Below are 72,089 nucleotides of genomic sequence, written 5' to 3'. Positions count from 1 at the left end.
ATTATTACCTTATTGTGGAAAAATGAAGCAGGCGGGAAAATTTCTGGCTCTAACATTAGTACTCTGAAACAATAAACTTTAATACACAATGGTGACTATAGGATGGACATCTGAACTCCCTAAAATTTTATGCATTATGTTAATGAAAAATGAAGTGCAGTATGATGTGCTACTTGCTTTACTTGTGCAAGTTCAGCGAACAATATATGCATGACATTAAACAGGTGAATAGATCAATGCATAAGCTCCAATATGCAAGGCAGTTACCGTCCAAACCACAATACAGAACATACAGAGATAACAACTAATTATTACACAAACTTGCAAAATTGCCAAAGCACAATGCAGAAAAAAACAAGTCTACAACAAAATCATAAAAAAAAGCTACCTTCATTTGCTTGCCCAGGAGGGCTCCGATTCCGTGAGGAAGAACTACCAGCCCCGGTTCGTTTAGATAGGTAAGGTAGAATCTCAGACAAAACAATCTCCGCAGCTGCGTCCACATCCTTAGAGTTCTCGATAGCAATAGCTTTTAGAATTCGTGAATCAACATGTGCAGTAGGTGTAAGAAAATATACTTGCACTGCATGTTTGTTACATTTCTTTTTCCAAATCACCACGCTTTATGTTATACACATACATAAATCAATTATAGCATGGGATTAAAAATGAGTAAAAAGAAATACCTGCGGGAAAATATCCATCAAGCATTTATAAACCTTTTTAAACCCCAAAGTGGAAAGCTATTAACCTGCAAATAAAGTAACAAAAATTTACATGAAATCTGTAATCAAAGTAAAAGACGATGAAGTATTCACGATGAGAACCATAATTTTAATCACGTTAATCAAACGTAAAACTATAAAAGCTTAATTTTAAAAACAGAATTAAGGAATAAAATTTTAAAAAATATTACATGCAAAATGACTGATCAATTGATAGAATTCCTTCCAATTAGTAATGGAGAAAAACAAAGGAGGGAGATATGATTAATATAAAATAGTGTATCATAGAATCAGATGAACCGAAAGTAGAAACCCTAACGCCAAGTCTGGATATTAAAAAGACAACAAAAGCTAATTTTGTATTAAAGAAAAAAAAAACTTTCTTATTTTCATGCAACACAATTTGATAGCACTATAGAAATTATAACTGCTCTGCACACAATTCTGATAATAGGTTCACGTATTTTCATGCAAATTTAAACTATTTGAAGAATGAGAGAATTAAAATATGCACAAACGATAAGATAAAGAGCATAAAATGTACAATCCATGCTTGACGTTTGCTGCACCACTGATTTTCTTTTTCTTTTCTTAATAAAATTTCATCCTTACCATAACATCAGTTACTCCTATAATCTAAAAAATTCATCCTCATATATCTTTGTAAAGTGGGATATACGTTACTTCATCCTGATTCGGGTCGGTCATTCAGACTCGAAAATTTATTCAAAAAGTGAAAGATTTTATATAAAAAAATATAATCTAAATTAAACTTGAACTAGATTTTAAGTCCATTTTTTAATCAGATCTGAACATAAAAAACAGACTTAAAATTATATATTGACTCGACTCAAATTCGATCCCAACCACGATCAAGTTTAGACAAAACAAATACGATGCAAAAGGAAATTTGATTATTCAAACGTGCCTTGAACGAATAATTACCTGTAATAATGTTTTTATATATATATATCTCAACAATTTGCAGTTAATAAAAGTAAAAATTATATTAAATAAAATTAAGGCATCACGGGGCCTCTTGCAACTTGGCAAATTACCACTAAAAAAGGGATACAACCTGTACAGATAGTGTTGTTTAGAACTTCTTCAGTAGCTACCTCGATTCTGTTGGACAATCCGACACCGTTTCTAAGAAAATGAAATTTTTATTAGTGTAGCTACCAAATTTTATAGAAGGTTATGTATTATTGAGTTGGCTACATTGTCATTGACTGACCTCACCTTTAAAGGGATCGAAGATAGAGTGCCATTTTGACAAATAATATATGAGCAACATGATAATATTGAAAATAAAAACAAAGCTACGTGTCACATTTTATATGGTAAAGCATAGCATGAAAAATGATTAATGATTAATGATTAAATATGACTTAGACCTAGCCAGATCAAAAAGATAATTAGCAAATTGAGCCCTAGTAACCTAATTATCAACAAAATCAAAATAACTACAACAAACCTGAAAATAAAGGAACTAAAAATCTTCAAATTGAAGTACTTAAGATCCTTTGTTCATAAAAATCTATCACGCCTTCTAATTTTCAATAACTCCATCCACTAATATCAAAATAGAAGAGCGGTAATCCTCACTATCAAACTTTTAAGTTTTGTTGACATATAAAATCCAGTAAACAACTGAAAATAAAACCAGAACTCAAGCTGAAAATATTGCATCCACAAGCTTTATTGAAATTGAAGCACTTCACCACTAGAAAATGAAAGTAAATGAATAAACTTAAAAGGTATACTAAGAAACTTACCTCATACATGTACAAGTCAGACATGCCTTCCAGATCCTTAACCACCAGTAAAAACAAATCCAATATTTTGATTCGATGTCATGTCGATGGATCATTTTAAAATAGAAGATAAGTAAAGATCTCCAACAAGAGTGTTAAATACTGCCTTGTATCTTCTTCTTTTTTCCCTTTTAACAATTCTGCATCAAATTCATCATGCATCACTTCTGTACATCCATGCCTTGTGTAGACTATACAGCTAAAATAACCACAAAAACATAAGAAGAAAATAATAGAGACTAACCTCAATCGCCAACACTCCAGCTTTTCAATTCCAGTCTCTCCTTGAAGAAAACCCAAACTTTACACTAAAAAATAAAAAAAAAATATATTACAAAGATTGACAACTCTACTTCCGACTTCGCCAATGCTAAACCCTAATTTGGAAACACCTGATACTTCAATGATTATTTTACTCGTAAGCAGATTGGAGAGGGTAAGATCCGACGAGGTCGCTTTTAACGCCGTGGAGACCGAATCGCAGCGCGCTGTTCTGGGCTCCTCCAATTTCATGCCGAATGGTCTTTGGTGCCTCCATTTTCCTTTTCTGTTTTTTTCTTTTTGAATATAATCGCTTCTTGTTAAATTTTTCTTTTGGGATTTTTTTTATAATGTCGCAGAGAGGGAGGGAGGGAGAGAAAGCAAGACAGACGGCGTGTTTGCAAAGTGAAGAGTTTTAGGGGGAAAATTAGGGGTTTCACGGGGGAAATTTGGGGATAAAATGACGGGATTTTTTAAAAGTAATATTATTCTTTGCGGTTATTCAGTTTGAATAAAACGACGTCGTTTTGTTCTGCTAAAAATCTATTATTTTATTTATTAAAAATTATTAGTTAAGTAATTTTATAAAATATTTATTATTACTATTTTTTATAAATTAGATTTTATAAAAAAACCAAGTTATTAAGTTAGAAAACAAATATCGTATATTTTGCTAGATCTAAGTAAATTTAAATATAAAATAATTTTTATTGTTTTTAAACAATGGAATGGGTGATTCGGGTAAAACGAGCTTGAAGTTAAAAAAGTTTTTAAAATATGTATTAATTTGTCTATGTTTAAAATTTTAATAAATGAAAAATATCTATAATTAATATATATTAAAATAATAATAATACGAGTGGTCTAAAATGGATTTGAGTTAGCTATATAAAATAAAGACAAAATTTAGGTAAAAATTAAGACTCGTATTTCAAGTTAAGCTAGGCTTGAACAAATATAATGCATGTTAATAGAATACATAGGTCCTACAAAACGCAACCTATAATCTCTTCAAGTTAGGTTTTAGTTAAAATTAATTTTTAATAGAGTTAATTACACCATGCATCCCTAAACTATAATTTTCATTTTAAATTGGTTCCCAAGTCTTTAAAATATTCTAATTACATCCTTAAACAAACGAGGTTATATCAATATGGTCCCTCCATTACTAAAATCATTAATTTAATAGTTAAATGAGACGTCAAGCCTTAAGTGGCATTGTTTAAAATGAAAATTTTAAAAAAATATTGTAAAAATCATATTAAAAAAAGGGATATCCCTAGAGCAGAATAAGAATGAAAATTAACCCTGTACTTATTAAAACGTTGTGAAACTATTTAATGTCAAATTCTTTGAAAATATTTAAAAACTCAGTATTATTGTTTTATTATTCCCTCAACAAATATAATGCAGCTTTAACGGTTTTAAATACACCAAAACGATTTTGAAGAACCAAATCTTCACACGATTTTAAAGAACCAAATTAATATTATCTATTTTACAATTAGAAAGCGGTACTAGTTAATCTAAACCCTAAACCATAAGCCTAAACCCTAAAACCCTAAACCCTTAACACATAATCTCTAAACCTTAAACCCCAACCTTTAAACCATAAACCATAAACCATAAATAATAACCCCTAAACCCATAATCCATAAACCTTAAAATAGTAAGTCCTAAACTTTAAACTCTAAACTATATACCAAAAACCAAAAACCTTAAACTATAGTGATAATTAATTCAATATTTTAAAATTAATACTATCTCTTTTACGATTATATAAGAAATTATTTAATATGTAAATTAAAAAACACTCAGTAATGTACCCAAAAAACTTTAAAAAATAGTATTTTAATTTTTCTATTTTTAACAAATAGTTTTCTATGTTTTTTATTTCAACTTATTTCTACGTGTCATTGTTTTTTTTGAAGATTTTGAATATTCAATTAAAAATAACTTGAATTTTAATTAATATAAATAAATCAATTAAATAATAAATAGACAAATAAAATATTTTTTGCGGCGCTTTTCCAAAAACGCCGCTAAAATAGAGCATTAGGGGCACTTTTTCAAAAACGCCGCTAAAGCCCTGAGCATTAGGGGCGCTTCCTCAAAAACGCCGCTAAAGACCCAAGCATTAGCGGCGCTTCTTCAAAAACGCCCCTAAAGACACAAGCATTAGCGGCGCTTCCTCAAAAACGCTGCTAAAGACCCAAGCATTAGCAGCGATTCTTCAAAAACGCCGCTAAAGACCCAAGTATTAGAGGCGCTTTTTCAAAAACGCCGCTAAAGTCCCAAAAACTCACAAAAACGACGTCGTTGGGCTTAGGCTTCTGCGGCGCTTTTTGGAAAACGCCGCTAATGCTCATTTTTAGCGGCGTTTATAGAAAAGCGCTGCTAATACTCGATCTTTAGCAGCGTTTTTTAGAAGTGCCGGTAAAGATTGATTTTTAGCGGAGTTTTTTTATCCAAACGCCACTAAAAACGCCGTTAAAAGTCTGTTTTGGTGTAGTGATTGTTCAGTTTAGTTTCAGATTAAAGTTATCACTCACATCATACATTTTAGTTTAAGTTCAATTTTTTCATATGAAATTCGTTTCATTTAAATCAAACAAAAAAAATATTTTTAAAAGAATAGTCCTAATAGGATATGGACTAAATCATTTAACCTTCTCCTCCTCCTCCTTATTATTATTATTATTATTATTATTATTATTATTATTAAAATTGGATACGATCATATAATAAGTTAAAAGTTAAAGTTATGGAAATATTTTATAAAAAGGTTATAAAGTGTAGTTTTATATTAGAGTAAACGAACCATTTCTTAAATATAATAATTAGCATAATTGTAATTTTAGAAAAATAGTTTATTAAACTTTATAATATTTTATTTATAAAAAAATTATATACAAGTTGTCAATATTTAATAGGTATGAATTTAATCCATTATATGGAAGATTACAATTACTTGGTTATAACTAATTGGCATAATGATTTATTTAGTCTTCCAACTTTATAAAAAAAAAGTCATTTTAACTATCCATTTAATTGTTCACCTATTTTAGCCATTAAACTTGTATTTTTTTGTCAAATCACCTCAAAATAGATGGAAAAAATTAACTTTGTTAACTTTCCTGACATGGCATCCATGTGTATTCCATGTTAGCAATTAATTACTTTTTTAAAAAATAAAAAAAATATTTTTATGATTTTTATAATTTTATAATAATTTTAATAATTTTTAATAATTTTAATTTTGTAAATTTTAAAAAATTAATTAATTGCTAACGTGGCATCCACGTGTATGCCACATTAGCAAGGTTAGCAGAAAAGAGGCAAAAGAGGCAAACAACATAAGTTTAAGGGCTAAAAGAGGCAAAAAATTAAATGAAGGGCTAAAATGACTTTTTTGCAAAGTTGAAGGGTCAAATAAGTCATTATGGTAAATAATTAAAGCTAGAAACTAATTAAACAAATTAAAAGAAATGATACAGGAAAGCATTAGGTATATGAATGATTTATGTATTATTAACTTTCCTTTTAATAGCTTTGAGTGATTTATCAACCTAATAGTTTAACTTAAAATGACTTTATAAATTGTCTTGTGGAGGATTATGATATTAATTTAATTATTTAGTTCATTTTATGAATGTATAAATGAATCTAGAGCATGTATTATGATTGTTCTAAAAAAAATAAAAATTGCAATATTAAAATTTTGGGGCCCAAAACAAGATTTGAACTTAAAGGTTCAAGATCATTAATATAACAATATGCATTAAAATAAATTAGTTGTATAGGGTTACATATCATTACTAATCTACCTTAATTATATAATGCTAATTGTATATATTATAATCGTTGATACACAATATCAATTGAAGTAGAGAAGGAGGAGAGAGGGCGATGCCAAAGAAGACCGATTCATCCGTTTTAGGGCCAAGAGCTGAAAAGGAGTCCCCCTTATCCTTGAGGTATTTATAGTGTCACATCCCAAAAATTGGGTTAGTAGAAATTGAGTTAGTGAACCGAGAATGGTCACGCTTTATTTTTAAATTGAGTTAGGAGTTATGTCAAGTGATTAATTTGTTCTAGTGGATAAGTGTTTTGTGTATGTGCTTAGGTCTTGTGTTCAAATCATTTCCCTTGAATTTTTATTATTTTTGTTCCAACCCCTGACTTTGAATATCTAGCTTATCTATTATTTTCGCTCATATATTAACAAGATTGAGTCTGTTGGTTTAGTAGTAAGGCTTTAGCTTAGCTAAAGGTCTTGTGTTTGAATCTTGTTCCTGAAAAGTGAAATTATTTTTGCTATTCCCCTATGCCGCTCATGTGTTTGAAAGTGGGTTGAATTTGGATCCTAGGAAATCTGATAAGGATAACTATCAAATTTAGTGGTTGGTTTTAAAATATATATATATTATTTTTGGAGAATTTTTCTCTCCAAAACACTCCTTCAATCGTCCCACTCTCTTCCTCTCTCATCTTTTGTCGTCCCAAGTTTGTTCCCCCTCCATCTCACGTTTGTTTTTCCCTCTTTTTAATTCTTTTCTTTTGTTACAATAAAGCAATGGTTGTGTCGATTTCCTTTGTTTTCCTAAAGATTACTTTTTAGTTTTCATTGCTTGCCTTCTTCATTCTCATTGTCATCTTGTTCTGTGGTGTTGATTGGTAACACTTTTTTGTGGTGTGGTCGAGCGTGCATTAAATGTCACATCCCTAAATTAGGTTAGTAGAAATTAGTGAACCGAGAAAGAGGCCACACCCTGTTTAAAAATAAATGTTGAGAAATTGCGTCAAGTGAATTGATCTGGTTCAATAGTTTAGTAATGTGTTGGTGTGTGTAAGGTCTGGTGTTCCTTTTCCTTTGAAAATTTTGTATTACTTTTATTCCTACTCCTGGCTCTTTCCGTGTAAGTTATAATCTATTCTTTTCATTTTGTTGGCAAGAATGAGCCTACTCGCTTAGAGGTAAGGTTTCAGCTTACTCTTGGGTCCCTAGTTCAAATCCTGTTGTTGCCAAAGTTGAATTAATTTTAGTTCTTGCTAGTTGTGTCGTCCAAGTGGAGGAGTCTGGGTGGAATTTTAATTCCTAGCTACCTGATAGGGTAATAATTAGATTAGATTTTATTTTGTTTTTTTAAATAATATCTCTTAAAACCTCCCTACTAACTTGCCGTCCCATTTTTTCCAATTTTCCAATCTTTTGTTTTGGCCATTTTTCTTTTGTTCTAATAAATTTCCTCTATCGTTCTTTCTCCCATTTCCCTCTTTTTTCCTCATTTGTTTTGGTTCATATTTGCAAGTTCAATCGTTGTTCCTCTTCTACTGATTCCTAGTTAATGTTTTTCCTAGTGAATCATTATTTTGCTGATGAGTTTTGAAAGAGAATTTGTGATTTTGTTTTAGTTTAAGTTTTGTAAGTGCAATCTTTGGTGGAATCAGAGCCTGGGTTCAAAACTTGGGCTATGATTTTTAGTTAAAAATTTTGCATGAAAATTGATTTAAATAATTTGGATTTTGGATTAATTCTGATATTTGGGTTTATAGAGAATCTAAGACTCCGGCGCCGATCCTGTAAGTACTTCTACTTTAGCTATACTAGACAAACTAGTAAATTGTAGTGCTAGGATTATTCTACTCTAGCTAAAGACTGTGATAATTTTGTAAAAACTCTTATAAAACTTTAGACTTAGGATCTAAAAATATTCTAAGCTAAAATTTAGATTTCTGAATTGTAGAGAAGTAAAATGAGTACACGTGGTCATGGTACGCCAGGGCGTGGTGGACATAGCTGAGTGACTCAAATCGAGTCCTCTTTTCTGGGTAGCATGCCCAATCTGGAAACAAGTGTGATTGTGGAGACGTTTGTTTCTTAGAGCGGTAAATAGTAAACCAGAGACGATGTTGTGTCCCAAGATATGTTTAGAGATTTGCAAAGGGTCGTCAGGGCGTAGTTTGAAATTATGGACCGAGGGTCAGTGATTGAGTGATTCCGGTCGAATGAGACAATAATGGTGAAAGAGAATGGTCGTTTGGAGAGCGAGGAAGAGGAAAGGAATACAATATGGAATAAGAGGAGTTTTAGTCTTATTAGTTTGAATCCGCGACCGTAGAAGTAGGTCAGAGCAGACAAACCTCAGCAGGTTGAGGCAGCTGTGGGTATGGATCGGGTTCCGATTTGTGCTTTCTCTGTTAGGCACCATTCGAGCGTGTGTTGGATGAAAACGGGGGCATGTTTTAGATGTGGGTCTGTTGAGCACTGTGTTAGGGATTGTTCACATTATTCTCTTAGTCAAATATGAGCTTTAACCCAGAAAAGGAGTCAGAGATTGGTTTATGCAATTAAGCGTCGAGAGGTTCGAGACTCATCGGGTGTTAATGCAGGTACTTTTACAATCCTTTCCAATTGTACCTTACTTTTATTAAGAACTAGTTGTACCCAAGTGCCTACTGTTAGTGGTGTATCTGAGAATCCGGGTTAGAGGAAATTGTTAGCAATAATTTTTTAGTTAGTTCTTTGAGATGGTCCATGTGAGTGAATAGGAGGTCTGTTGAAGGTTTGAGGAGAAGTATTGTCTGGATTGCATTGAAATCAAAGTCGTTTAGAAGAAGAGTGGTGGTCAGTTTGGAATAAGGAGTTATGAATTTTGTGGTTAGTAAATGGTGTGACAACATGAATTTTGAGGATGAAATTCTTTTTAAGGAGGGGAGAGTTGTCACATCCCAAAAACCAGGTTAGCAGAAATTGGCTTAGTGAACCAAGAGAGATGTCACGCTCTGTTTAAAAATAAATATTGAGAAATCGTGTCAAGTGAATTGATCTGATTCAGTGGTTAAGTATTGAGTTTGTGTGTGTGAGGTCCTGTGTTCAAATCTCTTTCCTTGAATTTTTATTATTAGTTTTCCAACCCCTGACTTTGGATATCGAGCTTATCTATTATTTTCACTCATCTATTGACAAGAATGAGCCTGCTGGCTCAGTGGTAAAGCTTCAGCTTACCTAGAGGTCCCGTGTTTGAATCCTATGTATGCAAAGTGAAATTCTTTTTGCTTTATCTCTGTCTGTGCCACTCAGATAGTCAACTTCTGGAAAATCTAATAGGTTAGGATTTAGTGGGATTTCATTTTTAAAAAATTTTAAAAATATCCTAAAGAGAAAATTCTCCCACGTTCCTCTCACACACACTCTCTCTCTCACATCCCACTCTCACTTAACCCCCAAATTTTCATTGTTTCTTTTTTTTTTGCTACAGAAACTTTTCTTCCTTGACGTTTTCTTTTCTGACTTTTCTATTTTCTTTTGATTCTTTCAGATTTTCTTAAAACAATTCCTTATATTTCCTTCCTTGTTGTTTTCATGTCTGTTTTGCGGTGGTTTTGCCCTATGCATTTTTAGTTTTTGATTTTGCTAATTGGGAGTGTGCGATTCGAAATTCAAGAGGGTGTGGTAAGTTTTTGTATTAGAATAATGTTCATTTTATGTTAAGAATGATGTGTTTGGAAGATGTTATTTGAGAGGTTTTGTTATGATGACTTTATTTCTATGATTTTGCTAGGGGAGAATCGCATGACAAATACTCCTCCAACGATTTGCAGTGTTTCAGGAATTGATTTAGCAAGGGGTAAGTAATTGAATGTCATTTTGGAGGCTATTTTTAGTGGTTAGGGCCAAATGCCCTACTGTGTTTGGCTGAAATTTTAGGAAGTTTTGTTTTCTTGTTAATCGATACTTGTTTTTGTCACTAATCTGTATGTTGGATGTCATTTAGGTATTAGATTCGCTGTTGTTGCATTGGCATCGAAAAAACAATCAAGTGTGTATCTTCTGTTCCAAAAAATAGCGAACAACGCGAAGTTGAAAAGTATACTATCAACGCCACACGGCCGTGTGGTCTTATTTTTTATAAAATTTAGTTAGGGTCACGATTTAAAGTGCGTTTCAAGGTTAGCAGTATTGTAGAGTTTGCTAAGTGATATTCATATTTCTAGTAGATGAATTTGTGGTTTTTCTTATGTATGAGTATTTCCTGTAAGCATGTTAATTGAAGTAATTCTGTATCTGAGCTGAAAATTCTGAGTATGCCATTAGTAGAATTGAATATGTAAGTATGTTGATTTGTGTGCATCTGAAAGTTTGATTATGATATTGTTGCATGTGTATTGGGGTGGGATAATTATGTGACAGAAGAAGTGTTGACAGTTTAATTATCTGGCTTATCTAGTGGTTTTACCATATATATTTGTTCTGGCAGCTTGATTGCAAATATGATGGCTTGACCACATATATCTGACCTGGCAGCTTGACTGCAAATATGGTGGCTTGTCCACACTTAAATGATTCTAGTGGGTTACCGCACAATTTTTGGCAACTTGTCTGCACTATTCTGAAAAGTGACACATGCTCACTTATATGCGTGTGAGGTTGGACGGGTATTTTTTACCCTAATTGGTGTATAGGGATGGATGAAGATGGTTTGTAACAAATGAGGGTAGGATTTATTTCTATTATGTTTTAAGTGTTGCCTTATATGAAATGCCATGCCATTTGTATCTGATCTAATTATTATGTTGCATTACATAGTATGCTATGATGTGTATTTTGTTCGATTTCTAACTTCTGTGTGATTTTATTGTCTTTTCTGTATAAACGGGTGGAGTTACACACTGAGCTTGTTAGCTCACCCTTTCGTTTTCTAACTTCTCAAGTAATCAACAAACTTAGGATCGGGCGGCACACGGGAGCTCAGATTGATTTTCTAGATAATAACATAAAATAGTTGATGTTTAATCCTTTTTTGGGCTGTGTGCCAGGCCATGTGGGCCCATTTTCAGTAAAATTTAGTTAGGGAGCATATCGAAGTGCATTATGAGGTCAGTAATATTGTAGGGTTTGCTAAGTGATATTTATGTTGCTGGTATATGAATCTATGATTTTGCCTTTGTATGAGTACTTTCTGAAAGCATGTTAATTGAAGTAATTTTGCATCTGATCTAAAAATTCTTAGTATGTCATTAGCATGATTCTGATATGTAAGCATGTTTGATCTGTGTACATCTAAATATCTGGTTATGCTATTGTTCCGTGTACATTGGGGTGAGATTATTATGTGACAGAGGAAGTGTTGGCAATTTAATGATTTGCCTCATCTGGTGGTTTAACCACATATCTGTTCTGGGAACTTGACTTAAATTCTGGTAGCTTGACCACACTTGTCTGATTCTGGTAGATTACCACATTATTCTAGCAGCTTTGACTGCACTTTTTTGCATAGTGTCATACGCTCACTTATTGGTGTGTAAGGTTAAATGGGTGTTTATTACCCTATTTGGTGTGTAGGGATGGACAGAGATGGTGTGTAGCGGATGGGGGTCGGATCTATATCTGTTTTGTATTATGTGTTGCCTTACATGATATGCCATACCATCTGTATCTGATCTGATCATTAAGTTACATTGCATAGTATGCCATGTTGTGTATTCTGTTCGATTCCTGACTTCTGTGCGATTATGCTATCTATTTTGTTTGTATGGGTTGAGTTGCACACTAGGCTTATAAGCTCACCTAATAATTTTCCCTTCTCAGGTAATCAGCAGACTTAGTATAGGGCATTGTGGGAGCTCGGATTGGTATTTCGTATATGTCGGTTAACATAAATTTTATTCTTGCTTTATAAAATTTTGGAATTTCTTTTTGGTTTTATTTTGGCATTTTCAGCAATTGGCCTAAACAAACTATATGTTTTCCTGGAATATAAATTTGGCATTTGTTTTCAAAAATAAAAAAATGATAGATTTTCTACTCCAAACCAAATTATTAATTAAGTTTTTGAAAAGGTAACCAAATTAATGATACGACTTTTTTGTTTTGTAGAAAAAGATGAATGTTTTGAAAAATACATTTTAGACTATAGTTAAGTTTTCTAATAAATAATTAGAAATGGGTTTCAGTAAAAAAAAAGCAATGGTTTAGAAAGTGAATAATCTAGTTTTTGAGTACATAGTGTAACCTTTAAGATCTGACCGTAGCATTTAGGCTAATTTTGGGGTGTTACATATAGGCAAGTGGGGGTTCCTACCCAATTATACCACTCATTGGACTCTAAGTGGCCTAATGGAGAGTCCAATCGGGTCTAAATTTATGTAAGGATATAAGTATAACAATAGTATACCATAAGGTTAGTTGCACATTTAGGGTTTAAAGTTACATATCATTAATATAAAAATGCACATAATAATAACATAGTTGCATATGCCATATAGGGTTACACATTATTACTAATATACCTTAATTATATAATGCTACTTGTATATACTATAATATACCATGAAGTTAGTTACATGTAAGAGTGATATCAATTTGTTTCGATTGGGTTTTTAGGTTTAGCTCTGTAACACCTCAATACCTGACCCGATCATCGGGTCTGAGCAACTATGATAAATTATATTCAATTTAATACAATTAAACATTCAAAGATGCGTAACACATATGTATAATATGATATGTGTTCAGTTTCGAGTCTTATACGAGCTTACAAAAGCTCTTTTGCTAACCCGAGATTGAAATAGGACCACATAGTAAAGATTGCAAAGTATCGAGTTGACATTGCAACTACAGGGGGTTGCTCATCACGACGCAACCCACTGACTAGATCTCGTCGTAACGTTGAGAGTATGTCATCATAACGTAAATCTCTGTTTCCAAAAGGTCCATTTTGGTACAAGTTTGGATGACCTGAAATAATAATTAAACATTTCAATTTCAACAAATTCAATGACAAACATTTCAATTACTAGGCAAAAGAGGACTATAAAAACATTTCTGAGTCGATGATTGCTTCCTGGGTACTAGAATCATCTCTATACTCTCGATATTCACCTATACCTGTGCACGGAGAAAACAAACTGTACATTGAGCGATAAAGCTCAGTCGTTATAATATAAGTTTCAATTAATTGAATACATCCAATTCCAAATTCTAATATCAATCAATTCATATAAAATTCATGCTAATCCTCAATCAGCATATCAACATGTATATACCACAAATGCATCAATTTCGTCAAATGGATCAACTATACATTGCCTCGATTCACAACCTAGATGAACATATCATACCAATATAATTAATGTTTGCATTTCTATTCAATTTAATGCATCCAATCATATTCTCTTTTCATTTCTGAATGGAATCAATTCATGTAACACCCCTAACCCGTATCCTTCTCCAGAATAGGGTTATAGAGCATTACCGGAGTTTACAAATTAATTTTCAGACATTTCATTTCATCAAGCATTCATATTTATAACCAATCAAAATCAAAACATTTATGAGCTATCATTAACCAATTTAACTTATACAAGTCATTATAACCAGAATCAAATCATCCAAAATTACCAATAGAACCAATGGATAATGTGATATATCTCCAACAAGCTTCCAACCTAATCGAGCTTCCGATAATTATTTCAAAACATATAATAATTATACCTATTACCAGTAATAATTCAATTCCAATAATAAAACACACATATATATAATATTCATTACCAAATAGCATTCACTTCTATTAAAATTATACAAAATATAGTTCATACGAACTTACCAGGCTAAGTTGCAGAAATAGCAAAATTCAGGGACATTTTGGAAATTTTCTATTTTTCTCGAATTTCCACCCAATCTTGATCTAAATTAATATTTCATTCAATTTACTAATTTAAATAATAAAACAATTCATTTCATGCAATTTGGTCACTTTTTGACATTTTTACAAATTTACCCTTAAAGTTTCCTATTTGTTCAATTTAGTCCTTGAACCTAAAATAGGTAAATTGGACATTTTTAATGAAAACTCATGCTAGTTGAATAATTATATATTTTCCTCCTCCTCCTCTCCATTCCACACCCTTAATGTATATAACATGCTTATATGTAATATTATCTATAATTTCACCATTTATTTATATATTCATTCAAAGCTGTCCACTTGAGTAATAACCAGTAAATTATTCATATCTTCAGCTACGGAACTCCAAATTAAGATCCGCTAATTTTCCCAAAACTAGACTTACATATATTCTTACCATAAAATTTTTAGAATTTTTAGTTTAGCCAATAAGTACAGTTTATTCATTAAAGTCATCCCTGTTCTTCTGTCTGACAATTTCGACCCTTCTTCACTAAAAATTAATTATCTCATCATACGGTATTCGTATGATGTTCCCATTTGTTTATATTAAAAATATACTCATTAAGGATTTTAATAATGTAAATTTTAACCCCTAATTATTTTTCTGCAAGTTTTGATGATTGTCCAAAGTCAGAACAGGGGAACCCGAATTCATTCTAAAATTGTCTCACAAAATTCATTATATCTCATGATTTACAATTCCATTACTTACACCGTTTCTTCTATGAGAAACTAGACTCAATAAGCTTTAATTCCATATTTTTTTATCCTCTAATTCGATTTCCATGATTTATGGTGATTTTTCAAAGTTAACCTACTGCTGCTGTCCAAAACTGTTTTAGTGCAAAATGTTGATTACTAAATTTATAACACCATTATTCCCTTTCTCTATAGTATTTCCCATCACTTTCTTTTATTTTTCTTCACTAACATATCAAGAATATAGAACCTTATATAATAAAATCCTACATTAACATCAATTTCATACTTTTTCAATAATATCAAACTCAAAAATATATTGAAATCTTGATGTTCTTACCTTGCTCTATTGATTTCAATCTTTAGCTTGATTTTCTCTGTCCTCCAGCCCCTATTTCTTGAATCTAACTTGATATTCTAGCTCCCCATAGTCTCCTTATCAATTTTCTCTCTTGGTGGTTACGGAAATTTCTTTGAATTCTAAGTGAAAATGGTAGATTTTTGGTAAAAATGACCAATTGTAAAGAAAAGAAAACTTTCTTTCTTTCTTCTTCTTCTCACGTTGGTGCATGGGAAAGATGATGAATTCTTTTCATCTTTCCTCCCTTTTATATTAATCATTTAATAATAAAATAATACTAAAAATCTTAATAAAATATTAATTAAATAACATTTATCTAATTAATTAGTTAAAAATATCACCAACATCATCACTACCTTCTAGAATTCTCTCTCTCTAATTGACCATTTTGCCCTTTATAATCTTTTAAAATTCCATCCTTGAGTCATCATTTAATTTGGTAAAATTTCAATTTAGTCCTTCAAAATTCTTCACCTTTTTCAATTTGGTCCTAATCCATCCATTTTACTTAGTTTCTAGATCATTCCACTCTTAAAATATTTACACTATTGGTCCTTTAACTTTTTTATATTTACACTTTAACCCCTCAAATTTTGAGTATTTACTCTTGGGCAACAAAACTTTTCTCACTTTTGCGATTTAATCCTTTCTTGAACTAATATGTCATAATATACTTCCCTATGTTGACATAGCTCCAAAATTTTCCCTTTTTTTTCACTTTATTTCCTTATTTATTATATCAAAGATAATATCTTACTGTAAAAATTGATGGGGTATTACAATTCATTCGTTATCTTTCCATATTGGCCCTTAGGCTCGTTTAACTGGTTCGCATGGTCTTTCATATGCTTTCATAATCATATATCGCATTTATGTACCTGCAGTAAAATTTCATAAAATTAATTCATTTCAAGCATCATTTGAACAATTCATAATTTATATCCCCTATTAACTTGACTCAGTCGTGAAAGGATACACGAATCCCAACCAACACACCAATTTGGCACCTAGTGCCTCCTTAGAACGTCCAAAGTAAGGAGATTACGCCCAACGCTCATTGGTATAGTTGCAGTTATAGTTGTGCCTAACACTCATCGAAACATTGGAAGAAAAATGCGCCCAATGCTCATCGGCATATAGTCGAAATAACTTGTACCCAATTTATCTTATAGCATGCCAACTATATTTGACTTTGCCCGAACAGTTAATAGGGTAACCAATTTTCCAATTTCATCATATAGCTCAATTCACATTCTATCTTTCTCAGTTCATCATCAATTTCACTATTTCAATATATTATATAACATGTTTCAACCTAATTCCATATCAGATCACATATATTAAGTAATTCATACAATTTCTATTTTATTCAATTTAGTCCACTATCTTGATATTCAATCTCAAACACAACAATTCCATTTAAATAATCATTGTCAACTCACCTCAATGTCATATTATGCAAAATATTACAAATATGCAACAATTAAATTGATCTCGAATCATAGAAATACAAACCAAAATTTCGTACCACTCGACGTCGGCACTCGCGTTTCTTTTCCCTCTCGACAACCCGACGTCTTCTTTAGCTACGAATAATAATTAAAAAATTATAGAATATCAATTTTCATTCAATTCAGATTCAAATGCAAAGCCAATCATATTTTTCAATTTATTCAATTTAGTCCCTAAACTCGGGACAATCATAACTTTCGATATAGAGCTTTGGATTAAAATCCAATTTCACATTTACTCATTAGGGACCTTATACTTTCTATTCCAACCATAATTTTATAACAAGTTTTTCATTTTATTATATTTGGTCCCTAATGTAATCAAGCTTACAATCAAGCTTGTTAAACTTTACAATTTAGTCTTTTTCATAATTTAAGATTAATTTCAATAAATTTCACACCTAATTCATCCAATTCTCTATAATGTAAACTTATAAAAATTTCACTAATTGAACAAATTGATACATGGGCTAGCTAAATCAAGCTCTCATGATTTAATTTCCAAAGAAAAATGGTTACATGCTTACTTAAATTAATGGTCGAATTTTCAAACTGGGTTAAAGCTTTCTTTCTAATAGAGGACGGCATGAAAGATTGAAGATGATGATGTTTACCATCTTTTTCCACCAACATTCCATATATATACATATATACTTAGATCAATTATAATTATAATTAACCATTAATCTTTAATTAGCCTAATCTAATGACATTCAACATCACATCCCACTGTTATCCATTTACAATTGGTCTACTAGCCATATTATTCCTTTGGATAATTTCTATTTAATTCCCCAATCCTTTTCCTAATTAAAAATCTGTAGCGATTAAACTTTTACAATTTAGTCCCTGAGCCTTAATTAACCAATTTTTCAGCTAAATTTCTAATCCGAATTTTAATATACTTCTATACTAACGCCTTAAATATTTCTATTTAATATTTATGGACTTAGTTTATGAAAATGGGTTCCATTTATGAAAATGGGGTTTCAAAATCGTATTTTTCAACACCACTAGAAACCAGGTAATTACAATTCTCTCCCTTAAGAAATTTCATCCCCGAAATTTACATGGAAAGAGGTGGGGATACTGAGATCTCATTATCTCTTCCGGTTACTAGGTCACTTCTTCCGCGCTATGACTTTGTCTTAGGACTTTTACCTATTGCAGGCACTTATTTCTCAACTCTTTTATTTCTCGAGCTAAAAGCTCTACCAGTTCTTCTTCATACAACAGATCAGATTGAACTTCAATTGCTTCTACTGGTATAATATGAGATGGATTAGACTGATATTGTTAGAGCATAGATACATGGAACACATTATGAATCTTTTGTAATTTTGACAGAAGAGCTGACGATATGCAACTTGTTTAACTCTCTTAATGATCTCATAAGGCTCAATATACCTAGAACTCAACTTTCCCTTGCGACCAAAATGCAAGATCTTTTTCCATAGAGAGACTTTAAAAAATACCTTATCACTACAACATATTCGATATCTTTTCGCTTAAGATCAACATAAGATTTTTGTCTATCTAAGGTTGCTTTCAAGCTTCCTCTGATTTGCTTTACCATATCTTTTGCTTCCCGAACCAACTCTAGCCTAATTTCCTTCTTCTCACTTAATTTTGACCAACATAAGGGTGTTCTACACTGTGAGCCGTATAATGCTTCATATGGAGTCATCTGATTGCTCGACTGGAAACTATTATTGTACATAAATTTGGCTAGCGGTAATGTTCCTAGCCAGATTCAAATTAAATAACATAAGCTTGCAACCTTCCATCACTTGAATAACTCACTCTGACTAACCATTAGACTGAGGATGGAAAGCTATGCTGAGATTCAACCTCGTACCCAATGATTCATGAACTGCTTCCAAAATATCAAGGTAAAACAAGTGTTTCAATCCGAGATAATAGACACAGGTAGACCATGAAGTCTAATTTTCTTGCAGATATACACTTTAGCCAACTTTAGGAGTGACCAATCAATTTTAACAGCCAGAAAATGAGGAGAGTTCATCAATCGATTCACTATCACCCAAATTACATTTATTTTGCTTGGTGATATCGGTAAACCAACTATAAAATCCATAGCAATTTGTTCCCATTTTCATTCTGGAATCAAGATGGGCTAAAGCAACCTGGTGGGAACTTGATGCTCAACTTTTACTCGCTGATAGGTCAAACACTTAGCCACATATTCAACAATCGCTCTTTTCATTTCGGGCTACCGATATGATTCTCGCAAGTAATGGTACAATTTCGCACTACCAGGGTGCATAGCAAAAGATGCATCATGATCCTCGAGCAAAATCATTCCTTTTAAGTCAAAATCATACGGAACACATTCGATTCTGAAACCAGAGGCAACCATTTACATTAATTTTGAAATTCTTGTTATCACCCTCCTGGGCAAGCTTTAACTTCTCCACTAACTTATCATCAGTAGACTGTGCCTCTTTAATCTGATCAAGCAACACAGGCTTAATTTTCAACTAATAGGCTATCATCATTGCAAATACCTAATTGGGTAAGCATTGCTCTCAATTAAATTGTTGACTTCTGGCTCAAAGCATCAACAACACATTCGTTTTTCCTAGATGGTAATTAATTACGCAATCATAATCTTTCAGCAATTAGATCCAAAAACATTGTCTTAGATTTAGCTTCTTTTGGGATAGAAGATATTTGAGACCTTTGTGATCTGTATAGATATGACACTTTTCACCATACAGATAGTGTCTATAGATCTTTAGACCAAACACTAAAGCAACTAGCTCTAAACTGTACTTCAGGTAATTGCGTTCATGCATTTTGAACTGTTGGGACACATATACAATTAATTTACCATCCTGCATTAGGACACAACCTAAGCCATTCAACGAGGCATCATTGAATATCGCAAATTCTTTCCCCGATTTAGGTAAGGTCAAGATCAGTGCTTCTATCAACATGATTTTTAAATTCTCAAAACTCTCTTCACACTGACTATTATACACAAATGACACATTCTTTTACAGGAGTCTTGTCATTGGCATAGTAATTCTGGAAAATCCATTCACGAATCTCCTGCAATATTCGACTAAGCAAACGAAGCTTCGAATCTTTGATACATTTTTCAATGATTCCACTGAAAGATAGATTCTATCTTTTTGGGATCAACCCGAATTCCTTCGGTCAAAATAACGTGCCAAAAAATAACACTCCAAATAACCAAAACTCACACTTATTGAGCTTATCAAAAAGTTACTTCTCACGAAGCACTTGCAATAAAATTCTTAGATGCTTATCATGCTCAACGTCTAACTTTGAGCATATCAGAAAACCATCGATAAACTCTACCACAAACTGATCCAAATAAGGCTGGAAAATACGATTTATGATATTCATGAACATCGAAGTGCATTCGTCAACCCGAATGGCATCACAAGAGATTCACATTGACCATATAACATACCGTTCTTTGGCCTCTGATTGATAAAATACAAAAGTGTGGGGCTGTAGTGCGTAGGTTTGTGCAAGTGTACACAGTCATTATCAAGTAATAAGTAAAAGAGTTATCGTCTCCACAGGGACTGTATCTGTTAATCAAATAATTGCAAAATTATGAATTTACAAGTTGGTAAAGAAAACATAATAATATTGAAATGATAGGTGTTATAATTAAATTAATTAACTAGATGCAAATTATCCTAAATACAAATGAAATGAAATAAAATACAGGGTGATGGCAACAATTTCACAAGTTCAACAAAAATAACATGAATAAGCTAGAACAATTCCAACACTTGACACAACTCATTTTTATCATGTTTAACAATGTTCAGAAAATATTCAATGGCAACTTGATCATTCATTAACTGGGAATCTCATATATGTTCAACCGAATCTTATACTTAGAAAAAAATGCATAAACTAATGTCATAATTTAACTAAGGTTTCCTTAGAATTTATGTGAAATAATAGGGATGGATTGGGTTTGAAACAATTTAATCACATAAACCTAAAGTTATGTAAGGTAATAAGTTCTCTTAGTCTATTACGAACCTTTAATTTATTCTGATTAGGATATAAATTAAGCATGCACATTCCAATTATCATGTCCACTAGTTATCATCTGATTAGGATTGACTAACTAATTCTAATGCATTCAAAAATATTATAATGCATGAGGTACATAATGATTTTAATTGGAAGCATGAACAACTGAGGCACAAAACAATAAAACATGAATTAAATGAATTTTATCCAGTCATCGTAATTATTCTAGCTAAACAAAATTAAGTCATCATTGTCAGTGAAAACACATCACAACAATTTCCAAACATGTTGAATAACTAAGAACAAAATTAAAGAATAGGAAAGAAGAAACTCTTGATGATTTCAGTGATTCTCCAAAGACCGATCGTGGTGGCTTCCTCTGATTCTCATGATTGGTCCTTCGCAAAATGCTCCTTAATATGGTTGGCCAAGAGTGGTTTTCCTTAAGGGAAATGCTAGCTAAGGGAGGTGAAGAAATGGACAGCTTATGCGTGGAAGAGAGGGAAGAAAATAGAAGAGGAATGTGAATTGAGAGATGAACGAGGGATGATTGAATGTGAAGTGAGGAGTGGTATTTATAGTAGAAGCATGACATCGGAGTTTGCTAAATATAGCTTGGAGATCCCTTTGTTTTCTCTTTTTCTTGGTCAACCATGAAATGTGGAGAGTGAGGTTGATGGTTGCTTGATTCATGCTTGATTTCATGCATGAATCATGCAAGGGGTTAAACGGTTTCTTGGATATTAGTTAGGGGTTGATTTCATATTTTTTCATAAGTGTAGGGATCTCCAAGTTAATTATCCTAAAGCTAATTTGTTCTGCTCTTGATGCCTTAGCCGAATTGGACTACTTTTCCCCTTATTTGGATGGTTTTGTGACCCAAATAACTATCACACTTTCTTTGTCTTTGTGACCTAAAGTTAATTGACTTCTCTTGACTCAATTTGTGGTCTTTGTCATCCAATTGAGGTGAGTATAACTCATGTCCAAGTATGATTTAAATAAGCTCCCACACCAATTATTTCAATGGTCCTACTACAACAATTAAAGCACATAAATTACTATGTAACATAAGATAGTTAAATTATGCAAAATTTAATTCATAAATCCACTAAAATTATGCCCATTGTCTCAATATGAACAAAAATCATCCAATTAAATATTCAAAAACTAGGGATTAACATGAATTCTAAGTAAAAAGGTGATATGAACAACTATAAAAAATCTATATAATTTAGAGTTTATAAGGGCTAAAAAGTTTCAGGGTAAAATTAATGATGGTCCAGCCAGTGTTGAATTTCGGCTAGAGAATACCTAGTGAGTTTTTGAGGAAATTTTGTGTTCGCCCGAGGGCTATCTAAGATGTGTGGTATCGTTATTGAAGGACGAAGCATACCAATAATGGATCACTTTGACAGCGGTAGTACCGAATTACCGGGTTAATTGGGACTTTTTCCAATCAGAATTCAAGAAGTACATCAGTCAGCTGTATTGAGAAAGGAAAAAGAGAGATTTCTTAGAGTTGAAGTAGGGGAATAAGTTGGTGCTAGAAAATGAATAAGAATTTATTTGACTGAGCAAATATGCCCGAGAGATCGCACCCTCAGAAGCTGAAATGTGTACACAGTTCAAATAGGGATTGAATGGTGATATTCAAATTTTGGTAGGGGAAATTGAATTAAAGGAGTTCTTCGTTTTATCAAAGCTTGAATAGAAAATGGAAGATATTTGCAATGAAAAGAAAATGAATGAATCGAAGCTTTGATATTCTAATAAATGAAACATTGCGAGACCATTTCAAACATCCTCACCAAAGAAGTCAAGAGATGTTTGTAGTCATTTTTCTTTGCCGACAACATTTTCTAGAAAAGATTGGTCAAGACAGAGCCATACAAAACCCCAGGCAATATCAGTGGCCAGTACTGGCAGTGTCTGCAATTTGGATAGGTCGTTGTGTGTGTACTATGGAAGAAACCACATAGGCGAATGCCGAGTTAAAAGTAGAGCGCGTTTATTGTATGGTTCGAAAGATCATTAGAAATGGGATTGTCCAAACATATCGGATTGGGTCCAAGAACAGAATGTGAAACTTGTGACTATTCCTTTGAAAGGACGATGACCGGGAAATAACAATAACACTGCGGTTGGTCATACCAGAATAAGAGATACAACCGTACGATCTGAAGCTAGGGCACTAGCTAGGGCTTATGCAATTCGAGCTCGTAAGGAAGCTTTTGCTCCAGATGTCATCGCTGGTACTTTTTCTCTTTTTGATATTAATGTATATGCATTGATTGACCCTGGGTCAATATATTCTTATATATGCATTGCATTAGTAACGAAAAAGAATTGACTAGTAGAGTTGACATAATATGTTGTCAGAGCAACAAATTCATTGGGTCAGTGTGTCTTAGTTAACAAGATATACAAGAATTGTCCATTGAGAGTTAAGGGCTGTGAATTTCCTACTAATATGATGTTACTGTCATTTGATGAGTTTGGCATCATTCTCGACATAAACTGATTGACCTTCCATGATGCAGTTGTTAATTGTAGACAAAAACAAATTATACTAATATGCATGACTAGGAAACTAATTAATGTTGAAGTTGACAGAACAGACTGTGCAACCAATATTATATCACTGTTATCGAAATTATCAGAAATGGCTGTGAATGGTACCTTGCTTACATCTTAGAAACCAAAGAATTAGAATCGAAGATTGATAAGGTAAGATAGTTAATGAATTTGTTGATTTATTCCCGGAAGAGTTACCAGGGTTATCGCCAGACAGAGAAGTTGAGTTTGTAATTGAAGTGGCACCCGAAACAACTTTGATTTCAATTTCTTCGTACAGAATGGCTCTGACTAAGTTAAAGGATTTGAAGGCACAGTTACAAGAACTATTGGATTGAAGATTTATCCGAATGAGTGTGTCACTTTGGGGTGCGCTAGTTTTGTTTGTGAAAAAGAAATACGAAACAATGAGGTTGTCGACTATAGGCCATTAAACAAGGTTGTCGACTATAGTCCATTGAACAAAGTCACCATTAAAAATAAATATTTGTTGCCCCATATTACTTATTTGTTCAATTAGTTGAAAGCATCTTCCATATTCTCAAAGATTGACCTTCGATCTAGTTACTATGAGCTTTGAGTTGTTTGGCTTAACCAATGTTTCAGTTGCATTTATCTATTTGATGAATTGAATATTTTATCTATATCTAGGTAGATTTTTTGTTGTGTTTACCGGTGACATTCTGATAAATTCAAAGAATAAATCTGAACATGCTCGGCATTTGAGAACAGTTTTGTAGACTCTGTAAGAAAAACAGTTGCATGAAAAATTCAATAAATATGAGTTTTGGCTACGAGAGGTCAGATTTCTAGGACATGTAATATCGGCTGATGGTATTCATGTCAATTCGAACAAGATTTCAACAATCATGAATTGGAAGCCTTCTAGCATTGTTTGTAAGGTAGATAGCTTTCTAAGTTTAGCCAGATATTATCGACAGTTTGTTAAAGACTTTTTGACAATAGCATTACCGTTGACAATTTTTTTTTGCAAAAATATGTCAATTTTGTTTGGTCAGAAAGGTGCCAACAAAGTTTCAAGCAATTGAAAGCCATGCTAATAGAAGCTCCAATTTTGACTCGGCCTGAATCCATAGAGGAATTCGTTACTTATAGTTATGCTTCCCTTAACGGATTAGAATGTGTTTTGATGTAAGATGAAACAGTGCTAGCCTATGCTCTCGAAAACTTAAAGTTCATGAGAAAAAACTATCCTATGCATGATCTAGAGTTAGTTGCGGTCATGTTTGCTCTGAAGATCTGGTGACATTAGTTGTACGGAAAGAAATGTCACGTTTTCACTTATCACAAAAGCTTGAAGTATTTATTAATGCAAAAAATTGAATCTAAGACAACGTCGATGGCTTGAACTGTTGAAGGATTATGATTTGATTATCGACTATCATCTGGGCAAAGCTAACATGGTTACTGATGTGTTGAGCCAGAAATCTCTATTTGCTATGAAAGCAATGAATACTTACCTGATACTAGAATGTGAGAGTTCTATCATAGTCAAAATGAGAGCCAGACTTGTTTTCTACAGAAAATTCAGGAGTCATAGAAAAATTATCCAAATTTTCTAGATAAATGGAAACTGGTTGAAAGTGGTCAGACAGTCAATTTCTATTGGAATGCTGGTATACCCCGTGGTGTAGTGAAAAAGATATTCCGGCGATCATCAACCATGGATCCATGTACGATAAATGAGTTAGGTTGAAATATTTTTGAAAATATACCTTTTTGAAACTAAAAAACAACGAATAATGTTGTTGATCGGATCCCTCTGAACGATGTCAATCCAAGCTGCAATAAAAGTGTATCGACCACTACGTAGTCCACCTAGTCAAAGAACAAACATCAAACGAAATTTTCTTCAAATCTTTTCAGATAGATTAAAAACGGTTGCTAGACCCTATACTCAATTCTGCTGTAAAACCCTAACACGCATTCAGGATCTTATTTCCTTTTATTTAATATCACATATTAAAAACGAAATTATCCTTTTACAGAAACATATGAAAAGTTATTAAAACATCATATATTTCCAAAAGGATATTAACTTCCATGTTTTAATATTTTTCCAAAATTATTATAATTATTTATTTTAATAATTTTGGTAAACTATATTTAGTTAATATTTAAATTTTATATAAATCAAATTCATATATTAATTTTAATTGTGTTCTCTATTCGTGTACAACAAGTTTGTACACATAATGTGTTCAATATTTAACTGTCAAATTAAATTAATCCAATAATTAATTTAAATCATGTGACAGCTAAACATAACACCAATTTGGTTTGGATTCTGTTCACTTTAACCATAAGGTGTTTCCCTGTAGGCTCTTCTAAATTTAGTAGTAATATTAAAACATTTCTAATGTTACAAGCAGTGAGTGGCATCTAGCAATGCATCATTGCTACCCAAGTTAAATTTTTATGTATCATATCCTTTTATCCTTTATATCTAGATTGGACGCAAGTTATGGAATAGTCACACTTGTATAGTCCAATATCATATTTCTTGATATTCTAAGTAAACTACAATAAACAAATAAGCGTGATATCTCATATCAACTTATTTGAGCATGACCATGCATTTCTAGTATCACTCCATCAAGTGGTCTAAGATATTGCTCCCATTATGTAGGAATGACAAATCCTATCTTGTTCAATCATATCCCACTACATAGATTGTGGCATATCAATATCAGTCTTTATAGTACAACTTTTTATGGTAGACGTTTGACTGTATCAAAATATACAACTCACGATGTTGGGACAATGATGATCTCAAGTCTAAGGATCATATACATAGTTATCACTATGAGTAATGTTGTAACTATTACATAATAATCCAAGAAACATACTCATAGCGAGTCAGTCCAGTATGTTGTTCTCCAACACATACTCATGTATTGATTTTGACATCCCTATTTCAACAACAACACTTTGTCATCAATTAACTACACATTAGTCTCAATACATTATTATTGTCCAAGCCCATAATAATACTTGACTAAGGACCTTTTAATAATAATCATATCATTTTTAGGACTTTCTTATTAATCATTTTATTTACACACACAGAAAAAGAAACTGTAATAACAATGGCAATGCCTTATATTAACAAACAAGGTAAAACGAGTATGTGATTACAATAATCTCATGATTGGTCTTTAGGCATAGTTTAACAATTTCAGCATTGGTGATAATGATAGTTTATATTTTGTAATAGCTTGTGTGTGTCGAATGGTTCATGGTTGAAATAGGACATTTTGTATCAAGCTCAACTTATTCAATTTATCCAAATAGCACTAAAGTGTATTGTGATCTAAAACAGCTGTATTGGTGACCGGGAGTAAAGCGAGAAATCTCTAAGTTTGTATCAAAATGTTTAGTATGCAGCAAGTAAAAGCCAAGCATCAGGTTCCATCACCGAAAAAGAAAGACACAATATGGGTAATAGTTGACAGATTGACTAAGTTTTCACATTTCATACCCGTTAGGATAGATTACTCACTTGAGAGATTAGTTGGGTTGTACATCTCTAAGATTATTAGATTACATGGTGTGCCACTACCCATTATTTTTTATCAAGATCTGATATTTACTTCCAGGTTTTGGGGTAAATTGCATGAAGCCCTAGGTACAAAATTAAATTTCAGTACGGCATTCCATCATTGGACAGAAAGGCACTCAGATTGGGTAATACAGAAACTCGAAGACATGTACGATGTTATGTAATCAAGTTTGAAGGTAATTGGGAGAAATTTTTGCCATTAGCTGAGTTTGCCTAGTAATAACAGTAATCAGTCGAGTATCAAGATGGCACCATACGAGGCCTTGTATGGTCGAAAGTGTAGAACTCTATTGTACTAGTCTAAGCTAAGCAAGAGAAAGTTGGTAGGGACCGATCTTATATGTTAAACATAGGATAAAGCCAAAATTATTCGAGACTATTTGGAAGCTACTTCAGACCATCAAAAAACGTATGCTGATTTGAAAAGAAAAGATATCGAGCTTTAGACTGATGATAATGTATTTTAGAAGGTCTCACTCTGGAAGAAAGTTATGCATTGTAGTAGGAAAGGTAAGCTCAGTTCGAGGTTTATAGGGTCCTACGAAATTCTAGAAAGGGTTGGTCTAGTAGCATATCAATTACCCTTGCCTTCAGAGATTCATAAGATTCACAATACTTTTCACATATCGACGCTAAGACGGTATAGATCATATCTATCCCATGTGATATCTCTAGATGAAGTAGAACTACAACCAGATTTGTCATATTTAGAAGAACTAATAAAGATTTTGGCTCGGGAAGTAAAAAAACTCTGAAATAAATGAGTACCGTTGGCGAAAGTGTTATGGCATCATCGCAGCACGGAAGAAGCAACATGGGAATCGGAGAAAGCTATGAAATCATGGTACCCTAATTTATTCTCAGGTAAAAATTTCGAGGATAAAATTTCCTAATGAGGGAGAGTTGTAATGACCCGAAAGTCAATGGTGTCAAAAACGATGGTTTAAAAACCCCATTTTTGATGATTGGGTCCTTAAATATTTTTATTTAATATTTATGAGGTTAGCATAGAGCTTAATTAAACTTTTATCCTTTAATTTTGTCAAGCAAATAGTTAATTAGAGTATGGGGACTAAATTGTAAAAGTTCGCAACTATAGATTTATAATTGAATCAAAGACTTAAGGATTGAATTAGTCATTAACCAAGGCCAAAAAAGGCAACTTAGCCATTTTAAAATGATAATGGGCGATTTTGTTTAGTATTTGTTAATAATATTATTATAATTATAATGATATTAATATTATAAAATAAAAGTAATAAAATAAACAGAAAAACATAAAAAGAAAGAGAAATATTTCTCACTTTCTTCTTCAAAAATGAAAACTCCATTGTCGAGGAGAAGAAAATCTGTTCTAGGGCGTCAAGCTTTAGTCTCTCAATTGGTGAGTTCAATTTAGTCTTTTTTTTCTTGTAATTTTTATATTATTGAGGTACCGGGAGCTTGATTTAGTTAACCCGTGTACCAATTTGTAAAATTTTTAAAGTTTGTTAAGTTTTCCATTTATGAAATCTTGATAAAATTCGTGTTATTTGGCTAGATTTGATGTTTAGATATGAAAATGACTAATTTGTAAAGTGAAAATTATTAGTTTTGAATATAGGGACTAAAGTATGAATATTTTGAAATTGGTTTAAAATTTAGTTAATTATGGATAGTATAGGGGCTTTGAAGGATGGAATTGAGATTGGTTTCAAAATCAAAGCTCAAATGTGAAAGTTATGACAATTTCGGGTTTAAGGATTATATTGAATAAAATGACAAACTTTAGGAAAGTTTTTTAAAATGAAATTAAAATGTCATATGCATGCAATTAGATGTTATAAGGTATTTGAGATTGATAAATTAAGCTAAATTATCATATAGATCAAGAATTAATCCAAACGAAGGATAATTGCGAAAAATGAAAAAAATTACAAATTAGCCCCTAACACCTTGTCTGCTGTTGTTTTTACCAGGTAAGTTTATATGGAAATTACTATGTTATTTTATGCTATGTTTGAATTATATTTAATGTCTATTAGTTAGATTAATTGTAATTTTGATTATTTTGGCATATAATGGATTAAATAGTAAAATATGAAATGTATAACAAATATGAATTGGTATATGGAATCAAATGGATGTGAAATGTTGTATGATATATGATGATGTTTTAAGGTTTGAAATAGTACAGTAACGATATTCGTATGAACTTCGTAAATGTTATTAGGGTTCAAAAAGGAATCGAGTGTTTGATCAGGGATTTCATGATCAATGGCTTGAGATCCAGCATGTGTTGTAACACCCTGTACCCGGCCTGGTCGCCAAGCCCAAATACGAGATGCCACACCACCGTCTCGTCTCATCTACATCAATTAGGAAACTAGGTCTAAGCAAACCGATCTTCTTTTGTTAACCCGTATAAGTTTTAAGTCATCCAATTAGTTAATTAACATTGTTACATGCAAATCATTCATTAATCGGTCTTACATACAGTTAGAATCATGCAGAAGGATTATTTAGCAAAATTTCATAAAACTGCTCGTAGGTATTGATACTAACATAAGGTATCGATATTTTCTTTGAGTGGTATCGATACCACTTGAAAAAATGATACCAAAGTAGCCTACTATTTTCCGGCCAAAAATCCCAATTATCGAAAATTATCAGTACTTGCTATAAATTATTGATACTTTAGTCCCGAGTATCGATACTCAAGAAAGGTATTGATACCAAATCCCTATTCTGTTTTCCTATACATTTTAATTCATAAAAATATCGATTTTCAAAGCCAGCTATCGATACCTCTGCTACTGAAGCTAAAAATGCAGCATAGAAGAGCAAATAATTCATTTCAAATAGTTCCTAAACAACATGCATCAAGTACTTTTTTTTATTTCATCATGCTATGGCTAAATTTAGCAGTCCAAAGTGTCCAATCATCCAAGCAAGAATCGTTATGCCAACATCAATGTTTAAATATCAATAACCCAAAATAGTTCTACCACATTGCCTATTTCGCCAATACGAATATAATTAATAGAGCACCTACGATAAATAACCAGTCTTTCTTGGATCACTCCCTCGGTAACCACACCGCCCACAACGTGACGTAATTAATTTTTATTTTTTGAAATGAGTGGGTGAACTTCAACAAGCTCAGTGAATGCAAAAAATTTCCACAACGCAAACATAACGTCACGCAACACATACAATCATTTGTTCACAAGTACCATATTCTTAAGTCTAATATCATATAGTATTAAATCCTGCATCATCTAATAGTTCATTCTCACAAAGCATACATACTCATTCAAGCATAGAACATATTCCACACGATTACATAAAATATGATAAGATGGCACTTGGGTTATGAAACATATAGTGAGCTCTATCATCACACATCGGATACACGGATCTCCATTACACCACATAGACTCATAGAGTCAAACATATCCCAAAAGTGAAGCATTTAGCTAACACTCTCCTTATTTCCCCTCACATGTCCCATTGAATGGACCTTAGCTCTCATTCCCTCATCCCTCCAAACATGTCCTAGGGCCACAACGCCCAAAACCACTATACATATAAATTGTACTCACAATCCTATGGCATGCCAACTATATCCAATGGTTCCAAGATCAGAAGGCCAAAATATTCGAAAACAACACATATTACTTACCAATTATCCGTGCGCTATCACTGCATATTAGCATCTTTTGCAAAACACTAGCGTAGTCATATAACATACATATATTACACATTTATTTCATGTATATAATTGTACTTTACACAATAATTACCATACTCACTTATAACATTTCATGCACAATACATAACCACAAGATAATTATAGATTCAATAAAACTTACGCTCAGAACTTAGAGTAGGGGTTTAGGCTACGTCTAAATTCCCAAATAACACATGACTCATGTTTACGAGTAGTAATTCCAAACACTCACCACTTTATGCTTTTGTCGAAAAGCCGAAAGCTCAACTAACTCTTCCCTAGCTCGTAGTAAGCTCTAAGGAGTCCAAAGCTTTACACACAAAAATAATACAATAACCACAGTCAAATAACAACCAAAAATTCAATCAAACTAACTAAAACACAATCTTTAAGGTAAGTTCCCATGTAACTTAAACTATTAACATAACAAACTTTAATTCTAATATCTCGATCTATACTCAATCTTTTTGTCTAAAATTAGTTATGTTCATCTAATTAATCATCTACGCCTAATTCACAACCTTCAAACTAGACAAATCTACTCAATTCATGGTATCGACATTTTTCAACATCTTTTAGGCAATTTTCATAAAATTCATTAAAACATGAGAAATCACTAACAAAACTTCAATGCAAGTTTAAAAATCTTTTGATCATGCTGAAACAAGTTGAAAAATACTTTGAAACCACATTTTTATGCAAAATCTTAAAATCCACCATTAATGGCTCAATTTTTTACTTTTATTTAAAACATGTGACTTGAGGGCTAATAATTCAATTTTAAGAACTAGATATCATGAGAAACTCATAGGAATTCGAAACGTTACATTTGATAGAAGATTAGACAAGTTTTGACATAATTTTGAAAAACCCATGTTTGGAGAAGATGAAATCTATAGAGTTTTTGTGTATTTTAAAGATATTCTATGGAGGTATTTAACTTAAGAATGGTAGGAAACCAAAGTATTATAGTTTAGGAACCAAAAATCAATAGAATAGTGAGGAAAATGCAAGGGACGACAACTTTAAAGAGAGGAAAAGAAATTATCGTGAACTATGCTGAGAGTGGGGGTTTAGTAGGTTCAATTTTAAAAATTGGTTAATTTGCTACATAATTGCTCACCGTTTTGGCCTTTTTACAAATCAGTCCCTTTTTAAAATTAAAGACATTTAATACTTATTTCCAAAAATTGACTTAACTTTATGAAAACCATTGTCGAAAACATTATTGAGTACCAACCTTACAAAATTCCAAGCTCATCTAGGCAAAAATTCTTAAAATACCCCTAAAGCTTGTTTAAATAGCACCGAATCATTGTTTATCAATGGCTTGAGTTCCAGCACGTGTTGCAAATTCTCTGAAGCTTGTGTGAGCAGCATCAAATTATCCTTTATCAGTGGCTTGAGATTCAGCACATGTTGTGAATTCTTTGAAGCTTGTGTGAGTAGCATCGGGTTAAACTAGTATAGTAACCCTAATTTGAAGCTTGTGTGAGCATCCCGAATATGAAAATGGTAACTAAACAAAAATGAAATGGTTGAAAAGATTGAATAAGAAATCGATTGTTAAGTTTACAAAATGAGCAAAATTGAATAGCATGAATTAAATGATATAGTTGTACTTGTGTATAAATTGAGAACTATGATTTTGTGATATTAATGAACTAACCTATTGGTTGTTTTGTAAAGTTATGTGCATATATAAGGATGCCAAAAGAATGTCATGTTATGTACAATTGTGTTTCAATTTCTTAAACTAGTTGTAGTGTCAAGGTAAGTTAAGTTGATTTCATTGGAATTTACTAAGCATCCGTTATGCTTAACCATGGTCTCCTTTCTTTTTGTAGATAGTTGATTTTGTAGAACACGTTGGTCGGATCAACTCAAAGATCACACTATCCTATCATTGACTCGGTAGTCTTTTATTCATTTTATTCGGTAGTCTCTCTATTTTCAAGCAGAATAATGATATCTGAAAGTTGTGTAAATGGCCCTACCGGTGTCATCTATTTATAAGGAGAGAAGGTAGAACCCTTGTTGAATTGTAGAAGTTTATTTCAACTAGAAAAATGAACTCCTAGTCTAACTAGAAGTATAGGTGGTGACAACCCCAGTTAATATTACTATGGTTTTCCGTCCACACCTTTTACATAAGGGACTTTTGGGCCTCTTCCATATCAGGTCCAATTACAAGTACTTATTGGACTTTTAACCCAATACTTTATAATTCGATCCAACCCAATATTTTTTTTATTTCCAGAAATAAATATCAATATATATCCAATTAAATAATATTCTCAACTCAATTCTAATTTTGTTAAAATCATGACGAATTTACCGTAAAAGAATCTATGAGAAAATATATTTAATATTTATTCATTTAACGGTTCACTATGATCAAATGATTTATTTTTGTTTTCGAACTTCATTTAATTTAAAAAACATAAATTCATTTCCAGGTCATTTTCATTTTTTATTTTCATTGTCCTTTTCATTTTGGAGAAAGTCATATTCATTTCCAAATGATTTCATTTCTCCATTTTCATTTTCATTTTGGAGAAAACCATATTCATTTCCAAATGTTTCTCATTTTTCCATTTTTACCATTTCATTCCATATCTGTTCATTTGATTCAACATGCAATTCATTTCTAGTTTTAATAAGCTAGTGAATGGACCAATTAGACATATGAAATTAAGGCTCAAATGATTTAGAAGTAAGTTCTAGCTTTTCACCTATTAGTCATAAAGTTATTTAGTCATGAAGTCATTCCACTATGGTATCGTAACTGAGTTCTCCCTGATGGCATACCAGTACGAAAGCAACTCGATTAGTACTCGTCCAATGACATTGTCATAAATGTGTTACCCTCATTGGATATCCTTAATCTCTTTGGGATAATATTCGTTCTCCCAATATGATCCTACTTTATCTAATGGTAAGCATTATATCTTCCTTCATAAAAAATCAACTACTATTAAATAGTAACCAAGTCATTCATCAAAAACACGAACCACTCATGACCACATTTACTTTTCATCAACCATGTAATGCCAATAAGAGGATGTCATTTACCCATGTCTCAGGCTATGAATTCCACTATTTTGAATGGCGCTGCATACAACAGAAGTCGTATACCCAACACACCAGCTTTCGATTTTGTATCTATTCGAACTCAAGCTTTTACTTACATCGAAGTATACTAGTCACGCAAACATAGTTCGTCATCCACTCAGGATTTAGGTATGTCACACTATGAATATTACAAGTAAATAAATCCATAAATAGATTCAGGATCTATTCTTCTTGGGTCCAATCCGATGTACTATCAATCTAGGCAGTCACATCTATGTCTCTATCTTTTAGGAGTCATCTGTTCTGATGCCCAAGACAAAGCATTTCCCCAATCAGACTTGATAAATGACATATTAGTCCTTCAATTGGTTTGCTAATTTCTTATTAGACTAAGGACATGTTTAGGTTTGTCTACTAATACAAGTTGTCTTTCCATATTATGATTCAACCACGTAATACCGCTTAATATCAGTTTAAACATTAGACAACCAATTAGCAACATTTCCTTCCATTTTGCTTTGCGTGCAAAAACCATATGAGAACAATTATATAAAGTATATTAATGTAATCAATGAATTTCCTTTATTAATCAATATGTTTGAAAAAATTACAATTTTATAGACAAATATACTACACTCAAGGCACCAAATCCATCATTCACTCCCCGGTAGTTGCGCGCATCGTGCAACGATGGCCAAGCATCATGCCTAGCCAATCGTACGACCAGGAGAGGAAGGTTAGGGAATTTTGCTCCAGTCAAGACATCATCACACGATATATGTCACATAAGAGTTAGGTATTATGTTTAGCAGGCCGTGCTATAGGGCAGCAACAGTACACACAAGGCGTGCCAACCTTTGAAAATGATATTGTAATTTTATTTATTTTCTTTTTCTAGGATGGAACCATACAATTTTTTGGTTGGTCAAAGTTGGTTTAGTTTTCAATTATGTTGATGAATTTTTTTGAATATTATTTGTGATTGAATGATTAATAAATCAATAAGCATGCCCATAAACATATGATAAAACATGCCACAAAGATTAGAGAAAGAATGTTACTCAATCTTATTTGCATATTTAACCATTCATGCTTGAAACCGAAATAAAAGCTTGCATGTTTTTTAAATACTAAGTGAAAGAAGGTCCCTAAATAAGACCTACAATCTCCATCGATGGTCTTTGTGTGATAGCATGAGAATACTTCAAGTCAGTTTTACCCCAGCCACAGTTAAAAGATTTCCTTTGAAAGGACAACTAGAAATATGTGATTCTGATTGAGATAATCTCATGATAAGGATTCTTGGATTGAGTTTTTTCCTCCTAGTGAGAAAATTTTTATTCTAAAATTCATTTCAAAACACTTCAATCGGTACATGCAAAAAATAGGTCAATTCAGCAGTTTTTTGTTCAATTTCACGCAGAGTCAAATTCTAATCAATACGAGTCAAGGAAACAAACCCTTGGCCTCTAATTTCATATAAAGGACACGATAAGCATAAATACCCTGTTTAACTTCTATTCTGATAGACTGAATATCTTTCATAAGGAATCGTAGAAAGATGCGACGATTTTTTCCAGAGAAACCCCAACAAAAAATACATACTATTCCCTTATTTGTATCGAATCGATTATAACCATTACCTACATTCCAAAATAAAAAAGGACACCACAAAGAATCATAAAAGAGAACACATTTGTGATAGGTGTTGATTTGATGGTTATACAATCAAGATTATCTTAGTTAAGTAACTCCCATCGAAGCTCTATTTAAGTTAGAATAATGGTCAAACGTGAAATAACTATTAATGTGTGTGGTGTGTAAGGGTTAGATTTACATTTTAATTGGATGACAATCCATATTCCTACTAGTTAATTAAAATTTTATTTAAACCTAATTAAAAAATAATTACAATTTTTTTATTTGATATAGGTTTTTTTTCAAGATTTTAGAAAACCTTAATTCAAGAAGTTCTATCATCCACATTGAGAACAAGTTTATTAATATATTTTTTATTTTACTTATTAATGAGATGATGAATTATAATTTATTGATAATGTATAAGAATCATGCACCAACGATATATCAAATATAACCCCACAAAAGTAATAGTGTTAGAGTTGTGTAACTCAAATTCTAAGAGATTGCTTGCAAGTCAAGTTAAACAAAATATATCTTCTTTTTAGAAGATTTTGCATTTATGAGCATAATATATTTAGCATTTATTAGCATAATATATTTGACTTTGATTAGAATTAGGTTTTTCAACCTATAAATAGATGTAGTCGAAACTCCTCTTGTAATCATTTGAATTTGACATAGTGAATTTTCTTCTCCTCTACCCGTGGTTTTTTTCCCGAAAGGGTTTCCACGTAAAAATCTGTGTGTTCTTTATTTCTCTTTTCTTTGCGATATATTGTCATTACCAACATTTTATTTTTACAAATTGGTATCCAAGCTTCCAGGTTGTTCATCTCGATCACTGTAATAGCGTCTTTGAAGTATGAAATTCTGCTGTTGGATCACAACACCAAATTTTTGTTGTGGTAGATTAAAATACAAGCAGTTCTTGCACAAATGGATCTAGATGATGCCCTGCTAGGGATAGATAAAATGCCTTCGACATTAACAGATGAAGAGAAAAGCGTAAGGATCGAAAGGAGTTAACACAATTACATCTGCATTTGTCTAACGAAATTTTACAGGATGTGATGAAAGAGAAGATCGCCGCTGCATTATGGAAGAGGCTGGAACAAATATGTATGTCAAAAACTCTAACTAGCAAGTTGCACAAGAAGCAGTGTCTTTATACTCATCGTTTGGAGGAAGGTGCGTCTGTGCGTGAACACTTAACAATGTTTAAAGAAATTCTCTCAAACTTGGAGGCCATAGAGGTTCAGTATGATAAGGAAGATCTAGGGTTGATTCTACTTTGTTCGTTGCCCCTATCTTATTGAACCTTTAGAGACACGATTTTATATAGCCGTGATTCTCTCATAATTGATGAGGTTATGATTCTTTGACCTCGTATGATAAGATGAACCATCTTGTGGTTAAACCCGACTCTAAGGGAGAGAGTCTCATTGTTCGTGGGAGACAAGAACGGAATGCTGATGATGATCGTGGAAGGACATAGGAACGGAATCCTCGCGATAAATCTAAGGGTAGATTGAATTCTTCAAACAGAGGGAAAACTTGTAACTTCTGCAAGAAGAAAAAACACATTAAATTTGAGTGTTATAAGCTACAAAACAAGATCAAAACGGAGGCTACGAATCAAAAGGGAAAACAACCAGAAAATTTCGGTGAAGCTGATGTTGTAGAAGACTACAGTGATGATGAACTTCTAGTCGCTTCTGTCAACAATTCTAAAGTGAGTGAGAAGTGGATCCTTAATTCAGGTTGCACCTTCCACATGAGTCCCAGTCGGGATTGGTTTACAACTTACAAAACAGTGTCTGAAGGTGATTTTTTGATAGGAAATAATGCTTCGTGTAAAATTACAGGTGTTGGAACGATTAAAGTTAAGATGTTTGACGGAGTTGTCAGAACACTTAGTGACGTGCGACATGTTCCAGAATTGAAGAGAAATTTAATTTTTTGAGTACTCTTGATTCAAAAGGGTACAGATACACAGCTGAAAGTGGGGTTTTGAAGATTTCCAAAGGTTCCCTCGTTGTGATGAAAGGGCAGAGAAAGACTACCAAGTTATATGTTTTGCAGGGCTCTACTGTTACATGTGATGCAACTGTCGCTTTCTCTTCCTTGTCAAATGATGATATTACTAAACTTTTGCATATGCGCTAGGGCATATGAGTGAGAATGGCATGACAGAATTGAGCAAAAGAGGACTTCTTGATGGGTAAGGAATTTGCAAAATAAAGTTCTGTAAGCACTGCATGTTTGGGAAGCAAAAGAGAGTTAGATTCACTAGATGAATCCATAATACGAAGGGAACAATAGAGTATATTCATTCTGATCTGTGGGGGTCATCCAGAATGTCTTCGAGAGGTGGAGCTAATTATATGCTAACTTTTATTAATAATTTTTCCAAAAAGTTTGGGCATTCTTCCTGAAGCAGAAAAGTGATATGTTTTCCGCATTTAAGTCTTGGAAAACTATGATTGAAAAACAGTCAGGAAAACAAATAAAACACCTCTACATAGTCAATGGCTTAGAGTTCTGTTCTGATGAGTTTAATGAACTATGCAAGTCAGAGGGATCGTGAGATACTTAACAGTTTGTCATACTCCACAACAAAACGGCATTGCAGAATGAATGAACAGAATGATCATGGAGAAATTTTGATGTATGTTGTCGAATGCTAACTTACCAAAGTCGTTTTGGGCCGAAGTAGCCTCTACTGCATGTTTTTTGATCAACCGATCTCCATCCGTTGCCATTGAGAAAAAGAATCCACAAGAGGTATGGCCTGGTAATCCTGCTAACTATTCTGATTTAAAGATCTTTGAGTGTCCTGCATATGCTCATCTTAATAATGAAAAATTGGAACTGAGATCCATTAAATTTGTTTTTCTTGGTTATAAAACTGGTGTAAAAGGGTATAAGTTATGGTGTCCTGAAAATAGAAAAGTTGTGATTAGCAGAGATGTTGTTTTTGATGAAACTGCTATATTACCTAAATTATCTCTTAAAGACTCTTCCAGTAAAGAAAATCAAAGGTAGGTGGAGCATCAGATTAATCCAGAATCTACAACAGAGTCGACTCCTCAAGCTAGTACAAAAATTTAAAATAGAGTTGATTCTTTACCACAATACTCTATCGCCAAAAACAAAACTAGAAGAGAAATTAAACCTCCAAAGAAGTATGCCGAGGCTGATCTAGTTGCTTATACTTTAAATGTGGCTGAAGATATAGATGCAAACCAAGAGCCATCTAATTACTCTGAGGCGGTTAGCTGTGAAGACGCAGAAAAGTAGGTGTTCTCTATGCAGGAAGAGATGGAATCACTTCACAAAAATAGAACATGGGATCTTGTGAAACTTCCTAAAGGTAAAAAGGTTGCTCATTGTAAATGGGTGTTTAAAAAAAAAGGACTCCAGGAGTTGAAGAACCCAGATATAAAGTAAGGCTTGTTCAAAGGATTACAGTCAAATTCCAAGAGTGGACTTCATAGATGTGTTCTCCCCAGTTGTGAAGCATAGTTTGATTCGAGCTTTGCTTGGTATTATGACCATGCATTATTTGGAGCTTGAGCAGTTAGATGTAAAAATTACATTTTTGCATGGAGAACTTAAGGATGATATTTACATGCAACAACTAGAGGATTTTATAGTCTTAGAAAAAGAGGATTATGTTTGCTTGCTAAAAAGTCTCTTTACGGTTTAAAATAGTCACCAAGACAGTGGTACAAAAGGTTTGATTCCTTTATTACTTCCCATGATTTCAAAAGAAATAGTTTTGACAGTTGTGTTTACTTTAAGAAAAATAGTAATGGTTATTTTGTGTATCTATTCATTTATGTTGATGACGTGTTGATAGCAGTAAAAGATAAAGGAGAGCTAAGAAAGGTCAAAGCCCAACTAAGTGAAGAATTTGAGATGAAAGGTTTGGGACCAGCAGAGAAGATACTTGGTATGGAGATTCTCAAATATAGAAAAACAAGTAAATTGTACCTAAGTCAGAATGGGTACATTGAGAAAGTTCTTTACGGGTTCAATATGCAAAGTGTTAAGCCTATTAGTACTCCTTTAGTAGCCCATTTCAGACTTTCATCGGCTTTGTCTACACAATCAGATGATGAGATTGAGTACATGTCACATGTTCCATACTCTAGTACAGTGGGATCTCTCATGTATGTTATGGTTTGTTCACATTTAGATTTATCATATGCAGTCAGTGCAGTTAGCAGATACATAGCGAATACCGGTAAAGAACATTGGAAAGCAATTCAATGGATTTTAAGATACTTACGAGGTAGTGCTGATGTTTGCTTACATTTTGGAATAACTAGAGATGGAATCATTGGGTATGTTGATGCTGATTTTACTGGAGACCTTGATAAAAGAAGATCTCTCACAGGTTATGTCTTTACAATCAGAGGTTGTGCAATCAGTTGGAAAGCCAATTTGCAAACTACAGTCGCTTTGTCTACCACTGAAGCTGAGTGCATGGCAATTATAGAGGCTTGTAAAGAAGCTATTTGGTTGAAGGGACTCTTTAGTGAACTCAATGAAGACCTTCAAATCAATACAGTATTTTGTGACAGCTAGAGTGTCATCTTCCTTACAAAAGATCAAATATTTCATGAGAGAACAAAACACATTGATGTTCGACATCATTTTGTTCGTGATATTATTGCTCGTGGTGATATTGTTGTGAGCAAAATTAGTACTCATGAAAATCCTACAGATATGATGACTAAGTCACTTCTTATAACCAAGTTTAAGCATTGCTTAGATTTGGTTGGTGTCCAATGTTGAAGTTAAACCCTTATGGGGTTTTATGGAAGAGGTGAAAAATTTATTCGTTGAGAATTCGTGTCAAGGTGGAGATTGTTAGAGTTGTGTGACTCAAATTCTAAGAGATTGCTTGCAACTCAAGTTAAACAAAATATATCTTCTTTCTAGAAGATTTAGTATTTATGAGTATAATATATTTAGCATTTATTAGCCTAATATATTTGACTTTGATTAAAATTAGGTTTTTCAACCTGTAAATAGATGTAGTCGAAACTCCACTTGTAATCATTCGAATTTGACATAGTGGATTTTCTTCTCCTCTAGCTCCTAAAAGGGTTTTCACGTAAAAATCTGTGTGTTCTTTATTTCTCTTTTCTTTGTGATATATTGTCATTACCGACGTTCTATTTTTACAAATGGAAAATAAGTCAAGTGTTTAATAACAAAAAAATTTAAAATATTTAGAGTTTAAAGATGAAATAGGATTAAAACCGTTTTGTTTCATAATTCCTTACATTAGGCCATGCATTCATCGTCCAAACATGAGAACAACATTAGCACATCAACCTTGGTGTTTTTGTTAATTTCTTACCAAATATCTTTGCTTCTCTTGTCGTTGAGGCACACAAATATCACTCTTAACAAGTTAGTAAATGGTAAACAATTACAAACACATCCATGTCTTTCCGCAATCAAAACTTTTACCCCATTACATTAAAAACTGAATTGCTTAAATCAATATTTATCTCATCAGATCTCTTTGTTTAAGGCAGTCTTTTCACTAATACATCTGTATTTCTGCTTAAAAAGATGAAAGCCCAAATGTTATAATGAATTAAATATTTATTATATAAATTCATATATATATATATATCTAGAAAAAAACATATAAATTATAAAAATTTTATAAATATAAAATTTCTAAAAAATAAAATAATGTAAAAGAAATTAGTTGAAAATAATATTATTATTAAAAATTGCAAAAATGATAAAAAAATAATTTAAAAAAGTTTTAAAATATTTTTTCATAAAATACTAAAATATATAATTCTAAAATTCTAAAAAAATTATTTAATTTAATTTTTTTTTGCAATTATTTGATTTGAATACATTTTTTAATTTTTATAACATTTTTCAATTTGTATATATTATTTTGAATTTTTAAACTTTATAATTATATATATTAAAACTTTATAAAAAATCAATTTTAAAAAAAAATTTAAAATTTTTTACCTTTTATATAGGATTATTTTATATTTTTAATCAATATAATATATATAATATTAAAATAAAGACAAATAGTATGTTCTAAAAACGCCGTATGACTAATCAATGTCAATCAATGTCGATCAACCATCAATATTGGTCTAAGTTAAAAATGGTTATTAATATTTAAATATTTAATATTATAATTTTCTATTTTTAAATTTAAATTTAATATTTTTATTTTAAATAAACCTAATTATCACGTGGCATTATTGGCCAAAACATGCCACGTGGAACTATTCCGTTGGCCAAAATTTCTTAACAGATTCTTTTAACCTCTATTACAAAATAGATAAAAAAATAGAGAAATTTGATACTTTAACTACCAAATTAGGACAACAAAAATAAAGTACCAAAGAAGAAAATTAGGTATACTTCAATGATTAAATCGTGAATTAAACCTTAAAAAAATTGATGGCAACTCCATTTGTGAGATTTTAAAATTACATCATGAGGGTCGCAAGTTCACTTCTACACACCACTATTCAGAAAGACAAATAAAAATAAACAAAAAACCTTTGAGATAAATAAGGTAAAAGTACTATGAAGATTTGTATACTAAGAATCACATTACATTTTGCCCTTATATTAGATAAAAGCAATTTGATATCTATACACAAAATCAAAGAGCAAACTAATCTTCCTATAAAAATTTCAATATATTTTTATCACTAAAAACTGATCTCTGTATATCAACATAATATACACGTGAACTATCTAATTATTTCGTTTACCAACCGAGTTTTAACAGTAGAAATGAATTAAATTTTTAATAGAAAGGACCCATTTGCTCTTTAATCTAATATATAAAGACTAATTTATTTATTTTTTAAATAAAAAAATACAATTAAATTTTTATATAAGGACCTCCATGATATTTTTCCTGATAAATAGAACAGGGATGAAATATATTTTTCCCATTACATCAAAGTTAAAACCTCAACAAGAAATCCCATTATTATTTTCTTTTATTTGTTTTTGTTTTAAGGAAACCAGACCTAGAAAGCTCAAAATAATAATAGTAATGATAACAGAATGCATGTATGGAGTGAAGGGATATTATGAGCAGAAGATAATTGAATGCTAAACAGCTAAGTTGGAGGAGCAGTGATTAAAAGTTTCATCAGTACCCACCTCGGCTCGGCTCATCTCATCAGGTCAGGTAGCAGCAGACAAGGGTTGAATGGCGGCAAGCGGAGTAACTTGGTATGAAAATGCTAGTTCCCATAAGTCTACCAAACACTTCTTCACAAGCAACGCTTGTCTCATAACAATCCTATAAACAACAAATATACATGTATTCATGCATGTCAATAGGAAATATATATATATATTTCCCTTTGTCTACCAGAAAGGCATTCATGATTTTATTTTATTTTTTACATTAGCTTATGTTAAATGTTTAAAAAATATTTAAAAAATATGTTTTGAATAAAATAATATTTTTAAAATAAATCTTAAAATTACATGTAATTATATAATGTATAAAACTTTAATTTTAATTCATATCCTACAAATTTTAAAAACAAATCAATTTAATTGTATTCATATTTCAAGGAATGATTTATCATGCTATTTAAATCATCTACAAACTACCTTCATTATAATAATCTTCTTTATTGCACTTTTAAGTTTCATTAAAGAATAATTTTGTGATTTAGCATAGACTCTTAAATTACATCAATAAAAATTTAATTTAGTCTTTAAATATACTCATTTTTCTATTTTTGTATTTGAATTTTTTTATTCAAATTAATATCTAAAATACATTCATTTCAAAATTTGGTACCTAAAGTATGCCTCCATTATATTTTTTTAGTACATTTTTTGACAGATGTTAAAAGCTATCTTATAGACAATCACAAAGTGCCACGTAACATCTTTATGTAAAAAGGCAAGTATTTTCTTTTATTAAATATATATACACATTAAAAATATAAATAAATATATATAAAAAATTAATAAAATCTAGAAAAAAACATATAAATTACAAAAATAAAATTTTAAAAAATACGATAATTGAAAAGAAATTAGTTGTAATTAAAATTATTATGACAAAAATGTGAAAAAATTGTAAAAATTATTAAAAAAATGTAAAAAAATGTTTAAAAACAATATTTTTATAAAATTCTAAAATATATAATTAGAAAAATTCTAAAAACGTATTTAAATTTCTAAGGTTTTTTTGCAATTACTTGAATTTATAAAATACATTCTTTTTTAATTTTTATAAAATTTTTAAATTTTTATACATTATCTTGACTTCTTAAAATTTATAATTATAGCAGATTGAACATTAGCTCGATTGACATGGGCATTATTGCCAATGCAGGAGGACATAGGTTCAAGTGCGCTGAAACTCATTATTCTCCTATTTATAGGTTGAGGAAGGGCTATAGGTAGTTCTAAGCATTATTTCAAAAAGAATAGATATGATCAAAACCTATAATAAAATTATTCAAAAATAATTATAATTATATATTTAAAATTTTTATATATTATATATTATTTTTTATATATTTTTAATCAATATAATTTATATAATATATTTTTAACCCTAAAGCCCCGCCTAAAATTTGAACGGATTTGGGCAAAAATATTAGGCCCATTTAAAATATGGACCAAGCTTGGGCTTGAACATTCAAGGCTTTAGCACGGCTCGTTTTTAAGTTTATTATACTTTATATTATGTTATTTTTATATATTATGTGATTTCAAACACATTAAAAAAATAAAGCTATACTAAATATATAATACTACTCTAATCTAAACATTAAAATAATGTTAAAATGACTATAAAAAAGTTCAATAAATTTAAAAAATAAAATTATTAAATATTAAAATAACATAATACAAATATTTCTTTAAAAAATAATATGGGGGGACCTAAAATGGGTTTAGGCTAATCTTTGGCAAATATTGACAGATATGGGTAAAATTTTAAGCACATATTTCAAGCCAGGCCAAGCATGGGAAAACATAAAATGACTAAATTACCAAATAAAGCCCTTTTTAAAAAATTATGGAACTAGGCCGATTTTTTGAAAAATTACGGGAATGTGCCGTTTTTATAAAATGCTTCTAGCTAGAGTTGTTTTAAGGGAAAACTCAAAAAAATGCTTCTAGCCGGAAGTATTTTTCCCTATGACAAGTAAAACGCTTCCAGCTTAACGCGCTAATGAAAAATGCGTCCAGCTCAACGCGTTCCTCCCCCCCCCCAAACAGTCACTTCCAACGGCTATTTTAAATAGTCGTTGCCCCCCCCAACGGTTAAAAAAACTATAACCCCCGGCACCTACTAATTTCTCACATTTCTCTCTTAAATCTCTCAAATTTTCTCAATCCACTCAAATCTCTCAAATTCTCTCTTAATTTTTTTACTAAAATTCTATTTCTATCTAAATTCTATTTTTTATTATATTTTTATTAATATTTTCAAGAAATATTTTTTATTAAAAATTATTTTGTGTTCTATATAATTTAGCAATGGTTGGGCCTTTAATCCGTCTTGATAACAAGCACATCTCCTTCAATCAATTGCAAATGGTAAGAATAATTTTTAATCGTGTAACAGTCCGTTTTCAGTAGTGTCAAAAATAGTAGTTTCGAGACCACGATTCCGATGAGTGAATTATTATTTTATTATTTATTTAATATCTACATGATTATATTAAGGTTGTATTAAAATTTAGTCAAGAAATTTTGAAGTTTAAATGGTTAATTAGGTGAAAAGGACTAAATCGTAAAAGGTGAAAAAGTTGAGTTCTATTAGTTAAAGCAGTCAAATAGCTATGAAATTTTAAACTAATGGGCTAAGTTAGTAATTATACCATTTAAATAGTTAGTGGATGTGCATGGACAAGGTTTTATTGAAATTATTGATTAATGATAAGGGTAAAATAGTAATTTAGAAATTAAAAAGAAAATTAAGTAAAAGATGAAACAATGTTATCATCTTCCCATTTTCTTCTTTGTTGGCCGAATCCACCATTTTTGAAGGGGAGAGAGCTTCGTTTTGAATCCTTCATTGCATGGTATGGTTTTGCGCCCCGCTTTTAATGATTTTTATGTTTTTGAGTTCGTTTTAGCTTAATCCAGCTAGCATGGGGGTTATTTTGTAAAAATTTTAAAAGGTTGAGGGACTTTCCATGAATTTTTTTAATTAGGTTTTGTAGTTATTTGATAGATTATTAATCTTGGTTGTGAAATAAACATGTTTTGTTATGTGATTTTTATGAAATTGCATTTAGGGATTTATTTGTGAAAATAGTAAAATTTCATATTAAAATTATGAAATGTTGGTTTAAGTGAGTTGGTATAAGTCCCCATGAAATTCGGCTAGCTAGTATGGAGGATTAAAATGGTTAAATTTTCAGTTATGAGCTTAAGGATGAAAATGTGAAAGGTCAAAGTATTAGGGGTAATTTTGTAATTTTTTTATAAATATGAAATAATGATTAAATTAAATACTAGAAGTACTTAATTGAATAAAATTATTTTTTTAGATCAAGATAAACCACAATCAGACTTAAATCGAGGAAAAGCTAAAGCTTCAGATTAGTTCGACTCTACAATTACGACCCTTGTTATCGAGGTAAGTTCTTATGGACTATGATCATTTTCATGTTAGCTAAATTGATTATTTGCTATGTTGTTTTAATATAAATGAATTATAATATAAGTGTATCAATGCTATGATGAATTGACAGATAACGAGTCCCGTTTGAACCTTAAGATTTATTAGCATACAAATGACATGTCATTAGGGATTTCATGTTTCAGGTCCTGGTCTTAAATGTCCTATCGATGACTGAGGTCCTGCATTTGTTGTGGATTCTTTACAGCTCGTGTGAGCAGCATCGTGTAGCTTACATTCCAACCCATAGCTACTGTGAGCAAACCCATTTCACAGCTCGTGTGAGCATTGATGTAAAAGAAAGTGTAACGCCCTGAATAATTTATTTCTATTTCTGCAAATACTTAACATAATTGTGTGTCTGCTTTAGTGATTAAGTGTTCTAGGTGTGTGTATGAGGTCTTGGGTTCAAGTCCTACGTTTGCAAATTTTTTTATTTTTTCTAATCCTAGCCTTATCCTTGGTGGGTTGGGTTATATTTTATCTTTAGTAAACTTATATCAGAATGAGCTTGCTAGTTCGAGTGGTAAAGAGTTAGTGTGTTGGAAGTCCTGTGTTTGAATTCTTACCTGAATGTGGGTGTTAATTTTTGCTCTGTTGTTTGATAGAGTTTCGATAGAGCTAAAATTCTGAGGATCAAGTGGTTGGTTAGTGGGTTAGTGGGGAGTTGATATTTAGTAGGACTTTGGTTTCAAATTAAATTAAATTATTTTATTTTTATTTTTATTTTTTCCCAAAAATCCCTTGTTTCTGACGTTCTTCTTTTTCCCAAATAGAAATGTAACACCCCTAACCCGTATCTGTCGTCGAATTAAGGTTACGAGGCATTACCAGACAAACATAGATCAGCAAAGTCGTTTATCATTTTTTATACACATGGTTATAATAAATTTTGTACAAGCATATAATTAAAACTATCCGAACTGAGTTACTATAATTATTATGCAATCACTTATGCAACTTTAATAACAATACAACATGACTGAACATATTATTTATGTATATGTACATGTATAATGCGCCTCTTACCTAAAACAAAAATCACATATTAAAATAGAATTTACTAGTATACATATGTGCATACTATTTAAATAAAAAAATTTACCTTATCTTGATTACTTTTAAACTATCCATTTAAGCTACCTAAAACATATTTAAATCTTATTCATCATTTACCAATTAGATATGTACCAAAACAATCATCAAACATATTCATTACTTATCATTTAACAACCAAACTTATATGACTAAACATTCAGACATAGTATATGTATATTTGACAATACTAAACCGAATCAAAAAGACCAAATATACCACTTCATTCTTCATGAGATTATGCGAATATGAACACTTTATTGAGAAAATTTCATTTACCTATATTGAAACATATCATACCATTACGAATCTAATCATAGTGATCCAACCATAATTGGTTATATCAATAGTATCCCAAATTCACATGAACAAAAATCAATCAAAGCACATATGTTCAACCATTTCATTAAATACATATTCGGTTCCCCGAATTCAATCTCATAGGACCAAGTTAAACTACCTTAAAACATAACCAAAATTAACCTATGTTTCAACTACCATAAACACACCTTTCAAATGAGCTATTCATAGCCGATTATAGGCCAAACTTTTCATTGTTCATTTCCGAAATATATTCAAAACAACACAAGCATAAAATACAAATGATCATTTATCCATAATAAGCTCAAGTAATAGGCAAATACCAAATCAAACTAATCATAAGCTACGTATATGCATATCATTGCTTCCTGCTGAGATCAAATTCTAAACATGCCACATAATCTATATCATGACCAAAAATGCATTATCATGACCAAAATTACTTAAATATTAGAACATTAACAAAATAGTTGAGCCATTTTCGCATGGCTAATCATATACAAATTTCAAAACCGATCAAAACAAACGTTAGCCTATAATGCCATATGTTCAAAGTTTCAAGCTTTCAAAAATACCAAAATAGAGGTCGATAGTGTGACGGATTTCTCTGACAATTCCCGAGCCCATAACTAGCTTCCAAAAATCTATAAAACAACAAACGAACACACACAATAAGCTTAAATAGCTTAGTAAGTCATAAGCAATTAAATCATTACAATGACATACATAATTCAATTAAGCTAGGCCAAATCAAGAAAACCTTAACCACATATATATTTATCTTACTTGTAAATTTATATATCATCAAATGAACATTAACCCTATAATGTCAATTGGCCAAATGTGATTAGTCACATGTACATATAAGTAGCCCTTTTGTAACCAACAAATTTCATATTTTCATCTCAAATACTATACTTACCTTACTTTCATAATCATTTAACTTCGTACGTACCTGAACCATTTAGCTCGTTTTCACATTCGATATTAACTCGATATTGCATGTTGAACCCTTTGGAATTAAATAGGATACTCGGATAACTCGAAAAGCTCATTCAATGCCAACGTCCCAGACGTAGTCTTACATGAAATCAAATATCAATGCCACTGTCCCCGACAGGGTCTTACACGAACTCATATACGATGCCAATGTCCCAGACATGGTCTTACACGTAAATCACAAATCGATGCCAACGTCCCAGACGTGGTCTTACATGTAATCACATATCGAAATCCTATGGCATGACATATGTATCTTAACTATTCCTAAGGTTCGTACAGGACTTTTGTATGTCGTAACTCGATCGATTCAAATTCATAAGTAATACTCCCATGCTTAATTCAATTCGGCATATACACATACATTTGTAAAAATTCAATTCGGCACTTATAAAATATATACATTCAAATTTAACTATATTTAATTACTTATATACTTACCTCGGACGAAGACAAGCGGAAGGAATCGACTACTCGACCACTTTCGACTTTCCCCGATCTAATTCCGTTTTCTTTGGTTCTTAATCTATATAAATTCAAATTTGGCTATTTAATAATACATTTCATTCAAATTTATTCCAAAAACACATAAATGGTAAAATTGCAATTTAGCCCCTAACATTTCACATTTTTCACAATTTAGTCCCTATTTCACAAAACACAAAATACACATAATTTAATAATAACCTAGCTTGGCTGAATATTCCCTTAGCTCATATAAGCCCACATATTTCATTTATTTCACATTTTATCCCCCTCAATTTTTTGTTTTCTCACTTTAGCCCAATATACTCAAATTTATCAAAAATCTAAATACAAAACATATTAATCCAACACATCTTTCATTTTTCATCAACTATCATCACAAAACTTACAAAAGCATCAATAGCATAACTCAAAATCATCATCAAATTTTGAAATTGAGGCATGGGCTAAATAGAGTGCTAAGCAACAATCACAAAAACATAGAAATTATCGAAAATGGATCGAAAACACATACCTAATTAGCTAATGCAAGTGTTGAACCCTAGAACTCTTTTTCTCTTTTCTTTTTCTTTGTAGCTTCGGCAAGAACAAAGATGATGATGACCATTTTCATGTTTGTTTTTATTTAATTCATAATAATATAACAATTACCATTTTAACCTTAATCATATAACATTAAAATCCCACTAACTAATGTCCATACTTGTCCATGCATTAATTAAATGGTCCAATTGCATCATAAGGACCTCATACTTAAAAAACCATGTCAATTCAGCACTTTAACAAATGGCACATAACTTTTGCATTTATACAATTAAGTCTTTTTTCACATTTCGGCACACAAACGATAAAATTGATTCGTGAAATTTTCACACATATTAATTCACATGCTATAAACACGTAAAATAATATAAAAATAATTTTACGACCTTCAATTTGTGGTTTCAAAACCACTATTTTGATTTAACTAAAATCGGGCTGTTACAAAAAATCCCTTTTGATATTCTTTTCTTTTTCTTCTCTCTGACGAAAAAAATAATAAACTCTCCATTCTCTACTTTCTATTTCTATCACTAATCCTTACTCTTGGGCATTTCGAAACTTTGGTTTTTCGTGTAATCGATAAGTGGGGTTTGTTTGTATTCTTTTAGCTTTTGATTTCTGAAGGTTGAATTTTGTGAATCTATTGCATAGGAGAAGGCGGTGAAGTAGTAGTTCCACTTCAACGGTCTAATCTGTGCGAGTGAACGGGTGTGTAAGCGGTAAATGAGTGCACATTGCTCGGTTTAGTTTTGAGGAATTTTTAAATTGATTGCTAATTTCGATGTTAGGTACTCTGTTTTTAGATTTCAAAAGGCTCAAAATTATTTTCGCATCAAAACCGTACCAGGTGTGTCCTCAAAACACAGAAAATCGAGCATTGATAAAAGTCGAAAAACCATTCTGTTGACGCCAAGCGGGCGTGTGCCTGGCCGTGTAGTCAGCCATGTGTTCAACGAAAGCTTGGTCGTGCGCTAGACATGGTCGTGTAGTGGTGTAGGTGTGGCTGTGTGGGCCGACATAGGCATGTGGGCTCATAATTTTAAAATTTTCCCTAGGGTCGCACGGGTCGTTCCGATCGACTGTGGGCCTACCGTAGGGTCGATAAAGGATAACCAAACCCTAGATTATGTGATCTGATATTCTGATAGTTTGCTCTGAGTAGGACAACATTATGCATGTTTGATTATTCTGTTATATATATCTGATACCTGTATGAGAGCATGCTAAGCATGATATTTTTGTATCTGTATTCTGTATTTATGATTGGGGTGGGAATCGTATATGTAGAGGAAGTGATGTGCATGGGGACTTTTGCATATATTCTGGCAGCTTGACTGCATATTATCTGTTGTCTGTCGTATCGACACTATATGGCATGTAAGGATGGGTGGGTGCTTTTAACCCCACATGGTGTGATGGGATGGTCTGAGTTGGTGTGTAAAGGATGGGGGTAGGATTCTGTATATCTGTTATGTATATCTTATTATGTTATCTGTACCTGTAAAGGACTTATGTTTGAATCTAAATCTGACACTGAGTTTACGAAAACTCACTTCTGTTTATCTGTTCTGTTCAGGTAACCCATGGACTTAGGCGGATCGGTGTGACAGAGCCTCACGGTGACCATGAGTTCGTAAACGGTTTAAGATTATGGTTTTTATTTTAATTTAAGGATTAATTCTGAGAGTTTTGTAATAATTGAACTCTCCGAACTGTTAAGTTTAAATTTTGGGATTTGGATTTTCTTTTTAACACTTTATTTGCGACGGTTATCTAAAACATGGTTTTACTAAAACAAAGGTTTTCCAAAAATACGAACGGGATTTTGTAATACAACGTTTTCTATGAATTCCACTATAAATTACATTTTGGCAAATAAATTAATTAAATTACGCTTTCAGTAATAGTCATAAATGAATATGAGTTATAAAACTTGAATGATTTATCGAAATGACTTAGTTTTAAAAACCCTTTTTTGTGGCATCTCTAGATTCGGCCATAACGTCTACGCCGAGTTTGGGGTGTTACAGTTATATGGAAAGGCACACTATGTGTGAGCATTCCCGAGTATCCGTTGTAATTCTAGATGGTTCAATGGGTAAGAAAAAAAATGAAAAAGGTAAGTATGCAAATGGAATGAATCATGATCTTATGAAAACATTGATGAATTAAATGATGTGTTTATATATGGAAATCTACTTATCTTATGGTTGAATTCATTTGTATCGTGGACAAGTGCACTAACTTGAGAGTTTGATGAAGTTGTATAGGCTTACACTAAGCTTATGGCATTGGTAATCATTTTATTCTTAAACTATGACTTGTGCTAATGAAATGGTAAGTTATGTTTAGGTTTGTACGAGCTTACTAAGCACTCATTGCTTACGTTGTTACTTTCCTTTTTTTTATAGATTATCGAAAGCTCGATTGGTTAGAAGCTCGTCAGAGTCCTATCACACTATCCAGTAACCATTTCGGTAGTTTTGAGTATTTTGGCCAAGGTTAATAATGGCATGTATAGGATCTTTGTAATGGTAGTTTACGAATTTGTTAATGGTGATTTGGTATGTAAATGCTTTGAAGTTTATGTCTGGTTTGATGAACCTTAATACATTGCCAAGTTATGTCATTTTGATCACTTTTATGTGCTTGCGTATAAGTTCCTTATTGGTATGTTTGTGGTGATATGCAAGTGGTCTTATAGGATGTTATTTGGTAGTTAAGGAAATAAGTTGGTATGCTTGGAATATGGAAATATTGACTTGTTTTGGTAAATGATGTTTTGATACAATTGTGATGCCTTTGAATGGCATATTGGTTAGATGAAGTAGGCTGTTTGAAATGGCATGATATGTGTGTTTGAATAATGTTTAAATCCCTTGAATGTGTGCCCAAATGATATAAATGGTTAGGTATGATTTAGACTTGAAATGGTTTGATTTTAGGATCAAATTATAGATCACACGGCCTGGGACACGGGCTGCCACACGGCCGTGTAGCACACATGGCCTGACGACACGGTTGTGTGTCATTTGAAATTTATTATTGTTTCAAGTCAGTGAGTTACACAACCTACAACACGGCCATGAAACCCTACTTAGTGAGTTACACAAGTGAGGGCACGAGCTGGGACATGGCCATGTGTCCCTTTGTTCGATTGTTACACGGCCTGGGCTATGTCACACGGCCGTGTGACCCTTGTTTTCCAATTTTTGCATCTTTCTCCCAAATCTTATATTTTGTTTCAAATTAGTCTCGAACTGCTTCTAAGCTATTTTTAAGGCCTCGAAGGCTCGATTTAGGGACAAAATGCATATGATTGATTGATTTATAAAAATTTTAATTTATTTAATGTTATAACGATAAATGCTTTCTGATTGATCGGTAATGCTTCGTAACTCTAATTCGATGACGAAGACAGGTTAGAGTTGTTACATGTCGGGCGATGCAACCAGAAAAAAATCAAAATTTGTGGTTTCCTTTTACTACTACAATCATGGGCTCGGTTCCAGTTTCCATTTTTACGTCATCGAGCAAATTACCCATATACATTCCCACTCGTAACAAGGTAAAATTTAGTAAATATGATCATGATTAAATTGATTTAAATTAAAATTATTATGCTAATAAGTTTTTTAAATAGGTTGAACCATACGTCGAATCACGTGGGATTACCTACTGAGCTTCAAGATATATAGTTTCTATTAGACCAACGATCGAAAGTGGACGTATGTATTTATTTAATTTTGAACTATATACAAATAACGTAGTCAATTTCGTATTTAATAGTATATATATAGCTAATGCTTTTATCACGTTAATATAGTTTGAATGAACATCATACGAGGATCCGACAATTTGAGAAGTAATCCTCGAGGAATTCTTTGTGAATCCCAACGCCTAGCACGTGAAGGTTCCATTAGTAGTGTATGCTACTGTCGAGATGCACGAGATCAATAAAGTATTGCGACAGTTCAAATTTCAAAAGTCGATTCCCGTGGCACTTCAAGACCTTGATGATCTACATCCTATCGACTTGCGACGATCATATGAGAACTGGTCGGTATTTCACTCCCAACATATCAACATGTGGAATAGTCTGTATGATTTTTTACCTACTCACAAACCTATTATCCTTCCGGAGTCAGCATGCGGTCTAGAGTACATGCCATGGTTTAGGATCCACGGCAAGCAATATTTGTATGGGGAAGAGGTGAGGAGTCAGCATCCCCATACGAGTAAGCCACGACAGCCCCAATTAAATCCAAGGGCTAGCGAGGCAGGTCCATCATCATCGCCCATGCAAGAACTGGCACCAACGACCTCAGCACCGATGCCCACACCACCCCCAATTAGTATTTATCATCTTATTCTAGTGCGTATTCTAACCCTATCATCTTCACACAAGCACCATATGTTGCACCAGATTTTTCTACTTCTAGTCTTATGCTAGGTTGGACTGTTGGACATCCATCCTCGATGTTTTACATGTTCAGGCTATCTACTTTCCCGATGATGCAGACAATGATGTATAGACCGTCTATGTATCAGGCACCGACGGAGAGTCCACTCGTTATCCCATTGATGTATGGGACTCAACATGGTTATGCTCATTTGTCGTTTGTGACACAAACACCTTTGGAATCTTTGTTCTACCAAGGTGGGTCATCTTCCCAACCACCTATTCCTAGACTAGAGGATGCACGATGGTAACCGAGAATACAATGATCACAATCAACCAAAGGAAAAGAAGAAGAGCAACTGATACCACAACCCTAACAACCCTAACCCTGCCCGAAGTTTGAACCAAGAAGGAATCCAGTGCATAACCGTCGACCACCCTGATGTGGCACAAATTTTGACCAACACATGCACTGATTAATTTTTTTCTTGTATCAAACGTTTATATTGTATCGATGTTTTTTTATTATTATGTTTTTAGAAGAATATTGTTATCATTTAACAAAATGCTAGTTGATATTTGTTATCATTTTACAAAATTAACGTTGTAATTTGTTATAATTTCACAAAATTAAAAACTGATATTTCTTATCATTTCACAGAACCGCATGTGTTGGTTTCATTGCCATCGGATTGGATCCACATCGGATTCATTTCCATATTCATTCTTGGACCCACCAACATCTTCCGTGTTGGATGCCTCCACGTCGATGGACGTTATAGGGAGTACATCATCCTTTCTCGTGTTCGTATTGGAACGTCCAGAATCACATGTTGATTGCCAATCATTGGAAGTTGCTGTCATTCCCTAGTAAGTATTCCTAGGGTTGAACATCGACCCACTGAGGTTCATGTCCCACCCACTAACTGAGTGTTTTGCAGAGGTAATGTGTTCTGTTCTACCACCAAAACCTGATTGTTCGGTGTTCTACCTCTCACGATTGAAATCTAAGGCCAAGACGGATGAATGTCTTCCAATTGATGATTTCGGGACATCATAATGGGAACTTACTAACAAAGTGGTTGGACTATCGGCATTTTCAACTGTTCTCACCTCTCGAACAGGAAGAGATGTTGACGACCGAATGCCTTCATCTGGCCTTGAAAATTCCATATATAATTCGAGAAATAGTGATCCACTTTAGATGTGTATTTGCACTATCGCCTCCAAGCCCGAGCACCTTTGATATCGAAAGCGTCATATCTCACAGGATCAACCGAAGTACAAAATCGATACTTAATAGATGATACTTTCATCTGGTTGGATTCGACAATTTTTCGCCTAATTCTTTTCTGAAGTTCTGGCAACTCTATGTTCTGATTAAAAGACAGTCGTGTTGTGTTCTCCAATAAAGAACCATGCAATTCTCGGTGTCACGGACCTTACCGTTGTAATAAATAATAGCATTAATTCGTCCACTCATTTTCAACCAAATTATCTGTCAAGAGAAGTTCGAAACAAAAACATTATGCAAAAAATATAATGCTTCAAATAAATATTAACACGAAAAATCAATACTTATGCTTATTTTTTATACAAATAGTATCATTGCTCAAACGTATGTCTTTCCTGTGAACTTCTATTCTTTTGAACTTCTTCAAATTTTATTTCCTCAGTTTATGCCACTAGGGGCTGAAATATGTTACATTTATAGCTTAAGGGATAACAAAAAAAAAGTTTCTGAAGAAATGCCCTGGCTAGTGGGGGTTGAAATTTGTAGAGAAAAAACGCTCCTAGCAGGACGCACTGTCAGCAAAAGTACTGAAAACGCTTCCAGCTTTTGCTGACAGTGCATCTTGCTTGGAGTGTTTTTTCTCTACAAATTTCAACCCCCACTATACAGGGCATTTTTTTTAGAAACGTTTCAGATATCCTAAGATTCTTGGGATATTTTTTCAGAACCCATCTCGTCAAAAATATTTTTTCAGTACTCCAAGTTTCGATTTTTAATAAAAATAATATACAATTGATGTAAATATGAATATTTTAAATATCAAATTCAATTATTACAATTATTAGGTTAAAATGTTTATCAACTTAAAACCCTAAACCCTAAAAAACTTAAATAACCTAAAACCCTAATAACAAAACCTTAAAAACCTAAAACCCTAATAACAAAACCTTAAAAACCCAAATTAATAAACCCTAAAAACCCTAAACTTTATAGAAAACCTTAATAAGAACACTGAAAAAATGCTTCCAACTAGAAGCGCTTTTCTGAGTTTTCCTTGAAAATAACTCCCTCATTCTCCATCGAAAGAGATGATATTATCGCAGATACAGCGCATAAGATAAGGAATTAACCAAATTTGCCCGATGTAGAGGCAATCAAGAAAGCCGCATAAGTAAATATATAACCTACAGAAAAGTGGGCTAATCCAACCAATCTTGCCTGCACAATAGAAAGCGCCACTGGTTTATCTCTCCATTGAATCAAATTAGCTAAAGATGTGCATTCATGAGCCCATGTTAAAGTTTCAATCAGTTATTGCCAATACCTGTGCCAAGAAATTAAGAACATAAATCCGGTAGCCCAAACAAGATGTCTAAATAAGAACATCCACGCCCAAACTGATAAACTATTCAAACCAAATGGATTATACCCATTGATAAGTTGTAAAGAGTTTAACCATAGATAATCTTTTAACCATCCCATCAAATAAGTGGAAGATTCCTTAAACTGTGAGATATTACCCTCCCATAATGTGATGTGTTTCCAATACCAATAAAAAGTAACCCATCTAATGGTATTTAACATCTAGAAAAGCACCAAATAAAATACGTCCCATGTCGAAATATCACAAGTACCCCCTCGCCCCGGACCATCACAAGGAAAACTATAACCGAAATCCTTTTTATTCGGCATTAACTTGGAACCACGTGCATCTAAAGGGGAAAAACTAAAGTAGTGGAAGGGAATCAGTAAATCTGGATATAGGAGCCCCCTTACTAATGGAGTGGCTACTAGAGGAGTCTTGAATTAGATTGGATAACAGGAGTGTCTAATTAACTAATGAATGGTTGTAGAAGGGTTGGAAGATACTTTGTATACAGACGGATGAAAGTCTCTGAGTGTTCAGAAATCCAATTAATATTAGATTAGATAGATAATTGGCTTTTACTTAATGAGGGACACCAAAAGAAAGAATAAGTCTTATTATTGATACATGTGAGTAACATTCTTTTGATACTTCCAAAAGTGTTACTGCGCATTTTGCTTGTGCTTAATGATTTTCGATTTACTCGAAATCATATAAGAGCTTGTTATAAGCGGATTTGTTGAAGTGCTTCATCAACGGTAGTGTGTCACAATTTCCTTTTCTTTTTGACTCTGTGCCAGTAATTCCACTATTATTAGTGAAAAATATATAATATATAATTTATATTAGATGTTAGAATATTAATTCTATTATATATTTATCTATTCTATTATATATATTCCAATATATATTAGTATTAGAATTTATTTATACATTTTATTAATTTTTTTATACATTTTTATTTATAATATATTAGAATATTATATTTATATTATTTATCTATATCTATTTCATTTATTTCATAACCACATATCTTTCTGGCGAAGTAATGAAACCTTTCTCCTCTTACATGAATCCAATTTTCATTTCATCAGGGAAAAGCCATCTTTTCTCAACAATGTCTTTGTCATTTGATCCAATAGCCTTTCATTAGATAGGAACAAATTTGATAAATACTAATAACTCTTGGATGGAGGATTAGAACGGAAAAATCCATTAGATAATGAACTATTAGTTCTAAGCCATCTCTGGCGATGAATCAATAATTTGAACTATTTTTCTTGCGTATTCTTGATAAACCAACGTTTATATATAGATGTAGGAGGATTTGGAAGCGTTTTATCAAAAACAGCCCGTTCCCATAATTTTCAAGAAATCAGGTTATTTTCGTATTTTAAAAAAAAAAGACTTTATTTGATAATTTAATCACATAAAATATGATAGTATCATACTTAAACCCAATCCAATCTACCATAAGCACCTCTAATGGCATGTTCTAGTGTCACGGGGCTAGACCTTTCGTCTCGCAAACCGTGCGGCCTTAGGCGATCCGTTTGCTCCAAACTCGCCCAAGTCAGCCTTTACGCTCAAAAGTAAGGATTCCTTAGAATTCCTCCAAGGCACCAATTTGTATAGCGGAAGCGATTGTGTCAAAAGAAGCTACAAAAGAACAACAGAAAGAGCGCTCGCAAAGTGTTTGAGTAAATGCTCTCAATTCTTATTCATAAAGAATAATGAAACAATTTAGGAGTGAGTACAAATGAGGGGGAGGCTCTCTATTTATAGTTGAGTTCCCCCAAAACCGATGGTCAAGATACAATTACATCGACGAATGAGATTTAACCATATCCCTTAATTTTAGGGATTTACAAGATAAACCTTATCAAATCTAATCTAATCTTTACAAGATAAGATTCCCTCTATCTTTTAAGATCAGTTACCATATTAGCCTAAGTTGACATCTCTTCAGTGTCGGGCCAACCAGGCTTCAATCTGACAGACTTGTCCAATATCTCTTTGAATCGGGCCAATTCTTGTGGGCCAAATGATCCCCATCTGAGCAACAGACCTCCATTGGATGCATTTGGTGCGCTGGTCACGGGCTTTGAACTGCGGCCCGTGACACTAGGACCAACCCATAAAACAAATTTGAAAACCTAACCCCATATCCTATAATGACATGCTTCTTCCGTCTCATGCTGCTCTGTGCCGTTCTTCGTGTTCCCTCAATTTTTTTCATAAGCTCCTTCTCTGATTCTCTTCCATTACATAATTGACTTCTTTTATCTTTATTTTGCCCATTCTACAATACAATTTTGACCAAGGTAATTGCTTTTTTTTTTATTTAGTTTTTCCATCTTCCATCTTTATTTTTCTTTTTTTGGTATATTAAAAAGCTTTGCTTAATCATGTTAAAAAATGGAAAAGAAATCTGAAACAAAAATAAAAAATTGAAGTAATCAAATACCGGTTTAACTGGGTTTTTAACCAGGTTTGACAGGTTATTACGGTTCAAAGAATTTCCGGTCTGATGAGGGTGACCAGACCCATTAGTTCACGGTCCAACTGATGCAACCGACCAGCCGGTCTGGTTTCAAAAACACTGATCAAAAGGGAAAATTCCTGAAGATGTGATGATTTACCTAGTTTGATTTCCATTTACAATTGACATACATGCCATGACCTGCCCATCAAATAATTACATATGAAAAAGAAAAAATAACATATTATTTCTATAACTATCAAGTTGGGAGTCCTAAGGGGCCTCTTGGTTTCAAGATGCTAACTCTTGACTAACCTAAATCAAAGACTGAAATACAAAAGCCATGGAACACTTTTTCATATTTTCACAAACCGAACATCATTCTGACCAAATGCAGTTCCACAGCCGGGGCACTTTCGATGCCGTATCTCTAAATTTCTCTGTATACATGGATTGCAAAATAGGTGATAGCACTTAACAATTACTACCTGCCAAATATGACAAGCCAACACATCCATCAGTCCAATAAGAGGTTGAGGAAAATATAAACATACGAGTACATATTATGAGAGAAAAACAGGTCAGCATAACTCTCACCTCTTTTGGCCGGTCAAAACACACACCACATTTGAGAATATTCTTGCAATTTTTAATCTCATCCTGAAGCTTCTGTATTGCAGTCTCTCCAGTTTCAGAACTCAACTCAGCAACCTTGCTATTCAGTTCGTCGAGCTCTTCCTCAAGCTTCTTCCTCTGACTTCTGGGTGTAGAGAAACCACATTTCAACAGAGGACAGATTTAATTTTGAAGGAAAGCTAAATAATTTAATTTAACAACACGAAGAAAAGGTATGTTCTTGGCAAGGAAACATGTCTAAAGTCCTAAAGGGCAAAAATTATAATCTAAAGTCCTAAGATGAAATGTTCCAGAATAAATGCAGCATAGGCGTAGATTAAAGCATTGTTATTGTAGCAACTGTTGACCATTATAACAGCCTGTCCCTCGACTATCTTTGCAGCTAATTCCAGCACACATTATACTGTGATAGGCAATAAAGAGTAGAGCTATGTAGCTCCAACACTTCATTTCCGTTAAGGTGCCTGTGACTGACACTCATATCCTATACATGGACATAATAACCTCCAAAGATCATCCAAATACATGAAAAAAAAAATTGCCCATGATGGACGTGCTAATATCCAACATTCACCACCGAGTCCAACATAGGAGAAAAGCAATGCTTTTGGATTCGGATAACATACATATATGATCTTTTATCTTCTAATTCCACCCAAAGACAATACAGCTGAGCAAGAAAAAAACTAGGCCTGGGAAATCCACCATAAACAGAAAAGAAAACTCACTGTTCCTTATCCAACTTCATTTGGAACTCATCCACCTTTCGCTGGAGTTGCTCATAGTCCTTCTCAGAAGATGCTGCAGCAGATTTAAGCCACTTGAACTCCTTCTCAGCATCAGCCAACTCCCACTTCGCAGTTTCAAGGCTAATCATAAAATGTCTATCCTCTTGAGTGAATTTAACAGCATCTGTCAGACAAACTTTTATCTGCAAGGTTTAAATAATAGGTTGATCAAAAAAGCTACAAGTTGACAAATAAATAAATACATGTAAATATATTTAGAAGGTAAGTTTTCTGGAACGAGTTTTAGCAGCACACAACTATTTACCTGCTCCTCGCTCTGACCAATCCTCATTTTCACGGACTCAATTGATGAATTGACCTGCTTAAGTTGCCTTGCTAATGCCTGCTTTTCAGAAAGCAAGAAACTATGTGCTTGTTTTGTCTTTACACTCTCAGAGACAAGCTGCATTTAATTCCATCACAATTACAGAAGTTGCCCAAGCAGCAACACCATATAATTTTTTCTACTTAACTATCAATATATACAGAAAGCAAGAATAAAGTTGAAATAATATGCAATGGACCTTAATATTGTAGTCATCTCTCTCAGTCATCTGCTGCAACAGATGCTGGTTCTGTGTCTGCATATCTTCATAAGCCTGGCCAATGGTCTGGAAAAAATAAAAGAAATCTCTCATCATGCAGACAACAAAGAGGCATAAATGGCGAGAGTAGTACCCAAGGAAAGGCAGCTCTAGCAATTCAGTGAATACAAGAGAAAGGTGGCAGGAACCAAAACTGAATATATACTTCTTCCTCCCTAAGAAGGAATTTCAGACAAACCTCAATTTCAGAAATATATGTCTCTGACTCTCGATCTTTACTTTTAATAGCCTCCGTGAGTTCCAAAACATCCCTGTGATTTATTGTAAGATTAAATAGTTAGATAACACTACTAAATGGAAATTTCAGGAAGCAAAAAGAAACAAATCATGAAAATAAAAACCAGAAACTTATATTAGAGAACTTGTGCAAGTCACAAATGTTTGACATTAAGGATGAAGTAACAATTTGGATCATACTACCTACGGAGTTCTGTAACTTGTAATAGGTGTTTTACCTCTATAGCAAGCATCAAATGGTTCTAATGTCAAATTTATTAGATGCAACTACTAAGGTTAGGAGGATAAGTTAATTAAACTGTTTTAGCAGTCCTAAAGAGATGTTTGTATGGCATAAGATGCTCTGTAGCAATAAATGAACTAAAATCGTAGTTGTAATTCTATATTTTGAGCACGTAAACTCTGGAAATATAAAAATTAGAAGGGATATCCCTTGTATAAAAGTATACCATCCCAACAAGTGTAAAAGGTTTTCACCAAGTTTGGGAAAGAAGGCTACATAATTTTTAAGTGGTTTAATAGGTACTGGCAAATTTTCAAAACAAAATAAGTGACTAGTGTTAACTTAGCGCACTAAAAGGCAAGTTAAAATGATATACTCCTACCAAACAAGGTGTAAAAGCTTGACTGGATACAATGGAAGGATGAAGGCATACTTTAGAAATTTGAAAATACACAAGGGCTGATTTTCTACTTAAGCCTTTAAGGCAAAAAAAAAAAACTCAAAAAGGAAGTCACATCACTCATATCATAATAACTCAAATGTTCATCATTCAATTTCAAACTCCTTAGAACCAAAATGACATAAGTCCTTATGACTTACCACAAACCCCTAAAAAATGCAAAATACCAAATACAAACCGAAAATGCCACTAATTGGCACAAAATAAAAATACAAATTAAAATAACCTGTATGCATTATATACATAGTTAAATTCAAACCCATAAAATACAAATTACAACCCTAGCTAATTTAAGCTCTCAACTAGCATATTTGATCCTCCATCACTCTGCCCTATAGTTGGAGAGAGCTCGACCTTTAATTCCACTAACTCAAAAGAGAAATTTCTAGCAAGACCCATAAATAACAATGTTAAAATCTACTTCATTTGTGACATTCACATCTTCAATAAAGCAGTAAATTTAGGATCCTCATCAAGTAAATTCTGTTGCAATAACTCAACAGATTCTCACATATCTCATCTCTCAAACCCTCTTCAACAAGATTGTTCTTTAGGGCCTCAAATGCTCACAATACAACATCAACGTGCTTTTAAATAATAGGATTTTCCTTCTCAGGGAAGAACACTCCTGAGAAACGAACTTTGACTAGGATCAAATATTTTCAAAACTGCCCCACTTCATCAGAAGCCTAATGTAATGCAGCTTTTGTTTTGATCGGTTCATAACGCGCCTTATATACTGCATCTTTTATTCCCATTAATTCATAACAAATAAGTTCATTTTTCCCATTTTTGAACTTCTCTTTGCTCATTTTTGAAAACATGCTACTCATCAAACAGATGAATATTTTAGACACATATTTGCTCGCATTCTCAAAGCAATTAATTTAGTTCAACTTAAAATAAATATTTATAACTAACCATGAAAATCTGACCTTTAAAGAATGAAACTGATTTAACTTTATGAATTTTGACTTGATTTCAATACTTAATTTCACAATAGCTTGAATATTCATCATCTAAAACCTCCTTTGAACTAAATAACATAGATATTGTAAATAATCCCAAAATCCTAATAAAACACAAAATACCAAATATAATGGCGAGCCTAATACTTGGACAAGAAGTTAATTAATATAAAATAACCTAACAGTCTAAAATATAAAACCTAACAATTGAAAATATCCTAGAGTGTATAAGTTTTTTTTCTTGGGAGTATATAATTTAAAACTAAACCCCTAAAATGTAAAATAAAAAAGCCTAGATATTTAATTCCTCAACTAGCATATCAGCATTCACCATCAGTGTCCTTTCAGTCAAATCATAGCCATGGCAAACCATATAACATATAAAAAGAAACCAAAAACTACAAAAGAACAAACCTCTCAGAAGCATCCAGTTTAGCTCTTAAGTCAGCTATTTCAACTTCGGCAACAGAAAGCCTTTCTTGGCACGCAGCCTCAGCCTCATTAGCAGCTTTCACTCTCAATTCTAGACTGTGTTCATCCAAAGCATTTTTCAAGATTTCAGCTTGCGAATGAGCTCTATTTTTAGATTCTCTTATTTCCATCACATCTCTGAAATTTAAGTTAAGAACCCAAATTAATTAATAGAAAAAGGAATGTCATATGCAACCAAAAGGTTGAAGCAAGAGAGAGGGAAACATTCCCAAGTTAGATAATAGATTTGGAATAATATGGTGAAGAAGAAAGTATGATTAATTGTTAATGCACAAAATTGAGTGCCTAAAACTATATTGAACTTCCTAGCTTGCAATCTAAGAGAACACAACTAGACCACAGAACTTCAAATTCAGAATCACTTCAGCTTCTTAGTTTCATATACAAGAATCAAGGTACCGCAAATTTTAATGCACTGACAAGCTAAACAATTACGTAAACAGGTAATGTAAAATATTTTACCATTTCCGGACCAATTTCTGAATTAACTTAAAATTCTGAAGTTTCAGCTTAGCAAGAGGTAACCATATAACTCGAGACACCACTACAAGTCGCACACAGACCTGTTCCTTTAATAGCAATTTAGCACTTATTTGCTTCTAAATTTCAAGAGAATTAATTATAGGTTTATTTCACTTCAAGCAGACATAACAGGAAATGCACAATTTAAGACGATTGACATAAAACCAGATGAAGATTTAACCAAATATCCACTGCTTGCATGGCATAGAACTAAAAAGGATTACTCTCCTTTATTGCATTTACACTTTCTTTTTGTGTGTGTGTGTCAATAAAGTCTCAAACTAGCATACCTATCATCATAGCCTTCTTGGCCATACATGTCCAAGAAGATCTGCAATTCCAACTTTTCCTTCTGCAATTTCTCAATCTGCATTAATTGAATGTTATTCAGTAATGAACGTCAATTCAAGTCATATGCATCAGATTTCTGAAGATGGCAATATGAATAGTTTTGACTATAAGTGCACACAATATGGAGCAAGAGCAGAAAACTTTGGAAAAAAGAAAAAGTATTATTTCAGTAGTCATCGAAAACAAAGGAACACTTGAGGATAACAAGGAAAGGTCGCTGGAATTTCCATCAAAGCAGGGATTGCAGCCCCAGCGCCTGCATTTCACCTTCCCCCAATGTTGTAATGGACAAAAAGAAGAGAAAAGTAACCTGAATTAACCAAAAAGACAAGACATACCATATCATTGAGAGATTTGATTTCTGCAATCTGCTCAGCACACTCTTCTGCCAAGCGCTTTTGTAGATTTGTCTATCAGAAAATTTTAGACAAAAGCACACTGGTTAGAGATTGAACAGATCGAGTTACCAGCAAACTCAAATTTGACAATTAGAACACAAAAAGTGTCAAAACATTCAACATTCTTACTACAATTTTTCTTTATTTTATAGATTAAATTTAAGAAATATAAATCCACGTTATCCAAAACCACAATTTTCTACAAGTCACATGCTAAATAATCAAATGAAACACTAATAAAACAGGTACATGACTCAGTACAAGTCATTGAAAGAACAAAAATCAACATGGCTGTCCACAAACACAAAATTCTGAAGTTCCAAAATGATATTCTATTAGACAATCAAGTTCCACCGCTTGGTACAAAAGTAACCCATCACACTACTCTCAAAGCTTTCGCAGGTAAATATAGTTGAAATAATATAAAAACAACTATTTAAGGACTTTTCATCCATATCAGCTACTTTCAAATTTTATTCCCCAAAGGGAACTAAAGACAGGATAAATACCTTATCGCTTAACAAAGCTTTTAGTGCTTGGGCTTCTTCATGCAAGGAAATGGCTTCGTGAGCAGTCTCCTTCCAGCGATTCAACTGAGCTTCCATCATTCCCATTTCCTTGGACAGAGCTGATGCCATAACACGAATTTCTGCTTTAATATCATTTCTTCCTGGGGAGAAAAACAGCATTTGTGTAAGACAAAAGACCCAGGATTTTCCACCTTAAACTCATAATTTACTATTTTACCTGCATCTTGAATAGCTTCTTCCATTTTAATCTCAAGGTCATTTCTTTCTATGATACACTTCTGGAGCTGCAGCTCCAGCTCTTCAATTCTAGAATCAGCATTATTAATTGTATTCCTAACAGCATCTGCTGTCTCAGCTTTCATATTTAGTTCCTTCTCCCTCCTCATGACAAGAAACCTATCAGTCTGAAATTATACTTTCAAAACAGACCAAAAAGTACTCAAGCAACCAAAGCATGTGAAAAAGTATATCAAGCAACTTAACCTGCAAGGAATCTGTAAGCGCTTTGTATTGTTCCATTTCAGCATTCCAATGCTGGAGCTGATCATTTAACAAAGTGTACAGCCGAGAGGATTGTATGAATTTGTCATCCTTCAGTTCATTCTATGAGAGTAAAATTTTGCAAGTTAAATTACTAGAATATGTAGCTTTATTGAAAAGGGTACTTCAACTGAAAGAAAAATCAACTTTCGAAGATCAATAATCCAAGCAAACCTGAAGATCCTTCAGTTGTTTTGAATAGATTAGGTTCTCTTCCTGTGCATCTTGAAGTTCAGAAAGTCGATCTCCTGCCACTATCTGCAACACTTGTTTAGTAACATATCATATAAGATTAGTCACCAAAAGAGGGAGAGAGGTTGAGAAAAACGCAGTTACGTAAATCAATACCTTTGTCTCCTCAATCAAATCCTTTATCTCCCGCAAGCCCATTGTCTTATCTCCAGGCTTTTCTGGTGACAAGCTTCCATTTGCTAGAACTGGAGTTGATGCATGCATCCCAGATGCTATATTCTTCTGCATTTTCAGATCAACTAGTTTTCTTCTGCTTTCTTCAAGTTCAGCCATGATTTCCTCCAGCTCACCTTCCAGAATAAATAAACTACAGCTTTAACGTACAATCATGATAAGACAAAAAAGAGAAAATCTAGGAAATGGCTAACAAACAACCAGATTGCTAATCAGTTGGTACTAAACATGCTACTGAGAATTGCATTTATAAATGTTAGGAAGTTATTGCAAGCATAAAAGAACTAGCAGAGACCTTGAAGACGTTTAACATCAGATTGATCAGTTGCATGGCTACTTATATATGTTTGAATCCCATCAGCATACTCTTTATGCTTCAAATGTAGAGTGTCAATCACCTCACGCAAATTTTTGGCCTCTTCTTTCATCATGTCATAAATCTTAGAAAGCTGTATTATAGTGTCTGCAAGCGATATATAATAATCAACGTAAAACTGCAGATAGAAGTACTAGCTAATGAAGAAATTGCCGAAAATTTCATGAAAAACACAAGAAATGACAAATTACTAAGCAACTGAAAAGAAGAAATCATCTAACCTTCAACAGATAATTTCCCATGCAAAGAAAGAGCCATGCTCTCAGTTTTCATCCTCTCAGCAGAGATGGTATCCTCCAGAGATTTTATCAACTCGCTAGTGGATGAATGGCGTGAAAATAAGACTTGTTCAACATAATTTGCAATGCCATCTTTGTCATTACTATCAATAAAATCTGTTTCTAGAAGCCTACAAAGAAACATCTCCTCCACAGGGCACGATGGAATAGAACCTAAAGAGGGCAAGTTAAAGTATTGTAAATTTGAGAGAACTTACACTTTGACTTTTTACTATTAAAAGACACAGCACTACCTCTCCCAACTCCAAAAACACACAAAAGTAAATTTGTTCAACAAAAAATTAGTCTGATCTGAACCTCGAGAATTGTCAGCTTCGTCCAAGATTCGTAAAGCATTATGGCCTCCTCCAGCTCGTATTCCAAGCAGGACCAAATCATCAACCAACTATAGAGTAGAGTAACAAGAAAGAATTATAAAAAAATCATAATGATCAAAACAGATGGAAGTAAAAGAGTGCCATAAAAAAAACCTGATTCCAGAGTTGGTTCACAGTTATCAACATATCATCATAAGAGGCTTGCTTGTCTTTTAATTCTTTAATTTTGGTTTCAAGATCATGCAACTCATGTTTCTGAATATCTAACTGCTGGACAAGTTTTTGATTCTGGTACTGGAGAACTGCCGCGTCAACCTGGATAAAAAAAAATCCATCTATATCAAACCAAATGCATGAGAGAATTAAAAACACAAATTTGTAAACATGCAGGGAAAAAAATGAAAAACGTATTTTATCAATTTTAAATTTACTTGACATGTGCACCAACCTTACACGTTGGGGTGTATGCAGAAATATCATAGTGATAATAAGATGGCACTCTGAAAAATCAAATCATGGATAAAAAGTGAAAGGCAAATTCAATCAGGTGGCAGGGGACAGCATATCTCCACTCATTTTTAGGTATGCGTATGCCTGATATTGAATTAGGTTATGCTCAGAGCTTAGCTTATCAACTCAACAAAATGTGCAAACTGGTGGATTTATGGTGCCCATGCATATAATCAGATGCCTAAAACTGATTCATGACAAGTCTAGGAATGGTTTGAATCAGATAAGAGACCAGAATATAACTAGAAGTTAAGGGAAAATTTCAATTTCTAAGATAGATGCAAATAGGCAACTCAAATAATTTGAGACGATGAAAAAGACATCACATTTCATTAATTTACAATATTTCCATTTGACATATACAGCATTGATGCAGCAAACCTACTCGGTTAGTGCAAAGTACTTCAACTATTCACATTATCAGCTCAATTTAATAATAATTGGAGTTATATAACCCTAGCAGATAAATTAAGTGAAAAAAGAATTTTTTTTTTTTAAACCCTTAATTTTGGTGTGTCACCCTAAATCCGCAAATCTAAACAAACAATAGCATATCAGTGATATACTGATTATGGGTAAATCGCTAAGAGAAGGAGCTTGTTTTCCTTTTTTCCCCGTATAGACCCAATCGAGTTTCACAGCAAACTACTTATCCACCATTAACAATAAATTAAATCAAAATTGATCCACAACAAGTAATAAATAAATTCCCCTTCTCTTCCTATACTGTCTCGACGGCAGAGAGAAAGCATTTGAAATTAAAACTTTCCATGAATAACCCAGAGACCATGAAGAAATTGAATACAACTGAGCATCCAAGAAGAAAACTAATGGCAGGAAAAAATTTAGATCAACTTTCCATTTTGTGAACGGTCGAAAGTAATGTCCCAAGATTCAATATTTCAGTTTTACCATTTTATTCTTCCTGGCTACAGGACAAAACAAAATGTATTCCAGAGCAATTTTGATTTGAGGAGAAATTATAGCTCAAAAAGAAAGCGAATAAAATCATGCAAAGCCATTCATTTGATCAAGAAATTAAAGAAGAATACAAAATATTAAAAAAAAAAAAGAAGAGTGTGAGAGAGAGATTACAGCTTTGGTGTGGTTCGGAGAAGTGGAGGAATTACGGGCCATGGCGGGAGAATCCAAGTGAGGCCTCTTCTTCTCTGGTTCTTCAGATTCAAAGCTTTCCATTTACTGCAGTTAGGATTGCGATTTACACCCCCTCCCCTCTCTTTTACCCTTGATTACTCTTTCGTCACACCATCAAATCCCAATCATCATGCGTTCCCAAAACCCTAACTGGAAACCCTAACTCACAAACTCTACTCGTTCCGAGAATGATAGATTCCAGTAATTTGCTTTCTACGGAGTCGTATATTGAGAAGAAAGCAGAAGAAAGATGCATCACCCGTTAAAACGGTGCCGTTTATCCTTTTAGCTTTGTTGCCCTTCAACTAACACTCTCCAAATAGTTGGTTGAACCAAATTAGACCGGCCGATCAGACCGGTTGAATCAATAAGTGGTCAATGTATTAGTTTGGAGAGATATTGATCGGTTGAGGGGTGAATTAATATGATCTAATTAAATTGGTTTAACCGGTTTCATTAGTTTTTTTTTTATAAATTTTTTAATAATATATTTAGTAGGATCAGTGGCTTTAACCATTCAATCATGATTTTGAGACTTTTCATAGTTTATATTAGGTTTAAATTAGTTTATTGTATTTGCAATTCAAATATATTATATTTATTTTTTAAAACCTTATTATAAAATTTATAACATTTTAGAGACGACATGGAGTATTAAATTTGATGACATGTAGCTTTCTTTTGTAAATTAAAATTTATAATTTTGGTTCAAATTTAAACAATTTGATTAGATTATTTCAAATAAATTTAATAAATTAACGAGATAAATAAAGAATTTCAACTAAATTTAATAAATAATCTAGATAGAATAAAGAATTTTGAATAAATTAATAAATAATATTTGTATATGATAAATATTGAAGTAAACTGTAGAATAACAGAAAATCTCTAATCTTTTATACTCTAAAAATATAAATATTTATGCAGTTTGTGATTTCATACGCAGTATCTGTCTCTCTATTAAGAATTTAATTAATGTGAATTATTTAGAGGCTTATTTAGTAGTGTTTAAAAAAATATTTTTGGCTTAAAAAGTATTTTTAGAAGAAAAGTGGTGCTAAACAATCTGCTTTTAAAAATATTTTTAGAAAGCACTTTTGAAGAGGAAAAGTTAAAACTTTTAGTTTGCTTAATTATTTTTTCACCCTTCCAACGGCATAATATTTTTTCTTTCTTTTTCTTTGTTGCTTAATTAAATTTTAAAAATGTATATTTTATATATTAAAATATTAACAATAAGTCATAATAAAATGTTTTTTATATTCTTACTAAAATATAATAATATTAACTAATTTGAACATTATTTAAATATATATTTATTATTTGATAATATCATTTCTAAAACGGTCATTTTATTTTTAAAAAATATTTTTAACAATAATACTAAATACTTAAATATTAAACCAAACTTTTCAAAAATATTTTTTCACATATTTTTTAAAAACATTTTTTAAAAAATTACTAAATTAACCCTAAATGCATCTGGGAAGGCATGAAAAGCAATTCCATGACGGTGGGGAAGTACCGGGTTATCAATCCCAACCAGGAACGTCATCAACCATTACCCGATTCTCACAAGTTCAACGTCAAGGTAACGTCGTCGCATGGCCATATTTTTCAGTGGGTGGAGAAAGGACTGCGGTGGAGCAGGGAGATCACGTGGCTTGCTTTTCAGCACTGGAGATTGAAGGACAGGAGTTGACTTTTAAGGACTGGCTTCATGTCGCCAAGAAAGGCCATGCCAATGTCTCTTCTTTTATTTTCATGCTATTAGGATATAGTAGAAACAGCAAAAGTGGCCCAAACATAAGCATGCATGCTGTGTATATATATATTTTTAATAATGCATCGAAGGCTTTCTGGTTGTTTTGTGAATTGCAAGCCATGGAAGTGGAGCTGGAGCAGTTGTATGGTACTGCTAATTCCCTTCATGAAGAAATGTTTTATTTCCGAGCAAGGTAGGGTAATGCATGTTTATTGTATAATTTGATATAAAATACTACTTAGTTAAATTTATTGTCAACAAAATATAACTTTTACCTTAATTTGTTTTGTTAAATCAAATTTAGTGTTATAACCGTAATACATTAATATAAAATAATGTTTTTAGAATAAATATAATATTAAAAACGGGCAAAATACCATTAAAAGCCATTTTTTTAAAAAATTATGAAATGGGCCCAATAAATAATTAATTACCGGAATGGCCCAATTCCTCGAAAGCGCGTCCACGTCAGTGTGTTGTTAGGGGACGTTGTGGGAAAACGCTTCCTCAAGGAAGCGCTTTGTCCACGTGCGCAGAAAGCGCTCCCTCAAGAACGCGTTTTCTTGCCACGTCAACGCTCCCTTGGGGATGCGTTTTGCCCGCGCGTGAACAGTAACAACAGTTACTTTTTTTACCGTTGGTGACCCCCCCAACGGTAAAAAATATATATAAAAACCCCCCTTTCATTTTTTTTTCACAACTTAATCCTTTCTCTCAATTTCTCTCTAATATTCTCTCAATTTCCTCTCAAATTCCTCTTAAATTCCTATTTAAAAAAGTTTTAATTTTTTTAATTATTTTTAAAAAAGTTTTAAATTTTATTTTTTAATTTTTTTTTAAATCTTAAAAATTTGTACGAATTTAGCAATTGCTGGAGAATTAATTCGTCTTGATGACAAGCACATATCCGTCGAACAAATGAAAATGGTAAGTGTTAAATTTAATTTTTAAATATTATTTAAGATTTTTTATGCAATTTTAAATAATTATTATTTATTTTATTATTTTTTATAAAGTCTTTAGATCGGATATTACAATGCTATATTCGTAATATGCATGGTCCTCCATCACCATTGGTAGAGAATTACCTGCGGGAAGCGGGTTTTTGGCACGTGGCGACGGTAGGCTTGGGATGCAAGTTGGACCCGAAACTTATCAATGCGTTGATTGAGAG

At 32.6% G+C, this 72,089-nt stretch overlaps 1 protein-coding gene, 1 long non-coding RNA gene and 1 pseudogene across 11 annotated transcripts in view; all 3 read right to left on the bottom strand.

The window, feature by feature from the left end:
• Window positions 1–3,255, bottom strand: part of LOC121220278 (uncharacterized) — a 3,901-nt gene extending 646 nt beyond the window's left edge. The window contains exons 1-5 of one of the 8 annotated variants that reach the window (XR_005917534.1): window positions 2,787–3,249; window positions 2,504–2,682; window positions 1,804–1,874; window positions 687–751; window positions 389–602 (exon numbers count right to left, since the gene is read on the bottom strand). This is a non-coding gene — a long non-coding RNA (uncharacterized lncRNA). Of the gene's footprint in view, window positions 1–388; window positions 1,875–2,503; window positions 2,683–2,786 lie in introns of all 8 variants that reach the window. The other 7 variants (XR_005917536.1, XR_005917537.1, XR_005917535.1 and 4 more) reach the window with 7 other exon arrangements.
• Window positions 3,256–56,543: 53,288 nt separating this feature from the next.
• Window positions 56,544–59,493, bottom strand: LOC121220301 (photosystem I P700 chlorophyll a apoprotein A2-like; annotated as a pseudogene).
• Window positions 59,445–69,420, bottom strand: LOC107914217 (E3 ubiquitin-protein ligase BRE1-like 2). Of its 3 annotated transcripts, none has more exons than XM_016843047.2 (19): window positions 69,091–69,420; window positions 67,639–67,800; window positions 67,466–67,553; window positions 67,091–67,321; window positions 66,789–66,956; window positions 66,416–66,609; window positions 66,242–66,325; window positions 66,011–66,130; window positions 65,745–65,931; window positions 65,507–65,667; window positions 64,938–65,009; window positions 64,539–64,615; window positions 63,649–63,843; window positions 61,525–61,597; window positions 61,266–61,352; window positions 61,007–61,144; window positions 60,682–60,884; window positions 59,915–60,077; window positions 59,445–59,805 (listed from the first exon to the last, which is right to left on the bottom strand). In XM_016843047.2, the coding sequence occupies exons 1-19, from the start codon at window positions 69,190–69,192 to the stop codon at window positions 59,674–59,676; spliced, it is 2,637 nt and encodes an 878-aa protein (XP_016698536.1). In that variant the 5' UTR covers window positions 69,193–69,420; the 3' UTR covers window positions 59,445–59,673. The 3 variants fall into 3 exon arrangements, with proteins under 3 accessions (XP_016698536.1, XP_016698544.1, XP_016698553.1); XM_016843055.2 differs by having other exon boundaries at window positions 59,915–60,074; XM_016843064.2 differs by lacking the exons at window positions 66,789–66,956; window positions 67,091–67,321; window positions 67,466–67,553; window positions 67,639–67,800; window positions 69,091–69,420 and having other exon boundaries at window positions 66,242–66,333; window positions 66,416–66,500.
• Between the last annotated feature and the right edge of the window lie 2,669 nt (window positions 69,421–72,089).

The sequence above is a fragment of the Gossypium hirsutum genome, chromosome D08 (genome assembly GCF_007990345.1).
Source record: "Gossypium hirsutum isolate 1008001.06 chromosome D08, Gossypium_hirsutum_v2.1, whole genome shotgun sequence".
NCBI classification, from domain to species: Eukaryota; Viridiplantae; Streptophyta; class Magnoliopsida; order Malvales; family Malvaceae; genus Gossypium; species Gossypium hirsutum.
This window is presented reverse-complemented; position numbering and strand designations above follow the sequence as displayed.

Bases quoted from the DNA above. Each gene is read 5' to 3' on its own strand.
- LOC107914217 (XM_016843047.2), bottom strand. From the start codon at position 69,192: ATGGAAAGCTTTGAATCTGAAGAACCAGAGAAGAAGAGGCCTCACTTG. The intron at 66,131-66,241 runs GTTTGCTTGGAT...TTACTCTCATAG, and splicing joins AACAACTGAAGGATCTTCAG to AATGAACTGAAGGATGACAA. The intron at 64,616-64,937 runs GTATGTCTTGTC...CAATTAATGCAG, and splicing joins TCAAATCTCTCAATGATATG to ATTGAGAAATTGCAGAAGGA.